The sequence below is a fragment of the Crotalus tigris genome, unplaced genomic scaffold (assembly GCF_016545835.1).
Source record: "Crotalus tigris isolate CLP2741 ecotype Arizona unplaced genomic scaffold, ASM1654583v1 scf7180000024290.1160143, whole genome shotgun sequence".
NCBI lineage: Eukaryota > Metazoa > Chordata > Lepidosauria > Squamata > Viperidae > Crotalus > Crotalus tigris.
In genome coordinates this window covers 1-56,155 of record NW_024100463.1, presented here as the reverse complement: position 1 = coordinate 56,155, position 56,155 = coordinate 1, and the positions used below count along the sequence as shown (strand labels likewise).

The following is a 56,155-nucleotide window of genomic DNA, read 5'->3' as shown; positions in this document are numbered from 1 at the left end:
TTTTTTGATTTTTTTTTTAAAAAAATCATCTATTATTATCCACCTTGGTAACTGGTGTATATATATGTGTGAATGCACACATACACATACATTCACATACTTTGAATGCTGCATATAGTGGTAGTTAGACCTCATATTGCAGTTGGCTTCATTCTTGTCTGCAATGAAGCCTTGTAGCTAAGTGAATTGTTTTGGTAAGTTTACCATTGCACAAGCAAATTTCAGACAGGTTGAGTCTGGAGAGCCAAATACACAGCTCTATCCGGCTTAAGCATAATAGCACAATCTGCCCACATCCTATCCTAATGCTACCAGCGTATGGCCACAAATAGACAGTGATTAGTGATCTTGTTGCTACCCTGTTAATCATTGATCAAGCTGCCAAGTTGCAACCCAGGTGGACTGGTTAACCCAGACAATGAACTACTAACACTGCAGGAAGGACAAAGTCTGCCTCAACAGGATGCCGCTTTATCATTGCTAGTCCGAGGTCCAGCCACCATTACTGGAACAACTGCAACACCCACTAATGCCAAATATCCAACTTTCTGTCTAACAAATTAATAGGAACCCAAGCAAAGCTTTCTCATTCTTGTTGTAATGGGCTGAGTTGTGAAGGAAGTGCTGCAGTTCTTTCTACGCAGACGTCTTTCCAAGGAACTGGGGAATTTCAGTGAGTCCCACGTGCAACTTGGAATTTGATTATTGAGGTTAGTCAGAGATTATAGCATTCCTGTTCTTAAACAGGAATTTTGCTCAGAAGTCTGATTTCTGCCTTTATAGCTCCAAATAGCTTATTAGATGTGATGGAATGTACTTGCAGTGTTTCTCAACCTTGACAATTTTAAGGCATGTGGACTTCAACTCCCAGAATTCCACAGCCAGCATTGCTGGCTGTGGAATTCTGGGAGTTGAAGTCCACATGCCTTAAAATTGTCAAGGTTGAGAAACACTGTTAAATGCCCAGGAGGGAGGGGGTGCATTCCAGAGGAATAAGAGGTAGCTCAGTTCAGATGGTTTGTGTTGAGAGAAAAAGGGGGGAAGACAGCCCCAGCTTAATCATTCCCTGTGTATATATGCTTGATGTAGATAACAGAGTGCCTTAAAGTGGCAAGCTGTTTTCTATAGGTGTAGATTGAACATTAAAAAAGAAATCTACTTGGAAGAACCTCCCCATGTCTTTCTTGGGTTTGGGGGCCTGACATTATCTGATTTAAGTGAAGACTCTCTGAATGTGGCCTCCCTACAGGTAGTCTTTGCTTAACAACTGTAGTTGAGACTGCAATTTCCATTGCTACGTAATGTGATTATAAAGCATGATGTCATGTGAGTATGTTGCTTAGCAACAGTAATCCCAGCATTCCCTGTTTGCTATCATTAAGCAAGGATCTATTGACCACAACAAGTCAATGGGAAAACCAGCAGAAAGTCACAAGTCCCAGGCAATTTGCTAGTAAGCCCATGGGCAGAGAGTGTTATGGAGTACTGGTGTGTGTGTGTAACGGAAATAATGGGGGGGGATGCCAAGTACAGGCAGGGGGTACAATATAGTTAAATGTTCTGATATAGGTTTTTAGCTTATTTTGCTTTAGCATATTTAAATTGTTTAATGTCAAATGCTTTTTTGGGGGAAGGGCAGTAGAGAAATGAACTACTATAACTGTAATTACCATTATACTTCCATCTGAATTCTTAGGTAAACTGGATTTTCAGCATCTAAACCCATAGGTGGTAATGATGTTGGTAGATTTTTATTCCGTATGTATGTATGTTGTATGTATGTATGTATGTGTTAATCAATTTAAGACAACAAACATACCTAATAATTTTGTCACAACAGCAATCCTGTGAGACAGGTTAGGGGTGTCAAACTGCCGGCCCATGGGCCGGATGCGCTATGCCAAAACCACACCCACCCCTTTGCCGGCAATGGAAAAAAAGTCGCGAAACATCACGACACGTCACGTGATGTTATGAGTTTGCCATCCCTAGGTTAAGCTATTTGATCATCTCTATTTGAGTTAACGGCAAATGAATGCATGTATTTGTTTTTTGCCTAACACTTGAATTTCACATAGTATGAATTTGGGCTAACACAGTTCTATAACTTTTCCTTTTTGGATTTTATGAATTTTTGCATGACATTACTACTGAACTACATATATATTTAATTTATTTTTATCTCACCTTTACTATTTTTATAAATAATAATAACAATAATAAAAAATAATCAAGATGGTGAACTTACCTAATGCTCCTTCTTCCTCCTATTTTCTTCACAACAACACACATGTGAGGTTAATTGGGCTGAGAGAGAGTGACTGACCCAAAACCATCCAGCTGATTTTCATGCCTGAGCCAGAAGTAGAACTCAAACGTTTCCTGCTGTCTTGCCTGGTGCCTTAACCATCACACCAAACTGGTTCGAGTTATCAGAGCTTATCTATGTTTTGTTAATACACTGCTCAGAGTTGTAATAACTTTATAGGCAAGTGATAATTCATTCTTTTCATAGCATTTAGTTTTTAGGTTTTTCACTCTGAAATTTGCTTTCTTTCATTTTGTTATCTTCCAAACTCACCTAGCTTCTCTATACATTTAGTGAAATAGTGCCATTATTAAAACTACAGATAAATATTTATCAGTGCATATTTTTATTGGATGCTGAGCCTATATATAGAACATACTGCAGTAAAAACGTAGAATACTCACTTGAGTATGAATATAAAATATTTTAATATGTACATCCCAGATGAATCTTCTTTCATCGGTCTTAAATGTTCTTGTAAAATCTATTCATATACCTTAAAGCACTTCTTGCAATGCTGATAGTTTTTTTTTCATACAAAGTGTAAGCATCCTGATTGTTTCATTGACATTAACCAGAGCTTAGGGCAGTAATGGCGAACCTTTTAGAGACCCGAGTGCCCAAACTGCAACCCAAAACCACTTATGTATCGCCGGGTGCCAAGTGGGCGTGGCCAACTGGGTGGGCATGGCTACAGTGATCATGGTAGATGGGTGGGCGTGGCCAGCTCGATGTTGCTCCTGGGGAGGGACACCTGTGGGGACTGGGCAGGATTGGGGGAGATCCAGGGGGTCTCTGGCAGGTGGGGCAGTGGGCAGGAGGCTCATCCTGCGGGGTGAGGTGAGGCGAGGCAGAGCGGGGGTGCCATTGTTGCAGGGCAAGGTGAGGCAGGGGCCGGGGCGGCATGGGTGCTGGGATGCATCCGGCCACGTGGAACCTTGGTAAGTTAGCGGGCGGCTGGTTGAAGAGGATGGTTGCCATCTCCGGGGCATGGTGCACGTGCCCACAGAGAGGGCTCTGAGTGCCGCCTCTGGCACGCGTGCCATAGGTTCGCCACTACTGGCTTAGGGTGATGTAGTATTTATTTTTTAAACTTAAGTTTGGCAGTGTAATATTTATTTCTTTTGTTGCATATATCTGCTGGTACTGTAAATTGTTTAAGATTTTTAAAAGAATATTTTTAAAATCAGGCTATAATTATCACATATTAGTTCAGCCACTAATGTTAACATGGTTCACTAAATGTATAATTTAGTAATATGGTGATGTACCTTAGGACATAACAGTATTAACTTTTACCGGGAAATTTACTTTTTGTTCTACGTGTGATTTTTGGAAATTAGATGAAAATTAACTTTTAAATTATTCTGCTGAATTACTTATTAAAAATTACATGCTACAAGGACAGAAACATATTATCCATATTGGTATTACATACATCTTATGTAAAAGGTAATGGTCTTGAGAACTTGCTGATAGAAGCTTCCTGATACTGAAATAATTTAATCGTCAAGACGGATTATTAGTTGGGCCTGTGTAAAATATTTGGAAGAGGCCCTTTGCAAAGGGAGCGTAGAGGAGCACAGAGATGATGTCTAAGTATGCAGAAACTATTAGCAAAATGTGAACTCAGTCCATTAGCAAAACATGCATTTAGCCCAGGAACATAAGAAAGCATGGCAGACATTAAGTTACCCCACATTGACTTTGGGCTGCTGTCAGTGTTTCAAATTCTGTTGTTAAAGCTTATATAACATAGAACAGGGGTCCCCAACCCCCAGTCCATGGACTAGCACTGGTCTGCGGCATGCCAGAAACTGGGCCGCGCAAATAAGCAAAGCCCCACCCACGGGATTCAGGCAGCACACGAAACCACACCCCCTCCAGTCCACAGAAAAACCTCTCTCTAGGGAATCGGTCCCTGATGCCCAAAAGTTTGGGGACCTCTGACATAGAACATAAATTCTAATATTTCTTGTTGGGTCTCTTTCCTCTGGCCTACCTCAAAGGACTCCAGTGTGTGTTACTGTCAGCAATGCTCCCTTCCTCAAAGCATAAAAGCAGTTGTATCTTTTAGAAGGTTTGCACACCTGCTTCAAAAGTCTGCATGTGTTGTGTATGCATGAACTGATAGTGTTTTTGAGACTGCCAGTAAAACCTAAGAAATGCATATAGCAGTAGCACTTAGACTTATATACCGCTTCACAGTGCTTTACAGACTTCTCTAAGTTTTTTACAGTCACCATATTGCCCCCAACAATATGGGCCCCCATTTTACCAACCTCAGAAGGTTGAAGGCTGAGTCAACCTTGAGCCAGTCAGGATGAAACTCCTGGCTGTGGAGATAATTAGACTGCAATACTGCGTTCTAACTACCGCACCATCATGGCTCTTATGCACAGATATATGCAGAAACTCTCAGAGCAACCTTACTCTTATGCTTCAAAGAGAGGTCCTCAATTTGTAGTAACTTACTTTGGTAAGCACTTGTTTTAAATGCTTTATACAACTCTTCTTATGTGCTTGATTCTTTTTTTTTTTTTTAAAAAAAAGGTTTGATGAATTAGGGGTTGCTTACGAATACTTTAAACTTTGAAATGTCAAACATAACACAAAAAAATATGGTGCATCATTAAACAACTTTAGGCTGTAATTCTCTCCACTTTTACTAGGATTAAGTCTGGCAGAATGTTTTAAGCATCTATCTTCTTTAATGATTATACCTTCACTATGTAAACAAGAAATAATATCTACAATGGCAAACGAAAATTATGAGAGCATAAAATAAATATATAAAACTAGTTTCAAAGCAATAATATATTTGATGTTATCGAATATATGTGCTATCTGATCTTCATAGTTGAAGCAAATTTGCTTTCCAACATCACAAAAAGATTTTTGCTCCAATAAAGGAAGAGATAAGTGTAGAAAACTATTTCTAATTGTTTGATTGAGTGGGTGGAATATAACACTTTAAAAAACCCAAATGATGCAAAATTGTCTCCTTGCACATAACGTTAAGTTATGATTTAGTAGAGGGGTCTGTTAACCTTTTGATGATTGCAAGGAACACGAATGGTCTTTTGGGGGATGACTCAGGGTGATTATTGTAAGGAAAGAAAGCCCATGTCATGTACTTGGACACAGTCAAACTTTTCTCAGTTTTTTAGGTGGACAGTCAACAATTTCGTTTTTCTTTTTTAACTATATCAAGTCTATTGTATCATTTTTATCATTTTGTATTTCCCATTTCATTGTGTTTTGTGTTTCCCATTGTGTGTTTTGACTAATCTCTGGCAATTATAATTAAAATGGTTTCTCTCTAGCTCATCATAGCTTAACGCTGTTCTCAGGTTTTCAGTCTGAAAAAAAAGGTTTTTCATGATGTTCAATATTTACACAGAGTTGCTCGAGCAGATCATGTGGAGCTCTGGAGTGTGGGGGGTCCCTCAGCACCAACTGTTCAGTTCTAATAAATTATCTGGTATTCTCAAATATTGTTAAATAAATTTGATTATGGGGTGGATGGAAGAAAATAAGTTGAAGTTTAACAAGGCAGGGATGCTGTTGGGAAATAGAGAACATGAGCATGAGAATTTATGTTTAGTCTGTTTATTTGTGGGTTCAATTCCCTGAAAGAGCAGGTTTGTGGCATGAGAGTACACACTGACATGGATTCACAGCTTTGATGAATGCGTTTGCACAATTACATCTGGTATAGCAGTCTCTCAATCAGTTCCTGTGCTTTCGCTACATCTATCCTGATTATTACAACACACTCTATTGTGGGATGGTCTTGTTAGATGTCCAGAAGTCACAAATGATACAAATCTCGGTTGCTCACTGATGCAAGATACAGGTATTACATCATGTCCGTCCAGAGACATATTCATTGGTTACATTGCTTATTAGATGCAGTACAAGATTTGGTCTTGGCATTAGTCCTTAACATTCTAAAGAGCTTAAGATTTGACTATTTGAAAAATATCTTCTCTCATTACCAACTTATCTAGGTTTCAGAAGGAGGCAGCCTTTAGGCAACTTTGTCTGGGGTTGGAAGCTAGGCAAGTTCAGGACGGGTTAGTATTTTGATGAGAAAATACCAGAGTAGCAGGCTGGGCTGGGAAATTGAGAAACATTGCAGATGAAGACAGTGGGAAACAATCTCTGTAGTGCTGCCAGGAAAATTACATCCATAGTTTCCATAGACATCCATGAAATCATCAGGAGTTAAACTTGACTTAAAGGAGGACCTTTATCTAGGTGTTTAAATATGGAAAAGGCTCTTCTTAGGATGCCATAGCTGGCAAGAGCTCACTTTTCAGGCACAGGAGAGATAATTAGATTAAACATTAGAATTAAGGTTGATTTAAAAATTCTGGATTTTCTTGTGTGTTTTTTAAATATGTGCATTTTATTAACTGCCTTGAATAGGTATATGCAGAAAAATAGGTATATGCAACATGCTGCCTGAAGGCTCCTCAGTTGCCATTTTGCGATCAAACATATTGCAAATCCCCCAAAGCAAAGAATTCTGATTGTTCTCCAGCACTGGAGATGGATAATCCACCAATGGGTTGAGACTGTATTCCTGCCCAATCAGATCAGTCAGCCAAAGTTGCCACGCCCGTCCTGGACCACGAGATCCCGGTCTTGACTAATCTCGCCCACTGGTCAGATGTTGCAAACTTGGCTCAGGCAAGTACAATCTCCATTGGTGGATTATTCCGCAAACAATTAGGCAAATTTATTCTTTAATTCAACTTAAATTAATTCCTTAATTCAATTTAATTTGAATTAAATTATTCAAATTTAAAATTAGAAAGTTTCTTTTTTGGTGAATTTTTCCCAGTAGCTATGCATTGGGGGGGAGAAAAGATCGGATTAGTAATTAATCCAGACTGTTTAGCAAAGACTAAGAAGTATTCTCCTGCTGAGAACATCAATCTAGGTAAAGAAGGTGATCCTTCCTACTCCCCCTGGCCCCCTCCTTCTCATTCCAGCCAGGGAAAACTGAGCCGACAGCTAAAAAAAAACTAGTTTAGCCAGCTGGGGAGCGCGAGCGGAGCCTGCGGCTGCAGCTCCGCTAAAGATACAGTTCCCTCATTTAATTCCCTTGGGCAGCACCGGACCCATAAGGCTTCAGACTATCGGTGTCAGACCCAGCGTGATACCTACCTTCCGAAGCTCAGTTAAGGTTCCATCTGCTCCAGCCGAGTCCGGTAGCTTCATGAGTTACATTGCCATCAACGATATGAAGGTGGTGCTAGGGCGTCTGCAGCGGCAGCCGAACGAGTCATGTGGCCATCTCACGTTGACAGAAAACAGCCGGACGGATGCTACGCAGCAATAAAATACGAGAGGAGCCGAATGATTTCAATACTGCTATGACTTTGGTTGCTGGAACCATGATTCTGTGATTGTTAGGAATTGGGTCGCTGGGTCTGACAAAGCTTAGATGCTGGGATAGAAAGGGGGGAGGATGATATAGAAAGGGATTAGGTCCGTTGGAGCTACCGAGCCTGTAGGAACGAGCATGGTGTGAATGTAACACCTGGACTTAATGCAATATTGAACATAAGTGCTAGCTGGATTGGGCCGTGGTTAGGGCGGAGGTCTATCATGAGGCGGTTCTGGGGTGTGGTACGGGTGGAAACTAATTGCCTATTTAACCGTTAATTGGGGGGGTGTTCTGGGCATGGTGGCACAATGTATTTAGGGCAATAGATGGAGTATCCTTTCAGTGCTAACTTCGTTTTCATCATAGTGAATAAAACTTGTTGAATACTGCAACGTTCCTGTTTCCTGGCTTTCGTGGAGCACGGGTAGGACGTTCTGTCAATCGGGCCGAAAGAGGGGCGGGGGGCATGCACGGCGGGAGGCAATCCCTGGAATTCATGCGTTCAGGCTCTAATCTTATGATAAGAGCCGGGAGCGCAGCCCGATCATTCTGCTCGGACCTCCATTTCAAATTTCGCACGGATCCTTTGTTAGGCTCCACGTGGCTCAGGCAAGAAGAAGGATCACTGCGCATGCGCGGCAGCCATCTTTGTGCACGTGCGGTAATCCTCTTCACCACTGAGCAGGGGAGTCACTGCGCATGCGTGGAAGCCATTTCCTGCGCGTGCGCGGTCTTATCTCCTCTATTGGACCTTCACAGTGACTCAAGCAATCTGAATAATAAATAAATAAATAAATATTTTTTTTAAAAAAAAAACAGGCCTAGCTAAGGAGAGCATTGGGAATGACAAAAGGGGTAAGCCCCTTCCTAGAGAGAGGGTGAATACTCGCCTTTAGGATAAGAAGAGACCCCTTTTTCAGAGAATCCACAAGGGCACGAATATTGATCTTCACCTTAGTGATCTCCATCTTTCCAGGAGTTGGTGTCCCTTGCTTCCAAGTATCCACTATTTGATTGGCTCCACCCGGATTCCAGGCTCCCCCAGTAGTGTGCCTGTCCTTATCCGGATAACAACCGCTGGGATTCCAGACGCCCCCTATCGTGCATCTGTCCTTATCCACAGCATTCCAAACCGGATTCCAGGCACCCCTATTAGTGTGTCCTTATCCGTGCACAGCCATTGTTAGTATCTGGGCGCAGAGGCTGTACCTGGGTTCCAGGCGCCCCCAGTAGTGCGTCTGTCCTTACTCAGTATGTATTCTCTCCTAATACCGGGATCCCCCTACTGTGGTCCTGTGCTATTGGAGAATGGAGGAAGCCATCATTCCCTCGACAGGAGCCTTGCCATCCACATCAGACCTATCTGGCCCGGAAGGCAGCGGCTACTAAGGCCAGATCTGCTAAAAAATCTTCCAGGAAGACGGACAAACAGGCAAGCAGGAGACACCAGGCACCAAGCAGGAGTTCGCCCAGGCGCAGAAAAGGGCCAGGTTGGAAAAAACTCAGAACAGGGGCCTAGCTCTTGAATTACCCCTTGGAGCCTCATCTTCTCCACTGGGGGTATGGTCGACGGGGGAATCCTCTCAGTCCCCCGTGCAATGGGGGACAGGTGAGTTCTCTTCCCTCTCCCAATCTTCCTCACCATGGGTGTCTCAGGGTCCTACCGAGGCCACATTCACACCCATGGCAGCAGGACCACAACCTAGCGAGGTGCCTCCGTTACCATCGGAGGATCTCCTGGTGGCCCTGATCGCACAGGCTGTAGATCGAGCCCTTGAAGCTAGGGCTCTGGCTCCCAGGCCAGGAAAGTCCAGGCCCAAGACCGGCCACCAGCAGGAAATGGGGACACTGCAATGTCCATCCTCTCCATCCGAATCATCTCTTTCCGAGGATTCTTACCTTGACCAACCAGGTACAGAGCAAACGGTCCAAATGTCCGAAGACGAGGACACCCCATCTGAGGTGCTCTCATTCACTGGTCTCTTTAACCCCTCTCTCTTTGTTACCCTACTACGTAAGGCTGAATCCACGGCTCATCTTGGACAGGGAACTCCATCAGAACCTGTTTTTCCTGACGTGGAGGCTGGCCCGAGGTTTGTGGAACCAGTAACGACTCAACATCGCATCCCCTGCCCCGCCTTGTTCCTGAACGCGGTCAGGAAACAATGGTCCTCTCCAGCTTCCCTTCCTCTTCCAGGTAACACCGACAAGAGGTTGTATAACGTAGCCAAGGAACTGGAGGAGGCGTTGGAGGTGCCCATGGTAGACGAGCCCTTAGGGCCCTTAGTATCGTCTACTGCCATATCTGGTGACTTCTCCGAGGCCCTTAAGGCCGAGGAACGCAAATGCGAGCCCACCTACCAGAGAACACACCAAGCAGCGGCATGGGCTACCAGGGCTGCAACCTCCGCCTCTTTCTTCAGCAGAGCCACACTCTGTTGGCTCCGGCAACTACAGAACCGGGTACCAGCGGAGGACATCCGCACGCAGCAGGAACTCAGTAAGATGGTAGCGGACATGGAGTACGCGGCAGACGCAACACTCCAAGCGGCCAGATTCTTGGCCAGGACCATCACCTCCAGCATCACGGGCCGGCGCATGCTTTGGCTAAAACATTGGCAAGCCGATGCCAAATCCAAATGGAAGCTGGCATGCATCCCATACCAGGGAGGCAAACTATTTGGGGATGTGCTGACACCTTACCTAACAGAGAACAAGGACAAGTGCAAGGTCCTTAATCACATCCTCAAGAGACAGGAAAGACGCCCCAGTCACTATTCAAGGAGGCAGTCCTTTCGTGCAGGGGCAAGGTTTGGCTACTCTCAGTCATCACAGCCCTTTCAGGCCAGACAGGAGAGACAGGAGAGACAAACAGAGAGACGAAATTCAAGACCCAGGCAGCAAGCACAAGGCAAGTGGCCCTTTCGTGGGAATAACCGCCCGTTCTGCCGCTCCAGATGACTCCTCATCAGTCCTTCCCATAGGGGGCAGACTCACCCTGTTTGCCCACCAGTGGGAAGCAACCACCACAGACGCATGGGTGATAAACACCATCCGTCACGGCCTATCCCTAGAGTTCCTCTCCAACCCCCCAAATCGGTTCCGTTCTTACCCATATCCCCGGAACCAAACAAAAAAAAAGACTCATGAACGAAGCCGTTCAACATTTACTAAGCATTGGAGCCATAGAACCGGTACCACCGGATCAGAGAGGCCAGGGTTTTTACTCCATACTCTTCGTCGTCCCAAAACCATCGGGGATGGAGAGCTATTCTAGATCTCAAAGGTCTAAATTTCCATCTGGCATATCGCAAATTCAAAATGCAAACACTACGCTCCATATTGGGAAGTGTAAGGAAAGGGGACCTCCTGATGTCGATCGACCTCACGGAGGCGTACCTACACATTCCTATCTCTCTGGCCCACCGCCGTTTTCTACGGTTCGAATACGGGGGAAGCCACTTTCAATACAGGGCACTCCCATTCGGCCTGTCATCGGCTCCCAGGGTGTTCACCAAGATCCTGGTGGTCCTGGCAGCTCATTTGAGGACAATACCAGTCAGTCCAGTGGTACCTGGACGACATACTGATCCAGTCGTTGTCCACCCGGTCCAGACCTCGAACTAGTGGTAAGGCTACTCCAGGATCACGGGTTCTCTGTGAACTTCCCCAAGAGTCACTTGGTCCCTACAACAAGAATACTACACTTAGGGGCCATCATAGACACGGTGGAGTGCCGAGTGTACCTTTCCCAGGAACGTCGGAACAGCATAAGGGAGTCAGTGCTCCAATTACACCGGCGCCAGTCTACAACGCTAATCAGTCTTTCCAAATTGCTAGGGAAGATGATCTCGACCATAGCAATCGTGCCATGGTCCAGACTTCACTCACGGGAACTGCAATGGTTCATGCTCCCATTCCAGAGACAGAACCTCAGTGCATCCCAGCAAAGGGTACGGCTGCCACAACGGGTAAGACGCTCCCTCGCGTGGTGGCTGTCCCCAGCCATGCTCAAAGGCTCATACTTCAGAGAACCAAACAGGTTAGTTCTCATGACTGACGCAAGCATGTTCGGTTGGGGAGCTCACCTCCAGACAAGGTGGGCGCAGGGCCGTTGGTCCACATCAGACCTTCGACACAGCATAAACTGGCTCGAACTACGAGCCATTCACCTAGCCCTACGGCACTTTCACAGCTTGCTGGCACGGCGTCACATACTAATCCTCATGAACAACGTGACAGCCAAAGCCCACATAAATCGCCAAGGGGGCACTCGCTCCCGCTCCCTATGGTCCGAGTTCCTCCTGCTAGGAGCCTGGGCAGAACAGAACCTGGCTTCAATCAGGGCCGATCATATATCAGGGGAAACAAACACTCAGGCAGACCTACTGAGCAGGACAACAGTAGATCATTCGGAATGGCGCCTTCATACGAGGCTCTTCAAGGAAATCTGTCACCGTTTCGGTTGACCTCAGGTAGACCTCTTCGCATCTCAGTCCAATGCCCAGTTGGATTGATTCTTCTCCCAATTTCCGTCCGAGGGAGCGGAACAGACAGATGCGCTCCGGAGCCCATGGCCTCGGGCTACTTTACACCTTTCCCCCTCTGCCTCTTCTCCCGGCCGTAATACGCAAACTCCTTCAGGAATGAGCCGAGGTACTCCTGGTGGCCCCATACTGGCCAAGGAGACCTTGGTTTGCCGACCTGAGAAGCCTATCCCTAACGGATCCTTGGCGGATCCCCCCGGACAAGGTCTCACTTAGTCAAGGGGTGATTCTACACCCGGACCCGCAGTGGTTACAACTAGCCGTCTGGCACTTGAACGCTCGATCTTAGCAAGGGGACTTTGTTCGCAAGGGGTCATCAGAGTAATTCAGGCTTCTCAACGCCCTTCCACGAACCGCATTTATGAGGCTACGTGGAAGAATTTTCAATCATGGTGCTCTGGCCAGCACCTGAACATCGGGGAACTTACGGTTCCCAAGATCTTGGAATTTTTGTTAAGTGGCCTGGAAAGGGGTCTGGCTCCAAACACATTACGCAGACAAATCGCCGCCCTTTCCACGATTCTATCGTGCAACTCCAGGGAGTCTCTGGGTCATCATCCTTTACTCCGTTCATTCCTTAAAGTGGCAGCGAACATCAGGCCAGCCACCGTACACAGGTATCCTTCGTGGGATCTATCACGGGTCCTACGGGCACTTACCAGGGCACTGTTTGAACCACTGAAAATGTGACATCTGCTACCTAACCCACAAGGTAGCATTCTTAGTAGCCGTTACGTCGGCTCGTCATATCTCCGAGTTAGCCGTGCTCTCGATAAGGAATGATCTGTGTTGCTTCCACAGGCATCGAGTAGTCCTGCGACTAGATCCCACTTTCATTCCAAAGGTCAATTCCTTATTTCACAGGTCACAGGAGATAGTCCTACCGGATTTTTGCCCAAATTCAACATACGACCGGGAATATCAATGGCATACATTGGACATCTGTAAGGCTCTGAGGTACTACATTTCACGGACAGCGGAATTCCACAGTTCAGAGGCTCTCTTCATATCCTTCCACCCTTCTTCCAGGGGTCGGAAAGTCTCCTCTTCCACTATTGGAAGGTGGATCAGAGCATGTATCGCCGGGGCATATCAGATGGAGGCCTTACCGATCCCCAGTCGGATCACGGCACACTCTACAAGGAGTGCAGCCACTTTGGTGGCATGGGCCACCCAAGCCTCCATTGAGGAAGTATGTAGAGCGGCCACTTGGGCCTCTCCTTCCCCGTTCATCCGGCACTATAGGATCGATAGGTTTTCCTCTGCAGAGGCCTCCTTTGGTAGGAGGGTTCTGCAGCAGGTTTTAGACCAAAGTTCCACACAGGACCAGGCTATTTCCCACCCTCAGGGACAATAAGCTTTGGTATGTCCCATTGGTGGATTATCCATCTCCAGTACTGGAGAAGGGGCGTTGTCTTACCTGAATGCCTTTTCTCAGCACGGAGATGGAGAATCCACTCCCACCCTTAATAGGTCACATAGGTCTAGGGTTTGTTGTTTTTTTTGTGAGCCACAACGTCTTGCTGTCAGTCAATGGCTTCGCTCGTGTCAAGACTGGGATCTCGTGGTCCAGGACGGGCATGGCAATTTTGGCTGACTGATCTGATTGGGCAGGAATACAGTCTCAACCCATTGGTGGATTCTCCATCTCCGTGCTGAGAAAAGGCATTTAGGTAAGACAATGCCCCATCTCTGTATATGTAAAGGACAAAATAATAAATAAAGATAGTTATTGTAATTATTTTTCAAATATCATCCATGGTGGATGGATAAACTGCAATAACCAAATTCACATTTGCTTTTAAGTTATTTTTTTAAAAAAAGATAAAAGAAGGCAGCTTCCTTTATTTAGCAATAAACCGCTGTTTGAAATCATGGCATATGATCAGCTTTCTAATTATAATTGTGGCATTAGGGTGACATGTCAATAGGATTATCGTTGTTTGGACTTTCTGATTATTCCTGTTTACCACAATGCAAGAAAAAAAAACTGCTTAAAATGAAAAAGAACAAATCAGGAATTGGCCAAGAATGCCATTATTGTTTAACTTCTTTGCAAGATTGACTCTGGCCTGACAAACAGACAACAGACAAAGTTTACAGCAAGCCATGTGTAAATGTAGGCACTGTTTGCATCTGTCATAGTTTTAAAAAAGAGCCTGAGTAAATTGTGGGAAAAGTTAATGGAATACTATCATAATTTCAATGAGGAGGACAGGAAAAAAGAAGCTTCTATTCCTGATTTTTGCCTACTTTGTAAAATGAAATTGAGGCTCCATATCATATATGCTTATTTATAAGGATTATACATTTATAAGGAGTTAAAATATAAAATTATTTATAAGGAGTTCTAACTTGTCCGGCTTAAGGTTGACTCAGCCTTCTATCTTTCCGAGGTCGGTAAAATTAGGACCCAGATTGTTGGGGGCAATAGGCTGAGTCTATAAAACTGCTTAGAGAGGGCTGTGAAGCGCTATGAAGCAGTATATAAGTCTAATTGCTATTGCTATAGCAGGATATTCTTTACAAAAACATTCAAAGATTCTTTGCATAGTAGGAAAGAAATTGTGTGTAAGCAAAGAGTACTTAATGTGTTATTTGTGATCAACTACTGAAATAAAAAGGTTGTTGCATTACACTTAGGCATAAGAAGAGTATCTTGAAACAAAAACTGTCTGGGATTTGGAAAAAATAATCCTAGTGCTCACATCTTTTGGGATTTCAGAGTGGCCTCAAGAATCTGTAAAACCTTAACATAAAGATGTTTTGCTACTAGATATTTCAAACTAGAAAAATCCTCACTATGCAAAAAGAGCTCAGTCTTTGATGGAATTAATTTTTAATTTAAATTAAATAATGAATGTTAAGCAAAGGCAAAATCAAGAGCATGTAAGGTGCATATTGTTGAGATCTATATAATGGCAATCATGGTAAGTGTAAGTCAATCTCAAAGCAGCCATTTTACTAGTAGGCAAGCTGTTGAGGCTGTTCCCCACATGCTCCTCTAAGATGCTGTATAATCGCCTGGCTTTCCATTTGTCTTTTTCTGGACAGATGCATACTTCACAATAAAGCATTGGCTACTTAGATTTCTAGGTTTCTAAAAAGTGCCTGTGCAGCACCGTTCTTGACATTCTTGAAAATAATTACATTAGGTTGGAGGATTTTTTAAGTTTTATGAAACATTTTTTAAAAAAAAATTGAGAAAGGAGCCTGAGGGGTGCCAGAGAAATTACTCTCAGATAATTTATTTCCTCTTTCATACAATACTAGCTAACTCATGACCCGTTGGATCATAAATTCAGAGATATTTCCTTACCTAAACAGAGAAACAAAATGACCAAATGGGCAGAAAAAACAACAACAGTGGGAACGAGAGCAACTTCCAACTTCTTGCCAGCTTCCCCACTGATTTCCCTGTAGGAAACTGGTAGGGAGAGTTGGAAATGACAATCATGTGACCACAACAGCACTGAAGTGGCCACATCTTTGCCAAATTTCAATCCCACACAAATCATCGGTCCCAGAGTTTGGACGTATTCTGTAAATTAGCCCACTTGAGGTATGTTGATTGAAAATCATTGCCCTCTGATGTACTCTCTCACCCATTTGAAGGCTACAAACAAATATACACAAGAGTTTTAGTAGTATAAAGGTAGACTCTGATTATCAAATGGTATTTGCCATTCCTCTGCATTGGGGAACAGAGTTTACTGAAGTTTCATATCAAAGTTCCAGGTAGTTAAAATCTGTTAATTGTAAGAATTTGAAATAGGAAAGCCCTTATTTTATTATTCAACCAAGTAGAGTTTACAAAATGAAATATTGTGATAACTGATCAGCTCTTCAATTTCACTCTACAATAACTGGCACTTTAAAAAGTCTCCATCTCATTCAAGCATATCGTTGAGTATCTCATTTGTTTAAGGTAAACCAGCACCTTAGCTTTTATATCCTGAGCCTGGCAGGTGACATGGCAGTTGGAAGACGGGTGGTTTATTTTTGTACCTCATTTATTGTGCTTTAGCCTTCACCATTGCTAACACTGAAGTCATAAAGACTTGAATGGAGCCATTAAATGAATTTATTAAAAAAATATTGAATTAAAAATTGGGTGATTTCGTGTTGAACTGGAAATAAAACTTTTGTAAGGGAATTACAACAAAAATCCAGTTTAAAGCAGATTTCACATTCAAGATAATACAAGTTATTTCTTAAAGTTGGATTTATTCATTGTTTCTGATAATCGTAAGGTATTGGTTGTTCATAGTGTTAACTCTTAAACTCATTCAAGTCAACAATTTGCTCCTTGAAAATATTAGCTCATTACCTGTTAAAGGTACATAGCTTAATTATATTTAAACTAATAGATTTATATAGCAAAAATACTGTAAATACAAATTGCGTATCTTATCTAGACTCGATAGAAGCTGTGTAACTTTGCTGGAAAAAGTGAAAAAGGTCAGAAAAAGTACTTGAGCTATGCTGTATTTTGCCAATAAAATTATAACAAATAGAATTCTGAAATTTGGAGGGTATATACTTTGCTATGTGCGTTAAAGAAAGATAATGAAATTATATCTTGCAAACATGTAAATCACCACGTGTTTCCAAAATTGGAAGTAGAAAATCTCTTGATACCAGTAGGTAGGAAACAAGGAGCTTGTATATTGTTTATAGACTTCTGGTTGACCTAAGAAACTCCTTCAGGAAATTAAGTCTTAAGTAGAAATAGTTTATTTTAATGTCTCCTTAGACTAGAGATAAGCTAGTGCAGTGGTTCTCAACCTGTGGGTCGGGACCCCATTTGGGGTCGAACGACCATTTCACGGGGGTCGCCAAACAAGGCTGTCCGCCATTTTTTCCCCCTTTTCTTTGGCCACGCCCCTGGCACCCGGTGATGTATAAGTGGTTGGGGGTCACCACAACATGGGGAACTGTATTATGGGGTCGCGGCATTAGAAAGGTTGAGAACCACTGAGCTAGTGGGATATGTGACTTGGTGTATCAATTAGTATTAGCTATGATTACAGGATTTGTATCTTGCAAGATATATTCACTTGCTAGCAATTGAAAACTGATCAACCAACCAAGTCTGATAAGTCAAGTGCAGAGGTGTCATCCCAGTCTAAGGCCAGCATAGATATTTTCCTCTTCCTGTTTCTGATTTCTTGCTTATATGAATCTTAAGAAATAGGAAAAAGCTGGTGCACTTGCATGAAATATATGTATAATGGAAATTGTGACTTTTCATTTAAGGCAGAAAGGTATCCACATCCTATAGGAAATATCTATGAAGACCATTTAGCTGATGATGATGCATATAAAGCAGGGGGTCTTAAAACTTTGCCTTTTTATGACTTGTGGACTTCAACTCCCAGAATTCCTCAGCCAGGCACATAATGCCCTTGCTTAGATACAGGTAGTCCTTGACTTACAACCATTTACTTAGGAATCATTCAATATGGTGATGGACCTGGACAAAAACCTACTTATGACTCGACCTCAGAGTTACAACTACTGCATGCACCTCTCTGTAGTCACATGATCACATTTTGTGTGCTAATAATTAGCTCACATTTATGACCAGCTGCATTGTCTCATGGTCATATGACTGTGATTTATTAGTTTTTGCTGGTTTCTGGTGTTTTTTCCAGATTTTTGACAAAAAATGTGTGTTTAAAAAAATGGACTTGCTTAAACAATTATGATTTGCTTTTCATCCTTCATAAAAATGGTTGTAAAATCGAGTCTGGTCACATGGTGCCTTGCCTTATGATTGAAATTCGGGGGTCCATTCTGGTCATAAGTCAAGGACTTACTGAAGAAGCAGGTAACACAATTGAATCATTATTATTACCCGAGGTTATCAAAAGGTGAAAAGCATAATATTTTTAACATATAGGTGTATCTGGGGGAAATTACACCAATTATCATATAATAGCTATCCAGCAAAATTACTGCAGACACTTTAATTCCTTAAATCTAGGGCTACAGACCATCAAAGATACTTTAATCTGTTTTAAAATAGTGATATACATAGATTACCGCATTCTTGTAAGTCAGACAATTTTTTGTGGACAAAGGCTGCATTATACATGTTCATAAAACTGGAGAGGGAGTTTTGAGGTTTTTCCCCTTGTTTTTTAAGCTGTGACATCTTATTTTAGGAGATATATTACAGCTTTCATATATTTTCCAATCACAGTAACAAGATACCATGCTATTACTTTTTAGTGGTCAAAATGAGATGGGAGCTATTACCTATTCCACCTTGTTTCTTAGTCATTATTATAAGAAGTAAAAATATGAAATTCTCATTGCTTAATTTCATATCATACTCATTTAGATTTGGGAAATGTTATGAAATATTTTTAGAGCAGCAAAGGTAGCATGTGAATTGAATCCATAAACATCAGATATCAAACTAATTTTTTCCCCCCACCAGGCAATATGCCAGCTCCTGAACAGATCCCTTTTGAAGATGGGCTGCAACCGAACACCCAAGAATCTTCTGCAAATCCTGCCATGGAAACAGAGGCTACTGCCACTACTATTCTAGCTTCTGTAAAAGAACAGGTATTTTTTTAAAAAAAATATTGTAGATAGATGTAATTAATAAGTAGATATATTGGGATTTTGTGTTTGAGTAGTTTTGAACTTTGTTGACTTGCCACATAGTTGGGATAAAATATTTGCTTAGTTTCACTGGTTTTTTATCTCTTTTTCAACTTTTATGAAGTCATCATCATATTCTGTAATGGATAATAACAAACTTTGATATTTTCTGGGTAATGTTATCTTGAATTTTGGGTGTACGCAAAATGGAAAGTGTGTTTTCTTTGACTTAATTAAACAAGCTCCCAAAAAAGGTGCAGAACTATAGGTAGTCCTTACCAACTATTCATTTAATGACAATTCAAAATTACAACAATACTGTAAAAACTGACTTGCAACTGGTCCTTGCATTTATGACCATCGCAGCATCCCCTTAGCCACATATCAACATTCAGGCACATGGCAACCAGCATGTATTGACAGTGGATGCAGCATCCTAAGATCATGTGATCACCATTTACGACCTCCACAGCCAGCTTCCGACAAGCAAAGTTAATGGGAAGCCAGATTTATTTAATGACTGTGTGATTCACTGAAGTGATTTCGCTAAACAATTGTGGCAAAACTGGTTGTAAAGCTGGGCATGACTCATTTAAAAATGGCCTTGCTTAGCAGCAGAAATTCTGATCCCAGTGGTGGTTGTAAGCTGAGGACTGTGTATATAGATTTATTTTAAGAGCATCAAATATATTTGTAGACTTTAGTGTTTCTGCCAGCATCATATTTGATTTACAGTACTATTTGGGGTATTAGTTAACACTATTAAAATGAATTGATGCATTTATCTGTGAAGGAAAAGGAATCCATCATGTAAAAAACTTCTGTAGAGTTAGAAGGGTAGCCTATTTTAGATTAAATTCAGTTGGATATAATTGATGTGTTGTAATTTTTTTAGGAGAGAAAATATAAAGTTGGAGTTCATCACATCTCTTGGAGAACTAAAAAAAGTAATTTATTTTAAGATCAAGGAAGCTGTATAATATTCATTAAAGAGAGATCTGTGCCTCTTGTTCTTTTTTCTTAGCCACTTGACATCAAGGTACCTATTCTTGTTTTACCCATTTTATTTGTTCTCACCTAATCTTCCTATATGATGGTTGTTGCTATATTTTCAGAAGGTACCACCAACTTCCTTCCAGTTGCAAAAGAGGCTCTTCATGGTAGTTTCTCAGAGAAGAAATAGTAGCATTCTTTATCTGTTTGACTTAAAATGATTCCTGTGTTCAAAAAGTTAATTGAGCAAATTGTGCTATGGCTCATACTCTCCATTTCTGGAAGCTTACAAGAAGTGCAATGTTTCCTAAAATGGGATGGATAGACACATAAATAATTAGAAAGTCTTCTAGCATACCAAGTTGTTTTTTTCCTACACGAGAATTTTTGCCTCAATTTTTACAACTTCAGAAAACGATGGGTACAAGCCTTTTTCATATTCAGACACACCCCAAATATCCAATAAAACATCAACCTAGATATGATTAGATCTATTGTTCATTCTGTTCTAAATAGACTAGAAAAATTTCATAATTCATACTTCTGTCAGGAAAACATTCTCCAACTTCTCCACCCAAGTTATAATTTATTTTGGTCCAATTTATTTAGAAATTCTTCACTAGAATGGGTTATATTCTTATATGGAACAGAATTACTTTATTAATCAATTTTTATTACGGTCACAGACCAGCATTAGAATTACTTTATTTCTTATTAATATGCTATCTGAACCTAGCCAAAAAATCCAACACAGTAATTTCGAATCTTGATTATTGAGTGTTATATATAAATGTTGTCAGTAAATTAATAGAGGTGCTTTACATTCTGAACTACGAGAATGATTTTAAAGGTTCCCCGTCTTTGCGACTATTAAGCAAGGCTATCTTGTTTGCAAATAATTATCTTATGAATCAGAGAAATGGCATAAAACTTGAAGAGGTTATTTTTGTTTTGTTTGTGTTTTAGTGTAAATAAAAGAATACTAAACTACCTAGTAATCTTGTGCGAAACATAATAGTTTAAACTCTGGAGCATTCTTATTTTTCCTTTGAATGAGTCAGTTTGAACAAGGCATGTTTCCATAAGTTATCATCTGGAACAGGAGATAGTGGATGATGGTTGATGTGGTATAAAGTGACCCTTGCAATGCTCACTGCCCAGTACATAGGGTAGAGAAAAATGAGAAAATCCCAGAGGTAAATTATGCTCTCTTCAGTATAATGAAGCTATTGCTTCCAATTAAAAATTGCTATCTCGTTTTCTGAAAAGATTGCAGGAAGTCAAAAGTATAATATAACATTGAATTAAATCTATTGCTGGTGTTCTGCATCTTATTGCATGTGGAAATTCATTTGCCCTTCCAAAAACATTTCACATTTTAATTTGACAAATACACATGACATTATTGCAATTTTCTGAACTGGAAGTGTATCTAGTTATGAATGTGGAAAAAGCTCCTGAGTGCATCCTGAACTAGATTAAAATGCAATTGGGAAATATTGGGGGGGGAAATGTAATAAAAATACAATAAAATGTAAATAACACATTTGAAAACTAATAATAAATTTAGTCACCAGCCTCCATAAAACTCTTGGCTCGTGATGCACGTGGAATCCTGCACAAGCTCCACACCACCTCAATTTAACTACAATAGGGAGGGTTGCCTGGTGCTATTATGGTGCAGACTGAATAGGAGCGCCAGGTGACAGGAGTTCCCTCTTAGTCTGCACTGCAACCACAGCATGTAACCTTGATGCTGCAAAGAAGCTGAGTAAGAGAGGTTGTGCCTTTTCTTTGGGTGGCATTGCTGACCTGCTCCCAACTCCAGAGCCTCCAGTACATGAATGACTGCCTCCTTCCAAAATAGGTTGTATTAATTTCTCTTTGCCCATCAAAAAAGGTTTTTCTTTTTCTTTTTCTTCTGTTTACAAAACAGGTTGAATTAATATCTGTGGGGTTATTTGGCTTCACAAGGTATATGATTATTGTTAAGTTTATAAGAATAGTTTTTAAATTAATAATCTTTAAATGTTCAGAATGCATCCAGAGAAGAAGGAAAGAATGGAGAAACATGATAAGGGCATGCTCTAAATGTTTTTCTTTCTTTTTTTCTAAATTCTGCTTTCATTACAATGAAAGAAAGAAAAGGAAAAAGAAAGAAATTATTGCAAAGAAAGAAAAGGAAAAAGAAATTATTGCAAAATATTGATTGCAGTTATCAGTGATTGATGGATCATAATCTGTAAGGATGTGTGGGTGGAGCCAGTTGGTTGGGGAGTTCTAATTCAGCCAAGTGACCTTGGACTAGTCAAATATTCACTTCTAAGAAGAAAGAATTGTGGAGTCACTAATGAAAAATGTTGCCAAGAAAAGTAGAGGGCAGGGACCAGGATCCAAAATGAATTGACATACTGTTTATTCTTTCTACTTTCTTTATGTTAACTAAGAAATAGATATTGTAACATCACTATTACTTGCATTTGAAATTTACTCATATTCTCATATTGTGGCACACAAATTTGTACTTGGTTTGGAAGCTGTGGAAACTAGAATGTCAGAAATTAGAGGGAACATTACAGGAAGGTGCAAATGGGAGGAGATAGTTTGTGTGATAATATGGTATTTTTACGTATTGGTTGTATCTAGTTCCTACCAGATTTTAATATATTGATGCATTAATAAAATATATATATATGCAGTTTGCAGGGATCATTATAGTTTAGTCACAACCAAGTGACTCCAGGCAGCATACAATAAAACTAGTGGCCCCTGTTTCTATTTGAGTTTGACACTATTGGTGTAGAGCAGGCATGTCAAACTGCGGGCCGGATGCATCACGCCGAAACCACGCCCATCCCATTGCTTGCAATGGGGAAAAAGTCCCGATACGTTGCACGATGTCATGTGACGTCGCGAGTTTGACATGCCTGGTATAGAGCATCGGTTTTTCATGGCAAACTGTATTCTGTGTACGGTATTCACAAGATGTGAGTTGTTATAGCGCCAATGGTGTTATTAACCTCAAGTGGTCTGGCAGAAACCCGTTCCCATAGCCTTAAGAGTCTCCAAACTTCTATCAGGAATAAATAACAGAGCATGCACAGAATGGCTTGACGCAAACATTCCCCACCCTATTCTGGCTTGACAATTTCCCCATAAATCATGTTCATTGAAATTATCGCTAAGTAGTGGTTGCCAATACCACTTCAATTTCTCAGGTTGCATCGGGTTATTTTTGTGATGAATGCCAAAAGGAAGAATGTTCTCTGGCTTACATCCTCTTCATTTTTGTTTCAGCTAAAATTGTCTCAAAAGAATTTACACAACCTCCTCAGATTGGTTCCAAGAGAAAAGGCAGATTCTTTTATCTAAGTCAGTGGTGGTGAACCTATGGCACGGGTGCCAGAAGTGGCACTCGGAGCCCTCTCTGTGGGCACACATGCTGTTGCCCCAGCCTTGCCTCCGCCCGTGACCCCCTCCTCATCAGCAGCCTCCCTGGAGGAGAGTCGCCTCTGACGTGGCCCATGCGGAGCAGCACAACCAAGGATATGGCAGGCAGGCAGCATAGACAAGCCTGCCCTCACACCCCAATGCACACAGTTGATGCTGCGGGGCATGTGCAAAAGGCATGGCTGCCATGGCGCTGCTGGGCTGCCTGGGCGATCTGCGGCGAGCCCTGGAGGGGGTGAGTGATCCTATGGGCAGGCAGGGTGGGGCAGAACAGGGGCAGGGGGTGGAGCAGGGGCGGGGCCAGTTTTGGGGCACTCAGTCTCTAAAAGGTTCGCCATCACTGATCTAGGTAAATGATTGAAAGGAAACAAGATATAATCTTGGTTTTCTAGCCTTCCTTCTCTTCCAGTCACATAAGTAGGAGACAGCTTGTCCTTTCTGGGGATGTCTGAAACATAATTTGAATGGGGGAAAGTACCCCTTCAACCGCCATAAACTTACAGCTTCCCTTGAAATGGCTTTTTTCCTCCTCCTCACTTCCTTCTCATTCCTGCTATGTGTAGTGTGTTTTTGTGTATGTCTCTGTGTTCATTCCACTGAATATTTTGTACATTGGAAAGAGAGATTTGAATAGATAAAGACAGAAGAATTTGGTGCTTACACTGACATGTCCTAACAAAGAAAAAGGTGCAAAGGTATTTAACAAAACTAATAAATCTGGAAAACAATGCATATCAGAATGACAAAATGCTGTAATGGTAAAAAAAAAAAAAAAAATCAGTTACCATGGTGTAGTGGTTGTATATGTATCCGGAAGTTTCTCCTTGTTATGTATGAACTTAGATTGAACAGTTAAATTAAGGGATTAGGGATCTTATGGATAATACTTAATGGGAACATTGTGAGATTAATTTTAAAACCAGCATTTCAAGTTTTCTTTGGCAAATAAGTTTTAATCTGATATACTGGGAAGTGTAAGATGGATTTAAAGGAGAAGCAAGCGTATTTGCTTTAGACCACGTGTGCAATTATAGATTTAAAAGGTGCTTTATCTGTGGTTTTGAAGAGAAAGAATCGAATATGTTACATAATAATATGGCTTTTCTGAATATTCAGATTTCTGTTGATAATGAAATACTTCTTTTATATGGCAAGGAGCCCAGAGATGAATGTTTTCCAATACAATTATTTACTTTTATTTACCTCAAACAATTGTTTGCTCTTGCCTCTTGAAATTGAAATAATGATGTCAATTGAGCCTTTGTTTACTTGCTTTATTATGCACTCCCAATACAAAAGATTTTCTCTGGTCATGGTTGCTTTTTTTCCCTTTCTTTTCTTTCTTTAGAATAATATGGGTTTTTAATTTTTTTTTAAAAAAACTAGCTGCCTCAGATAATAGGAACATTTTATTTGCATTTTGTTTTTTAAAAATACATGTTTCATGATCTTAATAAGTACTAACTGTTTATCCCTGATCACTTTTCTTTAGTGTTTTTATTAGACTATATGTTTATTTTATTTCTGAAAACTTTCATAAGACATATCTGTACTCAAAAGCGGAGTATCAAACCTTCAAACTCGACAGCTGTTATACACCACATTTATATTCTCAACCATCCTTTCTAAAGATCATCTGCAAGAGTTTTGTAAATAAGCTTACCAAGCCTATTTTGATTTTTTTTTTTTTAAAGATACTGCTGGGACAAGTTAGATTTATCACTTTTCTTATAAATGGGCACTGTGATTGAGAGACTGAAAGAAAATCCTTAGGTCATTGTTAGATGGAGGGAACACTATGAATGTGTAAAGAAACTAGTAGAGGGATCCAGGAATAAAAGTCTTAAATAATTCAGCTAGAATTAAGCCACCTCCTTTGTTTATTATTTTATAATTATTTTAATTGCAAGAAAAAAGTAGAGCTATCAGAGGTAATATAGGGATAGTCTAGGTTGCAATAAGGCTTGGATCAAGAGGGATTGATTATTTGGGGTATCAGTGTTTAGAGTTCATTTGATGTATCTGCCATAGAATTATCCTTAGTAAAGGGGTAAGCTCCAAAAATGTAGTCTCCTTAACTGTTTGGACTAATTTGTTTTTCTATTAAAGGTGAACATTTGGCCTTTATTATATATACTTGGGAGGAAAGGGCTTTAGCAAAAAGCTCTTTAAACTTTCCAATACTAACTTGAGTGCCATTCTGAATAAAAGCAACAAAATTTCTTAGTATGTGTGAACTGGCCTTATTTCATTACCAAGAGCCTGGAAACAGTGGATATTTTCTTCCATTGTTTTTGCTTAATTTGCTAATTTGAAATCATTTATGACTGAGTAACCTGAAAGAAAATTGCTTTGTCCTTCTTAAGGATAAATTCCTAATATGAAATATTTTTCTTTTGATATCCATACAGTATAATTTCCCTTGCTCTCCACTCTCTCTCTATTCCATGTGTCAACAACTGCAGTTAGGAGTGAATTATGATATTGAGTACATTCTGGTATTTTTTAAATCTAGTATGCCAATGCTATGAATCAGCACATTATTGTTGAATATCTGCAATATATGAATTCTTGTTGCTATCCTGCCATATTCTTTTCTTACAGCATTCAGAAATTTTTTAAAAGCAAAAATAATAATAGAAATGAATGTTCCAGAAGGCTTATGGTGAAACCAACCATGTAAAGCAAACTCTTGTTTCAGAGCTGTTACAAGACACAGTGAAAACACTGTCATATTTAAATAGATTAATGTTCTTTTTGTTTGATACTCAATATTTCTCAATATTGAAAGGGAGAAAAATAGTAAAATTTTAGGATTATGAATGCTTTTGTGTGCCTTGAATTTTTGTTTAGGAATAACTGTGTGTGTGTGTGTGTGTGTGTGTGTGTGTGTGTGTGTGTGTGTGTGTGTATTTTCTGAGGTTTTCGCGGGTGTTTGTATGTAGGTCTTTGGTTATTCGGGTTTTCTCCCGTGTAAAATTGGAAGTGTCTTGGCGATGTTTCTGAAACAGAAACAGCTAAGACCACACATTGCTCCTCGAAGCACGAAGCTGGAAACACCAGCCTGAAGATGACGAATGGGACTTCATCGAAACGTCGCCAAGACACTTCCAATTTTACGTGGGAGAAAACCCGAATAACCAAAGACCTACGTGTGTGTGTGTGTGTGTGTGTGTGTGTGTGTGTGTGTTTAAAAATGTCTATCACGAAGACTAACAAATCTGAATGAAATGAATCAGTACATGGCTGTCAAAATACTTTCCATTTTATCTAAGCAGACATTATTTATTACTGGTATTTTTATGCCCCTTAGTTGAATATAAGCAGATTGCAAACTTATAACAACGCATGTAACATGTAGCATAATAAAAATAATGCCAGTTTAATAAGCCATTATTTATTTGTTTGATTGTTAAATTTATTTGCTGCCTGTCTCACCATGGGGTTACTCTTAGGCAGATTACAATAGTAAAAACAAAGAAATGAAAAGAAGTGTAAACAGTGGCAAAATAGTGAAATGATAAAATAAACAGTGAAATAATGAAAATACAGTAACATGTCTGGAGAGGTCTGTCATAATTTTGAAGTATTGTTAAGTGATTGCTCATTAAGCAACTGCTCATTAAATGAGGACGACCTGTAATAACATCCTGATTGTGGAACTCCTCCCAAAACAACTGATATGCAGTGGATAGTAAAAATAAGTGCAGAGCATCACACTTCTAATGTGGTGATTTGTTGTACAGGTAGTCCTTGACCTACAACTTTTGGGGCCAGATCTTCGGATATTAAGCAATGCAGTTATGTGAGTTGTGCCTGAGTTTACAACCTTTTTGCACAGTTGTTAAATGAATCACATGGTTGTTAAGTGAATCCAGCTTCCTCCCTCTTTACTTATTGGAAGCCATTTCAGAAGGTCACAAAAGGTGTTCATGTGACCTTGGGATGTTGCAACCATCATAAATACATTCTTGGTTGCCAAGTGCTCATATTGTAATCATTTGACCATGGCGGACACTGCAGTAGTCTAAGTATGAAGACTGATCATGAGTCTCTCTTTTTCAGCACCATCATGACTGATAAAAATGTTGATCCTAGTTCAGTGATGGCGAACCTTTTAGAGACCGAGTGCCCAAACTGCAACCCAAAACCCATTTATGCATCGTCGAGTGCTGGGTGGGTGTGGCCCATTGGGTGGGCGTGGCTGCAGTGGTAACTGGTGGGACTAAAAAGTTCAATCAATCAATTCCAACTTTGAAAGATATTTTTTTTTCCGCGAGAAGTTGAAATTGACTGATTGATTGAACCTTTTTTTTTTTTTGCACACGGCAGCGGAGGCCTAAAGCGAAAAGGTTTTATAAAACCCAGCTGAAGGCCTAAGATTGGGGCAATGGCACGTGTGCCCACAGAGAGAGCTCTGAGTGCCGCCTCTGGCACCCGTGCCATAGGTTTGCCACCACTGTCCTAGTTATTGTATTGCTTTTGCTCCTGTGCAGTTTACTTTACTACTGAGAGGCAATTTGGTAAAGTGGTTAAGGTGCTGGGCTAGAAATCAGGAGACTATGAGTTCTAGTCATGTCTTAAGTATGAAAACCAACTGGGTGTCTTTGGATCAGTTACTCTCTTTCAGTACAGCTCACCTCAGGGTTGTGGGGAAAATAGGAGGAGAAAGATTAGGAATGTTTACATTCTCCAGCAGGATGGCTGTAGAGTCCAAATGGATGGGTTCTATGACGGCCTTCCTGCCTGGCAGACTGGGTAAAAACTTCGGCCACACCCCTTCCTTTGGGCGTGACCCCAGTTTTGACTCAGTCTCGAAGCCTGGTAGAAGTGCGAGAGGCAGCTCTCAGAACAAAACTAATTTAACTCAAAAAAAAAAAAAAGAAGAGAGAAAAGGAATCCCCTCTTCCTCCAGTTGAAAGAAAAGTTTCCTGGCAGCTGATAAGACTTGAGAGATGCAGCCAGGATCGGCGGACTCGTGAGTGGGGCGTCAGGGACTAACGGGAGGCTTGGAGCGGGAACGGATCGCTCGCCGATTTCCGGCCCGCCGAGCAGCTGTTTGGCGCGGGGACCTCACACCGGGTTGCTCGTCGCCCTCCGGGTCCGCCAAACAGCTGAGTGGTTTGGCCGACAGAACGAGGCGCCGCTCAGCGCGAAACAGCTGAGCCGCGCGGGAAGCGGCAAACCGCGGCGCCGCTCGGCATAGACCAGCTGAGCGGCGCGAGAAGCAGCCCGACAAGAGCAGAACTAGCGCTAAAATTTCTTTCTCCTCAGAGGAGAGGCGCAGCCCCCCTTAAGACTAAAGGAGTCTTACTGATTGCTAAATTCAAAGATCCACCATTGTTTTGAACCTCGTGGATTCCCGGGCTACCATTGGGAGGCGTGGCTTCTTCCCCATTCGCCATTTTGAACGAGCGGATCTACCCGCCGTTTTTTCCCTTGGGGGTGGGGCCACCACCCGGATTCCATTTCCCTGCAGACAAAGGGGGACCCCTTATGCTATGATCTGAGGTTATCTCAAGAAATTGAGACAGGAGGAAGGAAGAGGGAAAAGAAAGAGAACCGTTCTGATCGTGGTCTGTTGCCACAGCCACAGACTGGGGGAGAGAGAGATATAAACTGCACTTTGTCTGGACTAGGTGAGGAGGTGAGGAGGAATATTTTTCCCTGACTGTTCCTATAGTGGCCTTTAGTCACTGCCTTGCAGGATCTTCTGTCCAAAGACTCCTGTCTGTCCGGCCATTGTTTGTATAGGCAGAGGAGGGCTCAGCCCCAAGCATCTGCATCTGATCTGCGTATCTCATTCCCCCATTCCAGGCATTGCCTACTCGGGGTGTCTGGCACAATGGCAGACAATGTCTCGTATTCAGTCACACAGGTCCCTCAACTGTCCCCCCCACAGCAACAACAAAAACGCAGATCTTCTGAATCAGAGGTGGGGGGGAAGAAGAAAGCTAAAACAAAGCACCTTTCTCAGAAGGGACAGTCTAAAACGGCTGAGCGAGAGGCTTTGAGGAGACATTTGGCTTTAGAAAGGCAAATTAGCAGGGCACAGAGAACCAATGCCAATGGGACAAATTTGGTTTCCCCTGTCCCAGTGGTGGCACCCAGCACAGAACCTACTGCCGAGGAAGTGCTCAAGACTTGGTCTCCTCCTGGGGAAACTGAACAGTTAGATTCCTCCAATCCCTCCTCACCAGCTTCTTCACCCGACCACACTCCAGCGCCTCACCCCAACGACAAGGCGCAGGAGAACATATGGTCGGCACAATTTCATGCATTCATGCAGGATGCATTCTCCCAGTTCATGGCTTCTAAGGGGCAAGTGGCCTTCCACACACCCCGTAAGGGACGGGCTAGGCCACCCCCTACCAGCATCTCTGAAACTTCCTCTCAACTGGGAGAGGGTGACTCAGTAGACCTTGACATGTCAGACATGCCCCTCTCGGAGGACGAGGAGACTGCACTTGAGCAGGCGACGAGCTCTGGCCTCTTTAACCCAGCGCTCCTAAAATCACTCCTGATAAAGGCAGTTTCCACAGTCAACCTAACATCAGTACAGGATGAGAAGCCCTCAACAAGCAAGGAGGCCAATCCTCTATTTGCCAAAAAGGTTCCACAAGATAAGTACATTCCATGTGCGGAGGTCTTTATGACCACGCTGGAGGAACAATGGTCCTCACTTGCAAGCCCACCGGCACCTAACAGCGCGGAAAGAAAGCTTTTCAACCTATCTCCCTCCTTCTCTAACATGTTAGAGGTTCCTACTGTAGATAACCCCTTGATTTCATTATTTTCTACCTCCGCGATTCCAGGAGACATGGCGGAGGTCTTGAGACCTGAGGAGAAGAAATTTGAACACTCCCTCCGGCGTTCCCATATGGCTGCAGCCTGGGCGGCCAGAGCAGCCACTTCATCATCATTCTTCGCGAGGGCCAGTATCATGTGGCTGAGGGAACTGCAAGGCACGTTGCCTCCAGACCAGGTCAGAGTACACCAAACATTGGCCAAGCTCCTCGCGGCCTCTCAATTCGTGTCTGACGCTTCACTGTACGCAACAAAGTATGCGGCAAGATCCATTGCGGCCACAGTGGCCTCGCGTAGGCTACTGTGGCTCAAAAATTGGAAGACAGATCTGAGGTCCAAATGGCGTCTTTCGACGTCCAAATACAGTGGAGTAGCCCTATTTGGTCCCATTCTGGACCCACATGTCAGCGAAGGCAGAGACAAGAAAAAAATCCTAGTACATCCATCAAAGAAGTTAGACAGGAGAGGCAGTCAGGACTTCCGGAGACAGGGCTCCCGCCAGGGAGCCCCTGGGAATGGAGACAGCCCTTTCGATCAGGGCAGTCCTGGGACTGGCCCAGAGGCTCACGATCCTTCTACCCGAGACAGGATCGAACCCAGGATCGCCAAAGCCCGGGAGCCAGGGGCCAGTTCCAGTCCAGACGCCCATATAGGGGAGCGGGAGGCAGATCCTTTAAGCGTACCAAGTGACGCCAAACAGGATACTCCCATTGGGGGTCGGTTAGGAGATTTCATCGAGGTCTGGGAGCAGACCACGACCGACGCCTGGGTTCTGGAAACGATCAGGCATGGCCTGACCTTAGACTTCTGTTCTCCCCCACCAAACTGGTTAATCAGATGTCCCATCTCCAGAAGAGTACACAAGACAAGGCTGATAACTTCGGCCATAGCCCACCTCCTGTCAATTCAGGCCATAGAGAGGGTACCAAAGGAAGAGGAGGGAAGAGGATTTTATTCTATCCTCTTCGTTATCCCAAAGACATCAGGAGGGTGGAGAGCAATCTTGGACCTGAAGGGCCTGAACTATTTCATAAAGTACAGGAGGTTCAAGATGCACTCCTTGAAATCCATCCTAGCCAGCGTCAGGGAAGACGATCTATTATCCTCAATAGATCTCACAGAGGCGTACCTACACATCCCCATACATCCCAGCTACCGGAAATTCCTCAGATTTACCTACGCGGGTCGGCATTACCAATACAGGGCATTACCCTTCGGACTATCATCAGCACCAAGGGTATTCACCAAGATCCTAGCTGTAATAGCGGCCCATCTCAGGTTGATCCCGGTTCGCGTTCAATTTTATCTGGACGACATCTTGATTCAGTCCAGATCTCGGGAACAAGCAAGGGCAGATCTCGAAACCACAATCCGAACCCTACAGGGGCACGGATTCTCGGTCAATCTAAACAAGAGCCACCTCATTCCCTCAAGGAGACTGCAACACCTGGGCGCGATGATAGACACGTCACAGTGCAGGGTATACCTTTCCCAGGAGCGACTGATCAGCATATCCAAGCTAATTCACCAAATTCAAAAGATCAGGAGAGTGCCCTTGCTACAACTCTCGAAGCTCCTGGGGAAGATGATATCTTGCATGGGCATCATCCCATGGGCAAGGCTCCACTCGAGGGAGTTGCAGTGGTTCCTCCTACCCTACCAGAGGAGGAACCTCAGCACCTCCAACAGGAGAGTGCTGGTACCAGCACAGGTGATGAAATCACTAAAATGGTGGCTATCCCCCACGACACTCAAGGGGAGCATATTCAGGGAACCGAACAGGGTCACACTCACGACAGACGCGAGCCTGTTCGGATGGGGAGCCCACCTGGGAACTCAGATAGCACAGGGCCAGTGGGGACAGGAGGACCTGTCACACAGCATCAACTGGCTAGAGCTCCGGGCCATACACCTGGCCCTCCGTCATTTCTCTCACCTAGTAACGAGGAGGCACGTCCTCGTGTTAACAGACAATGTAGCAGCCAAGGCACATGTAAACAAGGAGGGAGGAATGAGATCAGTGGAACTAATGAAGGAAGCATTGGCTCTGGCTCGGTGGGCAGAAACCAATGTGAGTTCCATCAGAGCGGAACACATCTCAGGGGAGACAAACACCCAGGCAGAGTCCCTGAGCAGAGCCAAGGTGGACCAGTCGGAATGGCATCTGGACCCGGTTCTCTTCGAGGAGATCTCCCGGAGGTTCGGACAACCGCAACTAGATCTATTTGCCAACCACAAGAACACACAACTCCCCAGGTTCTTCTCCAGATTCCCGTCCCCGGGATCGGAGGGAACGGATGCTCTCAGGTGCCGGTGGCCGGCGCAACTCCTGTACGCCTTCCCACCGCTGCCATTAATACCGGCGACCATACGCAAGATGATCCTGGAGGGCGCAGAGATGGTCTGCATTGCCCCTCACTGGCCACGGCGCCCGTGGTTTGCCGACCTCATGGACCTGTCGATATCACCTCCGTGGAGGATCCCCCCGGACAGAGTAAAACTCAGTCAGGGCAAGCTTGTACACCCAGATCCCCAGTGGCTACATCTAGCCGCTTGGCATTTGAGCGGCAAAGCTTAACTAAACAATCTTATTCGGCAGGGGTGATATCGATCATACAGGCATCACGAAGAGCGTCCACTAATAGGATTTACGACGCTACATGGAAGGGATTTTGTAGGTGGTGCGCTTCGCTTCACCTAGACCCGACCGCAGTATCTATCCCTAACATCCTAGATTACCTATTGGAGGGTCTTAATAAGGGCCTGTCAGTCAATACTATCCGCAGACAGATATCGGCCCTCTCAACTGTACTCTCCTGCGACAACTTAACTTCCCTAGCACAACATCCAGCGATTAGTGCCTTTTTAAAAGGGGCATCTAACACAAAGCCCCCAGTCATACACAGGTACCCGTCCTGGAACCTGCCTAAGGTTCTTCTAGCCTTGACATCAGCACCCTTCGAACCTCTTGAAACATGCTCACTCCATCACCTATCACTGAAGGTAGCTTTCCTTGTGGCAATTACTTCAGCAAGGAGAATCTCAGAACTAGCAGCACTGTCAGTAAGGAAGGATCTGTGTACCTTTTTCAAAGACAGGGTCGTTCTTAGACCAGACCCGACCTTCATCCCGAAGGTAAATAGCATCTTTCACAGATCTCAGGAACTTACGCTTCCTGATTTCTGTCCAAGACCCAAACATAGGCTAGAACACAGATGGCACAAGCTAGACGTGCGGAGAGCGCTGTGTTTCTACGTGAAACGCACCTCGGCGTTCCGAAAGACTGAAGCATTATTTGTGTCCTTTCAACCATCAACTATGGGAAAGAAGGTATCTCCTTCCACCATAGGCAGGTGGATCAGAGCCTGCATAGCACAGGCATACGTCTCACAGGATTTGCCAGCACCCACTCAGGTGACTGCCCACTCAACTCGGAGCGCAGCCACATCTGCGGCGTGGCTAACGCAAGCTCCGGTGGAAGAGATTTGCAGGGCCGCAACCTGGTCCTCACCTTCGGTTTTCATTCGACATTACCGTTTAGACTCCCTAGCAGCAGCAGACGCGGCTTTTGGCAGAAGAGTTCTTCAACAAGTCGTATCTGCTCAGAGTTCGGTAGCCTAGACATTCCCTCCCAGGGGGACATGAGGGCTTTGGTATGTCCCATCCATTTGGACTCTACAGCCATCCTGCTGGAGAAGGGGCGTTGTCTTACCTGAACGCCTTTTCTCAGCAGGATGATGTAGACTCCAAGCCCACCCAGAGGATAGGTCTAGGCAGGGATATAATAATGATATAATAAAGAGCTGCAATGTTAATTCCAACAAAGTTTCTCGCCTAAGTCAAAACTGGGGTCACGCCCAAAGGAAGGGGTGTGGCCGAAGTTTTTACCCAGTCTGCCAGGCAGGAAGGCCGTCATAGAACCCATCCATTTGGACTCTACATCATCCTGCTGAGAAAAGGCGTTCAGGTAAGACAACGCCCCGTCTTGAGTTATTTATAAAGAAATGGTGGGTAAAATCTAATAATAAATAAATAAATATTTGTATATGCTTGGCCATCACTGGGCATAACTTACATCCATTGAATTAGATTCAATCCCTGTGTTTTGGTGAAGCAAAGTAGATTTGTAGTTGAGGCAATGTTATGGTTTTATAGATCTATTTTTCTAATTATTTCAATTGGCACTTTACAATCTTCTGAGGATAAGACATCTTATTTGATCCCTGGTTGCAATGGGAGAGGTGAATGCACAGTCAATATAATTACAAACCTGGTTAACTAATGAAGGTTTGAGGTGAATCAGCCAAGAACCTACCAGAATAAGTAACTCATTTGCTTAAAATTAGGAAAAGGTTTTGTGAGGTGTTCCTTATATACACCAGGAATATCCTGGTGAATATAAGGATATAATGAATGTCCTCTGTTCTGTTTCTTGTCTTAAACCAGAGTGGAACCAAATAGTTGGTAGTACAGGTAGTCCTTGAATGACGACCACAATTGAGCCCAACGTTTCTGTTGTTAAGTGAGACAGTTGTTAAGTGAGTTTTGTCCCATTCTTTCTTGCTTCAGTTAAGGGAATCACTGCAACTGATAAATTAGTAACCTGGTTGTTAAGTGAATCTGTCTTCCCCATTGACTTTGCTGTCAGAAGGTAGCAAAAGTTGATCACATGACCTTGGGACACAGCAACAGTCATAAGTAAGAACCAGTTGCCAAGCATCTAAATTTTGTTCACATGGTCATGGGGATACTGCAAAGGTCGTAACTGTGAAAAACGGTCATAAGTCACTTTTTTAGTGTCATTGTAACTTGAATGGTCACTAAATGAAGTGTAGGACTACCTGTTTAAGCATTGCTTATCATTTAAATATATTTTTTAAGACAGTTACTGAATTTATTGTACATTCTGTAACCAAAAAATTAATAGGCAGAAACTTTATAGTAGGAAAAATGAAGATGATGAATGGGATTTCGTCGAAACGTCGCCAAGACACTTCCAATTTTACGCGGGAGAAAACTCGAATAACCAAAGACCTACATACAAACACCCGCGAAAACCTCAGAAAACACACACACACACACATACACACACACACACACATGTTTTCAGCACGAAGCTGAAAACACCAGCCTGAAGATGACGAATGGGACTTTGTCGAAACGTTGCCAAGACACTTCCAAGCACGAAACTGAAAACACCAGCCTGAAGATGACGAATGGGACTTCGTCGAAACGTTGCCAAGACACTTCCAATTCTACGCCGGAGAAAACCCGAACAACCAAAGACCTATATACAAACACCCGCGAAAAACTCAGAAAACGTATATGTGTGTGCGTGTGTGTGTATATATATATATATATGTGTGTGTGTGTGTGTGTGTGTGTGTGTGTGTATGTATTTGGTTATTCGGGTTTTCTCCCGCGTAAAATTGGAAATGTCTTGGCGACGTTTCGACGAAGTCCCATTCGTCATCTTCAGGCTTGTGTTTTCACACTTATTTCAAGTCATGTATCCAGGCTATTTGACCAAGAATAGGTGTGGCATATCCTACCACCTGGTATTTTTCAGGAGCTGGGAATCTTCAGGCTTCAACTTTTGAGCGCTGAAACTCTGTTCTTTACCCATGGGTCCTAACTTTCATTTATAGATAAAAGAGAAGTTAGTGCTTTACATATAATTCACATTTATCTCAGTAGAATCTTGTTTTCATATGTGTGAACCAGTTTTTATTTTATTTGACCACTATCTAAATATATTTCAAATTGTTTTTTGATTACAGGAACTCCAATTTCAAAGACTCACCAGAGAACTTGAAGTGGAAAGACAAATTGTTGCCAGTCAGTTAGAAAGATGTCGGCTTGGAGCAGAATCGCCAAGCATTGCAAGCACAAGGTATCCGTCCATATTTAATTTACAAATTGTCAGCTACTTCTTTCAAATAAACCTTTATCACAGCATGAATTATGAAAATTTTTCAATCTATAAATACCACATTCAGCATTATTTCACAGCCATTTTCCTGCCAGCTACCTGGGAATCATGGCTTTAGCTCTGTAGCAGGGAAGGCAGATGACAGATTGGAGTTGTCATTGGCAGTTCTCACCGTGATTTGCAGTAGATCATTAACAAAACCTACAGTTCTCCTTGCTTTAAATGAAAGCATAGCAGTGGAAGAGAAAGGCATGAACTTTGTTCATTTTATATAGCTATATTTTGAGAATCATTCTGCTGTAGAAAACAGATTTATAGGATGGGCATAAGTTCTGAAGCTCCCTTATTCCTTAATTCTAGAAGTATTCCCAGCCACAATTATTTTGCACCTCTTGTTTGTGGCCTTTGGATTTGTAGGGAACACACACACCACAATGTATACAATTGATCTTGAACATCTGAAGTCTGTCTCTTTCTGCTCTAAGATGTTGTTATTTCATTTATTTAGGGATTCAACAAAGTGATTTGGGGCCCCCACATGATAATTCACTAAATAACATCAGGGTAGCCCTGCTAAATAATAACAAATATTATCTACACTATTAAGTTAACTTCTGCACTATTAAATTAATTTTTGACTTGAAACATGGATACAAGTAATAATATTTGTCTCTGTATCACTATGCTAGTAATATATATAAGAAATTTAGAATTTCAGTTCCAGATAGTTCTCATTTCTCATTTATAAATGTATTAAAAGGGATCAGTTTGATTCTGGAGCTCAACAATTGTTTTGACTGTGTGCATATGAAAAAGTTGGAAACTAATATACTGATACAAGCATATTCTGATACGCAGATTTTTAGAACATCTTACAGCTCCATATTGGATACAATACGGATCTGTGGCTTGATCTGAAAGGCAACAGTCTAGTATCTTACCTAATCTTTTCTTGTAGGGATGTTGTCTAGCTCTTAAATCATCCTTTTGAGATTTAGTGATCATAACCTGACACGATATTGCGGGATTTGTGTAATCTTTTGTGCATCATGTTACCTATAATTTTATTTTGGATTCCTTCTTTAATAAACCCCAAACATTGCCTTCACAAAAGCAAACTCTGAACCATTATTTCATTTTCTCTTTTCATATGCTTAAAGCATACCAGTTTATATGAAAAAATAATATATAGCCTACCAGATAGTTTTGACTAGATTTAATACTTCCCAAAAATCTGGGATAAATATATGGTCATAATTTAGATGCTGTTCCAAGTTGAAACATGAATATTGTTATTATTACTGTTACTATGGATCAGCACCATTCACTTTGTATTTTCTCATATTGAATTAATTTACCAGTTTAATGTCCATTTTCCAAAATTGATTTTTTTTTTTGCACTAACCATTTTAGAATAATGGAAATCATCACACTTAACCACATCATTGCTCATCTCAAACAGGAAATCATTCATAAGCAAGTCAAAAAATATTAAACTCAGATTGTTCTAATGATAAATTTGTTTTAATCTACTTTTAATTCAGATTGCCTATTGCTGCTTACATATTGTCATTTTTATAGTAGCTGCACTGGGGAACTTTGTGAATATAACCTACTTAGAGTAATTTGGAATTATATGATCTATAAGTATTTGAATGCTTCATCAATCTTAAAACAAAACTTGAAATAATTTAGCTTTTCATAGGTTCAGGCAGGCTTTTTGCTTTTTCAATATTTTCTAAATAAATTTCTGCAGCTTGATTATGTTTGTAAATGCAGAATAACCACGCCACTATATTTTTAAACCTAACACCTGCTACTATAAACAACTGGTAATGATTATTTTTCTTCTACTAGATGGCTGTCCACATGATTAAGATAATGGAGGCTTGGGGAAAAAACATTACCATAAAATGATGTCAATTTTTCATATCTGAATCAAAAATTCAGAAGCAGTAATTTTTTCAACCAGGAACCTCACTAATTATAAATAACAAATTTTCATAATCGAGAAGGGAGATACAGAATGCAAGGGATTAAAATTAAATACAGTTATCAGATCTGAGGCTTTTGACTTGAGAACTTCCCATTCTATATTTCTTCTATTATGTTTACAAACTCTGAACTTTCAGTCAGCAAAACAATCAAATATGTCTGGAGGTAGGAAATACCTTAAAATAGTGCCCACACTTTCCTAATTAAAATGGATATGTAAAGCATTCAGTTGATCAAATTTGTGTAGGAGATCATCAGGCTGAGCCCAAGGGAGGGATCGAGTGCATCATCAGTTTGGAGTCCCTTCCCACCCACAAGAGATATAAGTCCAGCCCTCTTGAATTCCATTGGTTGTTATCTACTGCCAATTTGCCTTGACCGTTAGTAGTTCAGAATCTTGTTTAGAGATGATGTGAAATAAACCTGTACTCATTTGAACAACTCTGGTTTCTGATTTCTTGTACTTGACAACTTGTGGTTTATGAAAATTATTACTGCCTCAAATTCAATATGCCAAGATATAAGTAAGACTTCTGCCTGTGGGTGGAAACTCTTTAAGATAACCTTGTCTACAGATTTTGATTCAAGAAAATTATAGTTTAGTGTTGCATGTGAAATGGGAAGTCACAAGCACCAGCTTTAGAATAGGTAATCAAACTTTAAATCACATTTTAATAATTTGACTTGTTCTAATCTTAATTGTTACAAAAAGGGTAATATGCTGTTTTATATGTCAAATGAATGAGCTGTGTGTGCAAACAAGATGTAAACATATAAGAACATTATTCATATGATAATACGTTTGCTGAAGTCACCACAGCTTGTGAATCCTTTTGAGTTCATATGTCAGTTTTTAAGTAATCAAGATTTTTACCATCTTTTTATATGAACATTAATCTAAGATAAATATTTTAAAACATTTACATAAAGATATTTTGCTTCTGGGAGAAATATTATAAGATATTTAATTTTCCATAAATACATTAGAGTAGGGGTGTCAAACTGCCGGCCCCCGGTCGGACGCGTCATCCAGAAGCCGGGCCCACCCCCCATTGCTGGCAATGGCAAAATTGTCCCAATACGTTGCGCGAAGTCACATGATGTCGCGAGTTTGACATGTCTGCATTAGAGCCTATATAGGAAGAATATGAGATTAAATCCAGTTAATTGAGTAACTTAGTAATTTCCTGTCTGTTGTACTATTTTAATAAATATTGGTACGGAATGTTTCTAATCAACAATAAGATCAGATATACAAGCAGCATATAATGATAATTTATGCTCATGCATTTTAATGCCCAGAATGTCTTTCAGTTGCCTAGCAAGATAGGCCAAATTTAATTCCTCAAATTAAATATAAGAGGAATTAAAGGGCTCCTATGAAACCAGACTGCATTGTCTGATAGTCAATCAAAGGTAAAATCATCGATAGGGCTATCTGCCAAGATTGTTGTCAGAATTTTCGATACAAGCATTTAACAAAACATCAGACAGTAGCTTGCATAGTCAGCCGAAATCTGCAAAAAGATTGATAGAATGCCTGGTCCTCCAGCCCTAGTCTTGCTGTGGAGGAATTAAAAGTTGCCAGTATCTACCATATTTAATATATAGGTAGTCTGTGACTTATGACTATTCTCTCAACGCCCATTCAGAATTACAAAATTTTTCAGTGGCGCTGGAAAAAATGGATTTACGAGTCATGCCCCAAGTTATAGCTGTTGCAGTGCCCCTGCAGTCACATGATCAAATTTCAAATGCTTGGCAGCTTGCCCACACTTGCCACCATAGGGGTGCTTCAATTACCCCCACCTGCCTGTCTCTCCCCATCTGTGCTCTTTTGGCCACCCTGCATCCTGTCTTGTGGTGCAGCAAGCAGCCATAAACCGTGCTGTTCTGTGGCTGCTTACCACTCCCCAGGAACCCCAACCAACCTCAGCAAGCATTCCTTTGCTCCTCAGCAAACGCCAGCAAGTATTTATTTGTTCAGAGCCTTGTCTCCCAATTTTCCGCACCAAACTTCATGCCCAGCTTGTCTGGCAAATGTTTCCCATATGTGGCTATGGGTTCCCAAAACGATGCAGCTTTAGCCACTTTAAAGATGAGGGAGGAAAGGTTTCCAAAGACAGTACAGCTTTAGCTACGCTGTTTTTGGAAACCTTTCATTCAGTCTGCACCCAACTGAAAACCATCACAGCTCATGATCGACAATGTATTTTATAGCCAGTACCAAGCCATTCATTTGCACATCATGAAATCAGGAAACACTGTAAGCCAAGCAAGCCTTATTCGAATGGGTTATTTTGGCTTTTTGTATCCTCTTATGCAGATTGAAATATGATTGTTTCTCATAGTAATCCTGTTCCTATTCTTTTTCTATCTGGTAAATCTTGTTACCTTGACATATTCAAGAATCTCCTGTCTTCTCCCATCCACTTTTCAATAAAAGATTTATATTTTGCAGAGTTATATTCATTTATCATAAGCTGGAAGCAGCTGGTGTTGTTTTAGTAACCCTAGCAGCTTAGGTCATGAAGTTGGAAGGTGGTGGCAAACTGGCAAGTAACGATAGTGTAATTTCCCATTGGGAATCAATGGAAGACCAGCAAAGAAACCATTATGGAACAAGTTTAACACTGAGAAGGCAGGAGAGAGTGACCTGTCTCACCCCTCCAGCATATAAGATCCTTGTGCTGAGTATTTGGATACTGAATTTAAAAATATTGTTTGTGGCTAAATTGTTTCTGCTTAACTAGTATTGGGAAACCATTAACATTGCTCTGAACTTACTAAATGTTCACAAATTTTGAAAAATATTCTTGCTTTAAAATAGAGCTTGACCAATACTCAGTCTTAGATAGTATGTACTGGAAAACTGTATCTCCCCCAAAAATGCAGTTTATTGGAGCAATTCACTGAAGCAGTATTCTTGAAGCAGCCATTTTTAATTACTTCCACTCATTACCATTCTGTTCGCAAACCTGTAATGCCACAAGTCAATTTCCTCAGGGATGTAAAAGCCCAAATTGTAACAGTCCCCACCAACTGGAATTAAAAATGTATGTCTAAATCTTCTGTAGAACATTTATACTTTGGATAACTTAGCCAGTGTTCCTATTAAATAGATGCAGACAGCTGGCTGCAGTGACCTACTATTGAGGCTTTATGAACATTTCCATTTTAAGCTGAATAGTTTTGAAATAGTGCTCGAATGATTTCCAAACTATGGGTTGTCTTTAGAGCAGGGTCTTCCCAAAGAAAGGTAGGTTATTTTGTTAACATGTTTGTTGAAAACTATATTTTTGATTGTATACATAAACAATATCAATTTCTTTTTTCCGTCTTTATCATACTCCCTCTCAAACATGTAATTTAAACTATAGAAGATTAATATATGCTACATAAATACTATATAAATCAGATAGTTAAATATGATGGTGGAGGTTTGTTCTCCGAGCTTATGGGTTGGCTTCCAAATGTTTTGTCATCTTCATCAGAGTTTAGGGGAGTTTAGTTAGATATGTCTGTATCAGGGCTTTTCACTCAGGAGTTCAAGGTAAAATAGGTAGTATTCCCTCTTATCTTTTCCCTCAGTAAACTATAAACCAGAGGTCCTCAATCTTTTATTTATTTATTTATTTATTTTCAAATATTTATATGTCGCCCAATCCCAAAGGACTCAGGGCGGCGTACAGAGTTAAAACAATCATAAAACAATAAAATAAAATAATACAGTCATACCGCGAGTCCGATCATATCCCCCCCCCGGGGACATCAGCCCCAGGCCTGCCGGAACAGGAGAGTTTTAACGGCTTTCTTAAAGGCCGGCAGGGTGGGAGTAGTTCGAACCTCGGGGGGAAGTTGATTCCACCAGGTCGGAGCCACCACAGAAAAGGCCCTTCCCCGAGGGCCCGCCAGCCGACATTGTCTGGCCGACGGGACCTGAAGGAGGCCCAATCTATGGGACCTCACCGGTCTCTGGGAGCTGTGCGGCAGAATGCGGTCCTGTAAGTAACCTGGCCCTATGCCATGAAAGGCTTTGAAGGTGATAACCAACACCTTGAATTGCGTCCGGAGACCCACAGGAAGCCAGTGCAGCTCGCGGAGGATAGGTGACACGTGGGCGTACCTTGGCACGCCCACAATCGCTCTCGCGGCTGCGTTCTGAACCAACTGCAGCCTCCGAACGCCCTTCAAGGGTAGCCCCATGTAGAGCGCGTTACAGTAATCCAGTCTTGAGGTGACAAGGGCATGAGTGACTGTGAGTAAAGCCTCCCGGTCCAAATAAGGCCGCAACTGGTGCACTAGGCGAACCTGTGCAAAGGTCCCCCTGGCCACAGCCGATAGATGTTGTTCCAGATTTAGCTGTGAGTCCAGGAGGACACCCAAGTTGCGTGCTGCACTGAGGGAGGTAAATTTGCCCCCCCCCGGACTAATGATGGACCATCCAGTTGGCCTTTGGGAGGCAAGACCCAGAGCCACTCGGTCTTGTCAGGGTTGAGTCTAAGCCTGTTCACCCCCATCCAGACCCTCACATCTTCCAGGCACTGGCACATCACGTCGACTGCTTCACTGAAAGGACACGGGGTGGAGATATATAATTGGGTATCATCCGCGTACTGATGATACCTCACCCCGTGTCGCCGAATGATCTCACCCAGCGGTTTCATGTAGATGTTAAAAAGGAGGGGGGACAGGACCGAGCCCTGAGGCACCCCATGATCGAGGCGCCTAGGGGTCGATCTCTGTCCGCCCGCCAACACCGACTGCGACCTGTCAGAGAGGTAGGAGGAGAACCACCGCAATACGGTGCCGCCCACCCCCACCTCTCCAAGACGACGCAGAAGGATACCATGGTCGATGGTATCGAAAGCCGCTGAGAGGTCAAGAAGCACCAGGATAGAGGAATAACCCCTATCCCGGGCTCGCCAGAGGTCATCGGTCAGTGCGACCAAAGCAGTCTCAGTGCTGTAGCCGGGCCTGAAACCAGATTGAAAAGGGTCCAGATAATTGGTTTCCTCCAAGGATCGCAAGAGTTGAGACGCCACCACCTTCTCTACAACCTTCCCCACAAAGGGGAGGTTGGAGACGGGACAAAAGTTCTTCAAAACAGCTGGGTCCAGGGAAGGCTTCTTGAGGAGGGGCCTCACCACCGCTTCCTTTAAAGGTTGCGGGAAAGACCCCTCCATCAAGGAGGCATTGATTATCGCCTGGAGCCAGCCTCGTGTCACCTCCCTACTGGCAGAAACCAGCCAGGAGGGGCACGGGTCCAATAAACAGGTGGCGGCATTCATTGCCCTCACGGCCTTGTCCACTTCATCAGGGGTCACAGGCTCAAACTCGCTCCAGATAACATGACTAAGACCAGCCCCTGGCAACTCGGCTGGCACTGCCCAGTCGGAGTCCAGGTCTCTCTGAATCTGAGCGATTTTGTCCGACAGAAACTGAACAAACTCCTCAGCTCTCCCCTGCAAGGGTTCCTCCGCCTCCTCCACTTTAAGAAGGGAGCGGGTCACCCTAAACAAGGCGGCCGGGCGAGATTCTGCGGACGCAATAAGTGCGGAAAAGTGAACACGCTTTGCCGCCCTTATCGCCACTTAATAAGTCCTAAGATAGGCTCTTAATAGTGATTGGTCAGATTCAGAGTTACTGGCCCTCCAATGTCGCTCTAGACGTCTCTTGTGGCGCTTCATCTCCCGGAGCTCCTCAGTAAACCAAGGCACCCTCCGGGGACCACCACCACAGAGAGGTCGCAAAGGCGCAATTCGATCCACGGCCCCGGACGCCGCCTCATTCCAGGCCGCAACCAGGGACCCGGACGAGTTGTGGACAAGCTCCTCCTGGAACTGATCTGGGTCCATTAGGCGCCTGGGGCGGAACCACCTAGTCGGCTCCCTCTCCCTGCGATGGGGGAGTGATGCTCTGAAGTCCAGCCTCAATAGGAAATGATCTGTCCATGACAAGGGCGAGATCTCTATTCCCCTTAATTCCAGATCATGTCTCCATTGCCCCGAGAGAAACACAAGGTCGAGTGTGTGACCACCCCTATGAGTTGGATCCTGAATTACCTGGGTCAGGTCCATGGTTTGCCATGGAAGCCATGAACTCCTGCGCCGCCTCTGAGCGATCGCCGAGTGATGGTAGGTTAAAGTCCCCCAGTACTATAAGTCTGGGGAACTCCACCGCCAACCCGGCTACTGACTCCAGCAACGCAGGCAGGGCTGTTGCAACGCAGCTGGGAGGTAGGTACGTCAGCAGCAAGCCCAACTGAACCCGTGAACCCAACTTCAATAGGAGGGACTCACACCCAACAACCTCCGGGGCAGGAATCTCATGAGGGCTCAAGGACTTCCGAGCGATGACTGCCACTCCCCCACCCCTGCCCTGATGCCGAGGCTGATGAAGCACCACAGACCCGTCTGGGCACATCTCCGAGAGGGAAACACCCCCCTCAGGGCCCAGCCAGGTTTCGGTTATACATGCCAGGTCCGCCCCGCTGTCCAATATTAAATCACGGACAAGGGGGGCTTTGCTGACAACGGACCTGGCATTAAGCAACAGCAGCCTACAATTAGGGCCCTGTACTCCCCTGTCACCAGTACTACAGGATGAGCCTTTTGAGGGGCCGGAACAAGGAATCGCTCTAACATAGCGAGTCCTCGTTCCCCAAAGATGGCCTGCCCCTCGGCTCCCGCCATATCTGCCCATCCCAGTCATGACCAGGATGCTCCGACCTTCTCCCCTCCCCGGAGTACCCCCAATCTCACCAGCCTTCTCCCTTCTTGACCGGACTCGCTTTCCATACAGACCAAGCCCAAGGGTAAGTCCTGCCCCCCCCACTTTTTCTATTGCACTCAGCAGAGGGGGTACCAGGCTCCACCCCCGACTCCACCATTCTCATACCCCAAACACTCAATACACATTCACACTCAATTTATATACATAGAAAATAAAAATATTCACATTCATACGCCCTAAATACAATAATAAAATTTATACATAACAGGGCCACCATTCATCTACATGCATACTCACACCCACAACAAATATTCTCTAAAAAATAGTATTGCCCCTCTGCGTCCCAGGCTGGTCCAATGTGGCCGGCTAGGTGATCAATTAGGTACTTGTCTTGGGGCAGACCGTACTTGGCCTTATGCTTCTCAAAGAGCTGGGTCAACTTCTCCAAGTACCTCTCGTGCAGCTCATCAATGGCTTCTCCGGACATCCAGCAATTGTGTAAAGTCAACCCAGCCACGGATGGGGATGGCTAGTCAAACTGGGGCTCCTTAAAGCTGAGTTGATTTCAATTGCTGGGGCAGCAGGGACTGATTCTGTAGAGAAGAGTTTTTCCGTGGACCAGAGGGGGCATGTTGTGTGATGCCTGCATCCCACGGATGGGGCTTTGCTTGTTTGTGCGGACCAGGGGTTGGGGAGCCCTGCTATATGGTGCACGAAGTATGTGCACAATTTAAAAATCAGGTGGTATTTCAGGACTTTAAATTTGTCTTCTATAGCTAAAAGGATTTTGTGGGTTAAGCTCAGAAATAGTAGGATGGATAAGGCAGCATCTTTATTTGATCCAGAACTTTTACATTCGTTTCTGCTTCAGAATAATATGTAACTATCAAGGCTGTTTTCTAATGATAACACACAGAGAGAGGTGCAGAAGGGATGCATTCTGGCCGTTTCCCCGTTTAATTTATTAATTCCATGATTGAATTGGTGAGCAGCTCAAACTATTAACTAGACGCCAATATTGCCTCCAGATGATATAGTTCTTGTTGCCCATTCTCTTACATGGCTTAGAAATCCAATGAAAGCTATAGTCCAATACTACATACAAAACAGGATGGTTCTTCTGAAAATCTGAAATCGTGGTCTTTGCTAAAAAGATTAAGATACAAATGTGGAACATAAGAGTGGAACCCAACAGACCAAATCCATGCCTTGGATTTGGTCTTGGGACTGGTTTTCCATTCCAAAGGAATTTGGAGAATTCACCATGATTGTTGGGCAATTGTATGAAGACGCAACAAGGATGGGAGAGTACTGAAGGTTTGCTACCTTTATCACTGCAAGGTAGCAGTAGCAATAGCACTTAGACCTATATAGCACTTCACAGTGCTTTACAGTCTTCTCTAAGCATTTTACAGAGTCAGCCTATTGCCCCCAACAATCTGGGTCCTCATTTTACCAACCTCAGAAGGATGAAAGGCTGAGTCAAGCTTGAGCTGGTGAGACTTGAACTGTCAAATTGCAGGCGGCTGGCAATCAGCAGAAGTAGCCTGCATTCTAACCACTGTGCCACCACGGCTCTAATTAGGTATTAACAGCAGCTCTAACCCATAGGAAATCAGGTTCACTGCTCATCCTTGAGCAGTTCTGTAGACGTCTTCCATTTCATCTTTCCTAGCTTCTTTGTAAACCAAGGATAGCTTCAGGCTGCATGGCACAGGGAAGGCAACGTAAGCATAATCAAGTCCAAAGCCTGAGCCGCCCTCTTATCCCAAGTGACAACCAAAGTCTCAGATTGTTTGTGCAACCCTAACTCTTGAATAATTCTTTTTTCCCTCTGGAACCCACTGGCTTCATTAAGCCCCTGAGGAGAACCAGTCAAATAGGTTCAGCCTCTCCATAGTCAAGAGTGGCATCAGAGCATTTTCAGGTGATGAGAAAGTCATCTGACTATGGCAGGGGAGTGATGACAGTCTCCCCTACTCCATATCATGTCGCCACTGCTCCAACAGGAAAACAAATCCAAAGAGGGACCTGATTTGATTCATGGCCACCATGGTGACCGTGAATTCCTGAGCTATCTTAGACTCCACCCCAAAGGAATGCAGATTGAAGACCCCTAAGACCATAAGCCAATTTAGCAAACAAGGTCTCATGCCCAGTAACCTGCAGAGCAACACCTCTGGCTGCCAGCAGAATGCCCCAGATAGTCATAACTACTTTACCCTAGTATTTTGGTTGATGACAGATTTCTAAAAGGGCAATCACTCTCTCCATTCCCAACAAATCACATATGAGAGAGGCCTTATTTACAGTAGCAGCAGCAGTCAGAAGCCCTTTGAAAGTTCAGTGATCAGGATTTAGACTGACCATAAAGGGTAGAAGGTCCATCCCTGCTTCCCATCATATCTTCTTCCATCCATCGCTAGCTAATTGTCCCTGCCTGCTCTCACCCCCCCCCCCCCCGAAATGTCTTCTTCCCAAATTACCTGACAACCTCCCTCCCAGCCAAAGGTCTTGTTCTCTTCCTATTAATTATCCACCCACCAAAAAGGGTCCAGGCTGCTGAGATGCTTCTGCAGTCAGCAGCCCAGCAATTCCTCCCCTAGCAACCTCAATTACAATCCAACTAATGTACAGTGCAGTCTGAATCAAGCTCACTCTCATCCAGCCCCCAGGCAACCACCCCCAATAGTGAATAAAACAAAATCCATCCATCTATTCATAGATGACAAGTCTGAAAATTCCACAGCTTCTCTCTAAATATTTTAAGAGTAGATAGGCCTCAGGGATAAGCACATAGTCCAGCTATGACTGTAGCACCATTCTCCTGGGTCTAGCAATCATGGTCACCAGGCTTCAACAGGCCACTTGCACAGAAATCCTCAGGGTCCTGGCTGGTCCTACAACACTGCTGGCCTATTTCTGCCTTCTCTGCTGGCTTTCTACCCCATCACATACTGTTTCTGTCAATAAGATCCTTTTGCATGTGTATAATACCACTTTAATTATTTAATAGCCATTCCCTGTACTTTGAACAATATAAACAGAGGGAATGATACGGATTCATGTTTTGGGTCTCAGGAACAATTAAAATAATTTCCTATCAGTTGTATAAATTATATATCATGTAAATGAACGTCATTTTGGAGATGCTGATTTTAATGAACATTTTAAAATCAATTGTTTATGTTTTGAGCATTGTTGGCTAAGAAATTTTGTTTTTCTAAAAGTTAATGAAAAGGTTTTTTTTTATTATCTATGTTTTTTCCTGCCATCATCCAAGACTACGATCATAATTCAGCTGAATGTATTTTGGCATTCATTTCCATTCGTTTAATGCAGTCTTCCTTAAATAGCTGTTGAATTGTTTATTATATTTTTATATAAAATTATAGAAGCTATTTTTTCCCAATCTATGTGTTTTATGGGACAGAGGAAAAAAGGGCTATCTGAAAAACTAAAAACAAAAGAATTGTTTAATTTCAGGAAAATGTATGCAGTATATAGCCAAAACCAACTTCAGTTGATACTACAAGTAAATTGAGTTACAGCCTTTAAAGGCTGTATGTTTGTGTGCATGTAAGGTTCTCATAATTTATGATTGGAGAAGACTTAAAAACATTTCATTTATTAAAGGTGAAATTCAATAGTATTTTGTTTTTAAATGCATGCCTTGTCTTGCAAACGTTACTACTTTGCAGTAAATTAAGTAATTCACCTAATGCTACATATAATGCCTTTATTTTGCTTTTCTGGATTCATGTGAAAAGTCTTCTAACATTAATTTAAGAGGACATCTTTAAGAACATTTTTTTGTGATGTAACCACAAATTCTATTACCACGTGCAACAAGAGAAGGTCATGTTTATTTTAGTTAACACTACCCATCTGGAGAGTAGGTGTTGATGGGTTTAGAACAGAACTGCTCTGGTTAGCTTTTTAAAAAAACAATCTGAGCATTCCCACAACACAAAAACATAAATAAAACTGCCAGTGTCATAGTAATGGAAGAGATGATAAAAAATATTTGGTTTCTGTAGAACAAAAAAGAAAGAACAAATTGTCACTAATATCCCAGATCTAATAATATCATATAGTTTTATTAGTTGAGTGTACTTGGTATTGCCTATAGCAGGGGCAGGTAACCTTGGCTCTTTTATGACTCATGGACTTCAACTCCCAGAATTCCTGAGCCAGCTGGCTCAGGAATTCTGGGAGTTGAAGTCCATGAGTCATAAAAGAGCCAAGGTTGCCTACCCCTGGCCTATAGTCATACAGCATCTCCCTTTTTGGGGATGAGATTCCAAAGTCCATGTATCACTAAATTTCTCTGTATATCCAATAAAATTTTCTTATATCTTATATCTCTTAAAAGCTTTGAAGTTTCAAGTCACTGAACACTCATTACTTGAGTTTATAATATGTACTATCTCTGGAGCAATACGTATTAATAGCTCCTGTATATTTTGATGGGAGAAAATATATTGAATTTTTTAAAAAAAAAATTAGAACATTAAAATGCTGCTTTTTCCCTTTCTACCCTGGATTTATTGGGGGTTCTCTTCAGCTTTTAGTTACTGCCTAAGTGGTAAAGCATAAATGCTTACTTATTATTTGTTTTCTTAAAAAAAACAAGCCTCTTGAAATCTACAAATTTAGAAAAGTGACTTAAGGTTTCTTGAGGTAAGAGTTATTGATATATCACTTCATATACATTCTCTTTGAATGATGTGTATTACTTTCATATCTACATTTGCACAAGTGAAAATTCTAATACTGCAATCCAATGTACTTATCCAATGTAGTTTATATCCTGGACCTAGGTGATAAAAGAGACGGTGATGAAAGTACTAAATTAGGACCAGGGAAACTGAGATAATCCCTCTCCAATCCAAATTTCTGTTTTTTGGAAGCACAGAATTTTGGAAGCAATATTATAGTAGATGTTACTTTATATAGTACATTTCACCCATCGCAGATTAATTTAAGATCAGTTTTTTTCTGTTTCTAATGTCACTACTTTTACTACAATATGTGAAAACCAATGACCTGGTGCACTGTGTGGTCTCACATTTCATCTATCTCCATCCCATTCATTCATCTAACTAATTTTATCTCTCACAGGTGCTCTTACTTTTATATCTTTCTAATCTCCCCTAGGAGGGGGAAATAATCCCTTGTAAAAACTAACATGATAAAATAGATCAGTAAGAAAATCGATGTATTTCCATTCTGGAAGGGGGGAAAAATCCCATGACTCTATCCTGTGAATATTTAAAATGTTCAAAAACTGTGTATAACTTTTTAATTTGATAATTTCTTTAGAAGCACTGGCTCTGTTTGAAAGACAAAGTGAGAATAAATGTCTTATAAAATGGTTTATATGGGGTGGTGCAAGAAATTAAGCTAGGGTTCAGATATCACATTTCTATTACAAGACAATGATAATTTTGAAGTATTGTTCAGGAACTGTAAGGACCCACCCCACTTTGCATCTTAAGAAGACAGAACTCTTGGAATAGCTCTTCCAACAGGAATCCTTTATTAAGAGAAAATGGTTGCAGGCATGCTAGACAGGACTTGGGGTTCAAGCTCTCCCATTCAAGGTTTTAAGGGGTTCCCCAGTAGTCCCACCCAATCAACCCCCCTTCCAGTGATAGTTTCAAGTATCACAATTCCATCCCCTTTCTTCTTCCGTCTGGATGGAGACTTCAGATAACTACATGAAAGGCAATTACTCTTCTTTGATATGTTAACGCTTAGAGGCCACAATAAACACACATTCAGTCCTTTGAAGTGTGCTGAAGGAAGTGAGGGCCATAAAGCCCCTTTGCTCTCCCCCTTTTCTCCCTCTTATGGCAGAATCCAGAGAAGGCAGAATTGGGAGTTTCTATGTTTGATAATTAAAGATGAAATATAATTGGATTCTGACATCCGGCCCCTCTTAACAATAAGAGAGATCCACCTGAAAGAAAACACAAGTAAAGAATTTAGTTAGGCTTGTTAGGATACTCTGTGTGAAACTTCTTCAATAGCTTCGGAGCTCTGACGTGACGTTTATGGACCCACTCATTTTGTGAGGCAGGGAGGTGTTTCCAGGCAACTAGGTACTGAGTTGTTCCATGATATCTCCTAGAGTCAAGGATCTCTTTTATTTCGAAGTGTTGTTCCCCCTCCACCATGATTGGAGGTGGTGGGGGGGGGATTTTTGGCCGTAGAGGTGACTGATGCTCTCTTTTCAGCAAGCTGCAATGAAAAACTGGGTGTATTTGCCTGAGGTTTTTGGGTAATTCTAATTCTACTGTTACTGGATTTATGATCCTTTTAATTGGAAAAGGTCCTATATATTTTGGTCCAAGTTTTTTACAGGGCTGTAGGGACTTTAGGTATTTTGTAGATAAGTACACCATTTCTCCTATAATGAATGGTGTAGGCTCAACCCTTTTTTTATCGGCTTGTGCTTTGTATGCCCGCCTAGCTTCATCTAGTGATTTTCTGACTATTGGCCAGGTGTTTTGTAGGTTTTCCATCCATTCTTTCAGTGAAGGGATCGTTGGTTCTTTTGGGGTTAACTCTGGCATAGGGTTGAAACTTTGGCCGTTGGCTATTTGAAAAGGAGTGTAGCCTGTGCTGGAGTGGACTGCATTATTGTAGGCAACTTCTGCAAAAGGAAGTAAGTCCGTCCAATCACTCTGTTGGAAATTTAAAAAACATCTCAAATATTGCTCAAGTACCGACTGGCACCGTTCCGCTTGTCCATCTCCTTGAGGGTGGTGGCTAGATGTCAATCCCTGAGTGGTCCCTAAGAGGGATAAAAATTCCTTCCAAAATGCAGACGTAAATTGCACTCCCCTATCAGAGATGATGCGTTGGGGTGCCCCGTGCAATCTGTAAATGTGCTGGATGAAAAGTTTTGCTAAGGCCTTTGCAGTGGGAATTTTTTGGCAAGGGATAAAGTGCACCTGTTTGGAAAATAGGTCCGTGACTGTCCAGATAACAGTATTCCCATTGCTTTCAGGCAATTCCACTATAAAATCCATGGCTATTTCCCTCCAGGGGGCTGAGGGACTTGCCACTGGTTGTAACAGCCCTGGCGATTTCCCTTGCAACCTCTTTGCTGATGCACAGGTTGGGCAGCTGGCAACATAACTTTCTATGTCCTTTTTTATTGATGGCCACCAAAATTGCCGTTTAATTAAGTGTAAAGTTTTTACAAATCCAAAATGCCCTGCTGATTTTGTGTCATGGCAAAGTTGCATGAAAGTTAGTCTTTGAGTTGTTGGTATATATAACTTTTCCCCTACCCAAGGCAATCCGTCTCTCATTGTGCACACATGTTTGTTTTTCTGGAACCAATCATCTGTTTCCAAACTTTTTCTGAATTCAATCCCAGTTTGGCTGTCCAGTTGTGGTTTTATTTTGGCTTGGGTTCTTGTGGTTACTGGCGCTGCCAGTTGTGATTCTGCCATTATTGGTCTAGAGTCTGTGGTTCGTGCGCTGTTATATTGGGGCATGCGAGATAGTGCATCTGCCAGGAAGTTCTTTCTTCCTGGTAAATGTTTGAGCTTAAATTGGAATTGGTGAAAATGCTGGGACCAGCGGGCTTGTTTGGGATTGAGTTTCCTGGAAGTTTTCAGGGCTTCTAAATTTTTGTGATCAGTCCATACCTGGAAGGGGATTTTGTTGCCTTCCAGGAACTGTCGCCACGTGAGTAATGCCCAACGTATCCCATAAGCCTCCTTCTCCCATACGGGCCAGCGCTGTTCTGTTTCCGTGAGTTTCTTAGATGTATATGCACAGGGTTGCAATACTGCATCATCATTTTCTTGTAATAGCACAGCCCCCACTGCCACATCACTTGCATCTGCCTGTATTATGAAGGGCTTGTCCATATCTGGGTGCCTTAGTACTGGTTCGGCAGAAAAAAGTCTCTTTAGTCTCTCAAACGCTGCTTGGCACTCCATTGTCCATGTTAGTGGCTGGCTAGGTTTTACTGAGGATGTTCCCTTCGTTTTTAGTAAGTTGGTGAGGGGCAAGGCTATCTGTGCAAATGAGGGGATGAATTGGCGGTAAAAATTTGCAAAGCCCAGGAAACTTTGTAGTTGCTTTCTTGTGCGGGGTGGTGCCCATTCTAATACTGCTCTGACCTTCTCTGGGTCCATTTCAATGCCCTGTGGGGATATGCGATAGCCTAGGTAGTCTATCCTTTCCTGGTGGAATTCGCATTTTGAGAGTTTGCATATAGGTGAGCGGCTCGCAGCTTCTTTAAAACCGCTCTGACAAGTTTGACGTGTTCTTCTTTTGTTTCGGTAAAGATAAGAATGTCGTCCAAGTAAACAAGGACCCCCTTAAACAGGTGCTCCCTTAGAACGTCATTGATTAATTGCATAAAGACTGCAGGGCCCCCTTGTAATCCAAATGGCAAGACTTTGAATTGATAGCACCCATGGGGCAGTAAATGCAGTCTTCCATTCGTCCCCTTCCTTGATTCTCACTCGATAGTAAGCTTCCCTTAAGGTCTAGTTTAGAAAAAATTTTCCCTTTCGATAGGTGTGACAGCATGTCTTTCATGAGGGCAGCGGGTATAGGTTGCTTTCACTGATGTGTTCAGGGCCCTATAATCCCGCATAAACGTAAAGAGCCATCCTTCTGCTCTCTAAAAAGGACCGGGGCAGCCACTTTAGGCTTAGCTGGTTCAATGAACCTCTCTCCAGGTTTTTTTTTATAAATCATCCATTTCCTCCTTCTCCTTGGGGCTCATGGAGTATAATCTGGGTTTCGGGAGTTTTGCCCCAGGCTTGAATTCAATGGTACAGTCTGTGGGTCGGTGGGGGGGAAGCTCATTCGCCCTCTCCTCACTGAAGACTTCAGCAAGGTCCCTATATTCATCTGGTATTTCTGTTAATCTTTTTTCCTCTCCTATGGATGCTTTTTCTATTCTTGATTCTGGTAGCCTCTCTTGGGGTTTTAAGTCCATAGGGTCCCCCTTCGGGAATTTGATTTCTGTCGTCCTCCAATTTACCCAGGGGTTCCATTTTTTCAACCATTCCATCCCTAGAATCATGGGGCATTCCATACCTGGGGTCACCACAAACGTTAAGTCCTCTTCATGGTTGCCCAGGGAGAGATGTATTGGCAAAGTGGCTAGGGTAGCTGGCACCCCCCCTGCTAGGGATCCATCTAGCTGGCCAAATGAGATTGGTTGTTCCAGTCTCCTGGATGGGATGCCCAGATTCCCCACTAGTGTTGGGCTAATGAGGCAGCGGGTGCAGCCAGAGTCTATTAAGGCTTTCACCTTCACAGCTTCGGGCATGGGGGGGATTAATATAGTCACTGTTTTGAAGAGGGGTGTGATGCGTCCACTTACCAGGGGTTCGCCTTCCGAGCTGTCATCTGAGGCATCCACCGTCCCTGTGGTGTAGGCTGGAGTTCTTTCCCCTTGGTGAGCAGAGGTGGGGTTTTCTGCAAATTCCATCATTTTCATGGCTGTTTCTTTTGGCTTAGCTGAATACCCTCTGGGTTTGTTGATTGGGGATCTGTCTGGGTTGTGCTGGGGGGCCTTTGAGCGGCATTCTACAGCTCGATGCCCTTCTCTTCCGCACTTGAAACACCCCATCTGCTTCTTGGCTGTATCCGATGATTTCACCGGTTGGTGTGTCAGCTAAGGCGGGGGGCGGCTCCATTGTTTTCCTCGGCGATGCCTCTTCAATATGTCGATCTCTGCTTCCTCTGCCAAGACGTACCATTCCTCAAGTCGATGTGGGTCTCCTCGGGGCAGGCAAGCATCATATATATCATAGTTTAGTCCGTCTTTGAAACGGCCAAGGAGGATGTCTTCTGGCCAATTCAGTTTGCTGGCAATGGCTCGGAATTCTTGTGTATACTCAGCCACTGGGCGTTTGCCCTGCCTCATTGTTGTTATTCTTTCACGGGCTTTGCGATCAGCCAGGGGGTCTTCAAACCGTCTTCTCAACGAGGACATGAAACGGTTGAAGTTACTGAGTTCTGGGGCATTGGAGTCATGCAGGTTCACCACCCAATCTGCAGCTGGTCCATCCAGGGCAGATTTCACGATCCGGATGCGGGCTTTGTCGCTGGGGATGTCCTGCCCATATTCCTCCATGTAGCTGAGGACTTGGGTTAGGAAAAACCCCAAGCGTGTTGGCTCCCCTTTGAATTTCACCTCCAACGGTGGACGTCTTGGAATGGATCGGTGCCTCCAGTGTGGGTGGTAGTGTCTTCCGTCCAGATTTCCATCTTGGGTCCGGTAGGGGGTGGGAGCTCCTGGATCAGTAAATGTCCCTGGGGTTGCAGGTTCCACTTCCCCCTCGGTGTCTCTCCCTTTGTGGCTCCAGGAACTGGGGCGGGCGTAGGGCTCAGGAATCTCCTCTCCTAGGGAGCTGAGAGTTCTCTTCATCAGGTCAAGAGCTCTCTCTAGGATCCAGTCTGAGTACGGCATACAGCTTCCTCCCTCTTCACTTGCGTGCAGGGATTTCTCCATCTCCTGCTTCCATTCTGGTTGCTTGGGTCCCCGTCTCAGGGTCACTTTTCTTGATTCCTTTCCCCACTCGCTTTTCTTTCCAACGCCCATCGACCAGCGAGGCTTGTGGTCATGTGTCTCCACCACTTCTTCTTCTGAGAAATCTGGCCTCTCGGATCCCAACATCTGGCAAGGTTCCAACTGGGTCAGCGGCTCTCTTTCCAGGGAGTTTTCTCCCTCTCTTGCTTCGTTGTCTGACATGGTAAATTTTTGCAAAATCCCCCGGCAAGGGTCTAACTTCCAGGTGGATTAATTTTGCAAGTCCTGTCTAATGTAAGGACCCACCCCACTTTGCATCTTAAGAAGACAGAACTCTTGGAATAGCTCTTCCAACAGGAATCCTTTATTAAGAGAAAATGGTTTGCAGGCATGTAGAAAGAATTGGGTCAAGCTCTCCCATCAAGGTTTTAAGGGGTTCCCCAGTAGTCCCACCCAATCAAACCCCCTTCCAGTGATAGTTTCAAGTATCACAATTCCATCCCCTTTCTTCTTCCGTCTGGATGGAGACTTCAGATAACTACATGAAAGGCAATTACTCTTCTTTGATATGTTAACGCTTAGAGGCCACAATAAACACACATTCAGTCCTTGGAAGTGTGCTGAAGGAAGTGAGGGCCATAAAGCCCCTTTGCTCTCCCCCTTTTCTCCCTCTTATGGCAGAATCCAGAGAAGGCAGAATTGGGAGTTTCTATGTTTGATAATTAAAGATGAAATATAATTGGATTCTGACAGGAACAGTGATTCACTAAGGGAAAGACGACCTGATTTATAAATTTATAAATCAAATGTGTTCTTTTTATATATTTATGTAATATATTTATATGACTGT

General features: G+C 42.8%; 1 long non-coding RNA gene across 1 annotated transcript; it reads left to right on the top strand.

The window, feature by feature from the left end:
• The first annotated feature begins 403 nt into the window (after nt 1-403).
• LOC120299294 lies at nt 404-36,687 on the top strand. The gene is made up of 3 exons (XR_005554379.1): nt 404-710; nt 18,705-18,835; nt 35,905-36,687. It is a non-coding gene; the product is annotated as an uncharacterized LOC120299294 (long non-coding RNA).
• The last annotated feature ends 19,468 nt before the right edge of the window (nt 36,688-56,155 follow it).